Genomic DNA, 60,948 nt, shown 5'->3' on the forward strand with positions numbered 1-60,948 from the left:
GGATTAAGCTGTCATCATAATATAGAACAAGCTCTTTGTCCATCTTGTGTATTGATTATAAAAATGCAGGAAAGTACAGCTTTGAAATTGTCTTTATGTAAACAGGCAGGAAGTTAAAGAGCACATTTATGATTTTAAAAAAACACAAACACTGAATCCTGAATCCATCTGCTGTCAGACAAATCACAGGAGCCAAATAGTCAAAACGAATAATTTTGTGGTTACATATAAATCAATAAATAAGCTCATGATACAGCAATAATTTAACATCAACAGCAGTTTGGCCACAGTTAACAACTGCACAGCAGAACGGTTAAGAGTCAACATTGTTTTCATCACTGCGCACAGTGGGCAACAGATTCACAGTGTGTGACCGACATCACTGCAGACGGCAAGCTGCCGTTCAAGCATCTGTTTCTCCACCAAGTCCTCCACTCTGCCAACCTCCACCTCGTCCACGTCGTCCATAAAACTGGACCAATCTGTACCGCCATCTGCACGCTCCATGGGCTCTGGTTGGCTGGCAGCCGGAACGGGGGTGGACTCATCATGAGTGGTTGTCACGCAATTGCAGTTGTCGCAGATGCCGAAGCGTCTGAGCCCCGGCGACACACTGGATCCGGTGAAGGTCCGTCTGCAGCTCTTACAAGACACGGGCCAGTAGTGCCTGTGGACCTGGTGATAGTGAACAGTGACAGAGACACAGCAGTATTTTAATCATTTTGTAGAGGCAGCAACAACAACTTTGACATTATTATACAGTACAGTGAAAAACAATATAAGAGCCAAAGGATTAACTGCTCTGATTGTGCTTTACTACTCACAAGCAACAGGGATTAAAGCAGTTAATTTGACTGCGCTAAATTAAAGACTGAAGTGGCTAATTACTGTTTACAACTAAAGGCGAGCTATTACTGGTTTAAAATTCATTTGTACAAACCATTAAAAAAATTTACTCTCAAACAAGAATGAATTAAAATTCAAACCTTTAACAAGTTTAATCATTTCCTGCTCAACAGATGTTGTTCAACCACTGAGTTAGGGTCATGCAGTGTTTTAAATCAATGATGTTAAGCAACACATCTTTCTGTGTCAATCCAGAAAAAGCTGATGCAACACAGTTTCAGACTTTGTTCAAACAATCCTGGTCTATCTGTATCATGAAATGGTCCCGAAACCAGGCTTGTGAAATATTTCTGTTCAAGTCCTAGGTTTTCATATACTTCAGTCCTTATCTTTTTTTTATATTATTTCATCTGATTTTACATTTGGTCCATGAAAGAAAGCTGTATATGAAAATTCTACACATACGCATGTGTTATCATAGTGAAAGTTAAATCTTCAGTATATGTCCTTGCATGTCATCAAGAAAACACCAAGCATGAAGTACATTTATTCCTGTTGTTCAAATTATGTGGACAAAGAATATATATATTTTTATCACATGAATTTTTTACTGCAGTTTTGCTACGTTAGTGCACGTCATGTTCAATAAAGTTCTTAGAATATGTATTGAGTTTCTCATTCTTTTTTTGAATATGAAAAATAAAATGTAACCACTCCCTTCAATATAGCATCAGAGTTATCGCCTTATTACGATCATGAAGACCTAATAGTAAAGAATATAGCTAACATTATTAACTTATAGGAAAACGATCTCACAGAAAACATTAATTTCCTTACTCCAAAATCTATATTTCAGAGGCTGTGACACATGAGTAGAGATAATATGGGAAGACCCTGCTTCTTTATTGTGGACATTTATTTCTAGCAGCAAAATATTCCTTTATGTTTATGTTCCTACAGGCTACTCCGCAAACCATTTTGGTGGAAATTGATTTGGTAGTTTTCGTGTGAACCTGCAAACAACTAAGCGAGCAAACAGACAGAAACAAATGAACACATATTCTCCTCTGCAGAGGTAACTAGACTCAAAAAGCCTTCTTATCGGAACCAAGTTGCATGTGATGCAACATCCTTTTTTGCTGTCACGGCAACACTGATATCTTACACTGAGGGAATGGCTGCGGAGGTGCTCCTGTCTTGTGAACCTCTTGCAACACATGGGACAGGGGAAGGGTCTCTCTCCTGTGTGACAACGGATGTGTCGCTTCATGATGCCCTTCTGTTTGGCAGTGTACGGGCAGAATGGGCACTTGTGGAGCTTCACTGGCACTACCAAGCCATCGCCTGCAGGGGGAGAGAGAGGCCAATAATTGAAATCCATCTCATTAGGACAACACTGCAAAATGCCTTGTCTTCTCTGCCTGAGAATGTATTGAATGCAGCATAGCTTTTGACTCAGGATGCTTTTTTAAAAGCCTTTGGGTAAATATGTCACCCTATAGGCCATTTAACATGTGATTTTGTTAATAACCTGCATCCTCTCCAAGCCAGTCAGACTGCATCTCCATGATAGACGATCCCACGAAACCTACACTTTCATCCATTCTGCCACCTCCTGGGCTGTTACTAAGTCCTTGGGAAAAGCGCTGCCCCACTCTGTCCCCCAGGGGACTGGGGCCCTCACCTCTGGCCAGCATCTCAATCAGCTGCCTGGCATTATAAGAAGAGCTGTATCCCAGGGAGGAGCGCTCGTTGGGACTTGGGGGATGTAGCCTGCTATGATGAGGATTATGCAAAGAAGGCCCAGGATACGAGGAAAGGTCTTTGGTGTCAGGGGACTCCATGAGCTCCTCATCAGGGTCGTACTCTATCTTAGGGTTCACTAACTCTGGGGTCAAAGCAGTGGATGAGGAAGATGAGAGGTTTGTCTGATCCATGTGTCCTTTCTGTCCTTCACTCCCAGATGCAAACTCCTCCCTGGAATGGTAATCGCTGTCCATGTCCCTGCTGGTCCCTGGAGGTGTGGCAACAGGGTTCGACAAGGGAGTTCTAGCCGACTCCGGACCTAAACCTGCCCCTCTATCTGCCTCCGCAACCTGCGAATGAGGCTCTGCAGCCCCTGCACCACTGGAAATCGCCACGGTTGGAGTGCCGCTGTCTGCGGGACCCATCGCTCCATCTTGTGCCCGCTCCTCCTTCTCAGTGTTCCTCTCCTTGTCTTTGTTGCATATTTCCAATGATGAGCGGATGTATCCTTTACAGAAGTTCACCAGGTCAGTCATCTGCAGGTAACTGGCAGCTGACATCACCTCAATGACATTGCGTCTGTTTAAGGCCAAGCGGCCAGAGTAGAGGAAGTCCAGGATAATTGAGAAAGCATCAGCCGTTACAATGTCCAGTGATGCTGTGCTGTTGCGTTGACCATTATCCTGAAAAGACAGAGTTGAGACAAAGCCATTAGTTTATTCATTTGACAGTGCAAATTTCTTGTATTCTCCATATGAAATATCAGTTTATCTAAGACGTAAAGGCATCAATGTAAATAAAACACAACACAAATACTTTATCATGGCCAGTACACAATATTTTTTCTAAGAAGTCATGCACAACACTCATTTCCCACCACTGAAGAAAACAAAACACTGCAAAGACAGCTTCTCTCACCTGCAGATAGTGAACCAGGAGAGCTCGGAAATAGCCGCTACCAGCAAACAACACATTGCGATGGGCCTTGAAAACACGGCCCTCGACAAGGATGCTGCAGTCACAGAAAAAGTCTCGCTTTCGCTGCTCATTGAGCTCAAACAGCAGTTTGGGCAGGTAGCAGGGCACCTCCATGTCTGAACTTCAGTGACCCCTGCCAGAGAGAGAGGAAAGAGAAGGGAGTGTCACTTTAAAATAGGGAACAGCAACAGGTTGGGAACTTCTCAGGTTCTGTAAACAACAAAGATGCTGGCACTTCCAAGTCAAAATGGGTCACAAGGAGAAAGGAAAATATTTACCAGTGAGTTAGGGTCGTGCAGTGTTTTAATCAATGAGGTTAAGCAACACGTCTTTCTGTGTCAATTCAGATAAGGATGTTGCAACACACAGTTTCAGACTTTGTTCAAACCAACCCTGGTCTATCTGTATCATGAAAGGGTCCCAAAACCATGCTTGTGAAATATATCTGTTCAAGTCCTATGTTTTCATATACTTCAGTCCTTCATCTGATATTACATTTGGTCCATGAAAGAAACGTTTTTTTCTCGTGGCAAAATAAAAAATGTACTTATAAAGGGATCAAAGGCTTTATTGTCATATGCAGAAATAAACAAGTAATCAATGCAATGAAATTCTTAGTTCTCTTGTCTCTGCCTGGTGCCGTCAGTTATTAGAACAAAAAATATATAAATAAAAAAATCTAGAAACATCCAAAGAAAAATAGAAACATTTAAATATGTATACATATATATACTGGAAACCAAGGAAACATGGAGAGACGTTGGCACTTAATGCCCAAACATCTAACGATTTCCATGTTTATGTTCGTACATACTAAATACTATTAGTATTTAGCATCATACTAAATACAAAGATAAAATACTATTTATTGAATAAAACATAATGCCCTCATTGTTACTCTGCTTAAGGAATTTGGGGCATTTTCCCTAAATCTAGGGTCTTTCAGAAAATCCCCTGGCAAGCAGCACAACGTTTTGCTGGTGAAGTCACTGTCAACATGTTTGATTTCCATATATCAAGATACCGATGTACAGGCACGAGCATCCGGCTTGACAAGTTTCTGAGAGTGTAAAATAAGAGCAAGCCCCAGTGATATGACAGAGACGTGGGGATTTAACAACAATATTATACAGGCCTTAGTTTTGGGAAGCAAACTTTAGAAATCCAAGATTTGCTGCCACCACTTTTGGAAAGCTGTCTTTTTTCAGGTTGCCAGGAGTCAATGGCACCCACGTTGAAACGTACAGGCATGTGTTTGACAGGGGATCTGAGAGGAGGATGCTAACAACATGCTAGCCTGTGTTGCTAGCGCCCAGCAGCGACTGCTATTTGGAGCTACTGCAAACAGCTGCACTTTACGAGGCAGGTCAACACACACTGAGGTTTAAGGAAGACATATGATGCTCTCACCTGTTTAATGAACGTCGCCACAACTTTAATATAGCACAAGAACAGCGGTTATCAACGCCCATCGTACAGCGCTGCATTCAGCCAAACACTTCCGCCTTCAGCCCCCGGTGACTTGTTTGTCTTATCCAATCAGCGACCGACACAGCCAAAAAGCCACCCAACGTACTGTAAAACTTTGTGGCGCTTTAAAAAAACGTGTTGTTAGAAGAGGTGGAAAATGATCTGAAAGCCACCAAGACCTTGTACCTCAATCAAATCTGGCCTGGATGATTCTTTATATATTGTAGAAATGGCAGGAGGTGTGAGGTCATAAAACCTGAGTGTGAGCCTTCACATTCACATGTTCAAGAGGCAGATTTCTCATGTAAATAGTTTATAGTAGCTTATGATACAATTTTTACATTGTTTTAATTTATTTGTATTCGCCTTGTCGCAGGCTGCATTCGGAAAATGTATATAATCTCCTTTTCTAACCACTATTCCTTGACCCCTATGGAATACGTCACCAGGTCAAGGAAAGATGTGAAGGAGATGACGTAAGGAGTTAGGAAAGGAGATCCACGTTGCAAAGAAGTTTATTTATAACAGAAGATACACACAAAATGTACAGTAGTCTGTGCTGTGCTCTGACAGTTATAATAAAGTTACCTGTCTAAAACAGAATGACACGTTCTGAGAAAAGATATACAAAGACAAAATTTAACCATCAGTTACTCACAGAAACAAACAAAAACTGAAATTATTTTCATTTTCAATTAGATCTAGAGGACTGAAATTATGAAATAATATAATAATGTGAAGAATATATAAAACCTTAGTGGAAAAATATTTTTTTCCACAATTCAAATAACTTTTACACAAGTATTTAGCTCTGATGATGACAATGTGAACTATAAGTTCATTCAGCTCTTTCACTGGACAGATGTGACAGAGAAGAAATCAGGAGCTCAGACGACTATGTGAGGATTCACGTCAGTTTTGGATCGTGTCATGAGAATAAAACAGCTGTTCTGTATTTTATATTTAAGTGGGTGTGTTCAGGTGCAAATATGAAGTTGAGTGGCTTGAAATGTTGCTGCCGCATAGACTTGAGGGGCGGCATTTTCTCCTTTCCTTTCATAAAGGATGGTCCGGTGTTTCCTATGCTAAAGGAGATAAGTTAGGAAGCATTGAAGCTCCTTTCCTTATCATTTTGAGAATTCAAACAGCTCTTATGTCGGCCACTGAAATACTTCCAGGTCATTTCATTTAGTTAGGAAGGTTCCTACGCAAAATGGACAATTCAAATGCAGCCATAGATTGTATGTGAAGATGGAGGACAGGATGCTCCCAGAGTGATGCCAAAGCGTCTCGATCGCCACCTGGTGGCTGGATGCAGTATAGGTCTTAAATGACTCTTTGCTCTTCCATGTTGATGGATGGGATATGGACCAAACTAAAAAGTCAAAGCAGACGTAAAATAAAATTCTAATTCAAAGATGGTTTCTGCTTTTTCAGGTAGTTCTTATCACACTGGTGTATGTTCAATTGTTATTTTTTTCTGGTGAGTTTGGTTATAATTAGCTGATGCTAGGAAAAAACAAAAGGTGGCGAAACATCGATTGACAGTTTATACTGACTGACTTGGTCAAGTGTGTGTGTATCGACAGGACCTCGCCACCACGACTACATCCCCAGATCGCTGGTACGCAAACTCCAAATGCGGAAGATTATTCTGGATATTTTAGCTTCGTCAGCCTCTCTGTGTTTTTTGAAATAACATTAACTCATGTCAATATTAATTGTATACTGCTAAATTAATTAATTTTGACATAAGCTTCTAGCTTAAAAAGTGTTAGATATTAAGTAGTCCTATAGTGGTTATGGCTTGGTAATTGCATGACACTGACACAGAGTATCTAAACACTGTGCATCACAGACATGACAGTTGATCCCATTCAACTGTGATCAACAAAAAAATATTAGAGCCTAAAATACCAATGTTATGTAATTGCTATTAACATGTGGGCGCGTGCAGTTATACTGCTGAGCCATTACTCTGCAGTACATCTCTAAAAGACAGACATACAAATTAACTTTCAAAAGAACCTTCCATTGAAACCACACGTAAAAGGTCTCTGGCTGAACTCAACAAATATATTTCCACTATAGAGACAGGTGAATTTAGAAGAGATTAGAATTAGAAACTGAAGCATTTATAGTAGAGGAAATATAAATACTGCATACATTTATGATGTCATTAAAAATGTTTTCTACACTATCTATATGTTCTGGGTGGAGTGTTGATGATGTTTCTCACATGCGACAGACACACAAATGAAAAATACCCAAAAGGAATACATATATCTCAGGATGAAAATCCAGTTCCGTATATATAGAAGACACCGACAAAGATGTTGATAAGGACTGACAAGGACTTTATATGTTAAGTCCTGTCTCTGCCTGCTGTGCCACCCCTCACCTGAACACTCTACTGATGTTGTTATGAATGCGTCTGAGCGGAGGCTCCCCTGCTGCATTGTTCATGTGTGAAAGGCAGACTCCGTAAACCCAATTTTACGGACATCCTCCTGAGTTCATGTCTGAAAACAGCTTATGTAAGTGTTGCTGAACAGCAGCACAGCGGCCTCTGCAAACACAAGATTTGCAATTGCAGGGAGCTGAGAGTCTGAGATTAACATTGTCTGAATACACAACAGGGAAGGATCTTCGCTCAGCAGGGGTGAGAACTCAAGTCGTGGCCCCGGACCTTGAGTTACCCATGTGTGAGTATGTTTGACTAACAATAGGATCCACATTGTCTCACACACTGCAGATAATGCCATATGTGTAGACACATCCAATACACACATATTTTTGATGCTTGGAAATCTTTAACTTTTTGCACATTTAGATTTCACACAGGCTTGTTTTAGCTACTATGAACTTTGAGTGATGTCTCCCTCTCTCCATTGCAGAAACTCATTGATAGTGATGATGATGGTGATGATGTTTTGGGGCAAGAGCCTCAAAGTGTCAAACTCCTGCTCATACCAAGTCCAGCCTGTCGCTGCACAACCACAGGCGGCTCGCGCCTTCCCACAACGTCAACTCAAGAATACTTGTTTATTTGCCTTCCATCTCGGAGAGAAAATAGTGCCTCTTCTATTTTTTGACATAGCGAGAGTAAACAAGTAGTTCCTTAAGCACTGTGCCACACCCTCTCAGCACAATCCACAGCTCTTAGAAGTGTTTTTTACAATGATGGGTGCCGACCAGGCGACTTATTTGTTTCAGATATTTTCCCATGGCAAACAGGGTGAACACAAAGGCTTCGTGGTGGCCTGGAGAAACCACAGAGTAGGCGTACATGAGCCTCCATACTCAACCTCTTTTGAAAATGAAATTTATGGCACATCATAAAAACTCAGTTCACGCTTATAAGCACTAAATATAAACCAGTAGGGTTTGACTCAGTCCTTGTAAATCTGACCCGAGGGAGCGCTTTGTCCGGCTGAAGGCAGGCCAACCGTCGGTTGACCCAGCTGCCCAGCCCTGACACGAGTCTGTCCCTAAACAAAGCTGAAATGGGTTCAACTCTGAGCTAGCGCTGGTTCCTGACCTTCTTCTCTCTGACTCAGGGAAACACAAGGCCTTTGTTTTGGTCATGTGTTGACATAAGGGCAGGAAACTCCCTCTCCACAGACCTTTCACAGCCAAGCAAGCACACTGCAATACTGCCCCATCTGCATGGCAGTTCAATGCTGGTTTCCACCCAGTAACTGTTTTGGAATAAATAATATTCATGATTTATCACCATGCACCTATGATTAGGATGATATATGATGTACTGATCAAAGCAAAGTCTAAAAAGTAAATACATGTAGCGTTGGCTGTTGTGTGTGGCTACATCCAGATTTGGGACCTCACTCATTGTGTGTGTTAGCCACTCTGAGACCCGTGGCTGGCACAGAGGGCTCCAGCAGCACCCCTCTGGGTCCCTGTGGTCTGCGCCTCAGTACATAACAGCCACTTAGGCCGGCATTTTCCCAGGCTGAGACAACACACCACGGTGGCAGCGCGAGCCACAGAGAGGGCCTGATTAAAGAGTAGGGACAATGGAGGGAGAGTGAGCCGGGGACCGTGGTGGCATTTTCCATCTCCGCCGCTGTCTCCTGGGGGGACCAAGTATGTGCCGTGAAACGTTTGAATTATCCCAGAATCTCTGGAATTCAGACAGAGGCACCACGGAGAGGACCCTCGACCGGGGATCAAAGAGCTTTGAGAGGAGTGTGGTGGACTGGTGGTGAAGTCGAGTACATAGGGGCGTGCAAGGGTGTGTGTGTGTGTGTGTGTGTGTGTGTGTGTGTGTGTGTGTGTGTGTGTGTGTGTGTGTGTGTGTGTGTGTGCGTGCGTGCGCGTGTGCCTTTAGTGTTTCAGAAAACCGATTTGAAAAAGATAAAGACAATGTTTGAATTTGAGTCATATTCTCTTTTATGGCTACTCGTCTAAAGATGTTTTCAAAAAAGCCATGTTTCACTTCTGAGGAGGCAGTGATCGTTGAGCAATGAAATACAGGCATGTGGTGAGAGAGCGTGTGTGTTGCTGCCCTTTTATCCCTTATGGGATCAGACAATGCAATCATAGCCAATCATTGGCAGTCTAATACAGCAGGCGCCCCTCTTCAGTTCAGAGACGCCACTTTCCTCTGTGGTGGCAGAGGAAGAGGAAGAGAGAGGCAAGAGAGAGAAAAACCTCATCTCTCTCTTTCTGCCTATCTCTCTCTGTAATTATCACTTAATGTCCTTCAGTGATCTGGAGTGTCTCTCGCTTAGTCCTTTCTTCCCTCGCTGGAGAGGAAATGTATCACAGTCTGAAATAATCTGCCAGCCTTTTTATTATTGTATATTTAGCACCAGAACAGAGTAGTAAACGGAGCCGTCCCAGACCACAAGCTTCCGGTAGCGCAGGGCCTCAGCGCTGGCTGGCTGTCTTTGCCACAGCCGAGCACTGAGATCAAAGCCTCCTGTACTATATACAGTGAGCTTGTCGCCCTCCAGCATTGACCTCAACCAAGTTTTCTTGTCTGAGAAAGACAGCGTGTGTTTGTGCCTGAGCTTTGTGCAGAGTGCATCGGGTCACTATGCAAATATGCCTTTCAGCAAGATGGTTTTGCATAAACATCTGATGCATACATAGGTTTTTGAATGCATGTATTCATGTCTGTGAGCATACATCTCTGTCTTGTGTTTCTTTGATGTCGAAACAGACAGAACTTTACGTTATGATTGATGTGTTTTACTTTTACTCAAAAAACTATTTGCGATTTAAAAGTGCATACAATAGGCTTTATGGTCAGATGCCGTGCATTAAGATGGACAACATGATTGCTGCCCAAAAGTAAAGCCAAACAGTCTTGATTGGCTCATGGTGGCTGGCTGCAGAATAAGTCGGGAATCCTGCCCTCTCCATGTTAGTGGATGGGACATGAACCCAAATAAACAGTCAAAGTATACATCAAATAAATCTCAAAGATGGTTTCTGTCATTTTAAGTAGTTCGGACCAGACTGATGTTTGCAAGTTAAAATCTTTCCAGTAAGTTTGGTTTTAAATAGTTATTCGATGCCATAAATACAGGTGAAACATCAGGACTGACGGCTAAGACTGACTCAGAATTGTTGAGTGGGTGTCAAGGCAGAACCTCATTGGCTACATCCCCTGAACGCTATTGCACAAACTGGCTCCAAATGCACAAGATGGGAGGAAGTGGGGACGAGTTATCAATGCATGAATAATAAATATAAGCAACATTAAATGACAGATACAGATGTTATAGGTAAAATAAGCTAATAGATAAACAGCTGAAGTACCTAGCTAAAGATAATGGATATAATGAGTGAAATATTAATCTAAGAGCAGAGAGTAAAATGTGGAAACCGTTAGGTTAGAAGGAATGGAGGATTTAAGGTAAATTAAAGTAAAGGTTAATCCAAACTTGACCAATAGTCTGAACATGAAAATATTTGTTTTTAAAGAACAAACACTTTATAATCAATTCATGAGGACATCTTTGGAACCTGGCAGGTAGTATTGATGACAAGGTACTTGAGTTCATCTGATACCACTGCGGTTGTACGTCAGTAAAAGACCTTGGGAGCCACTCTATTCAAGATAGGGCCATACTAGTTTTTCACAAGTTTCATTCCCAAGTTTATAGATCAGCTGAACTGTTCCAGTCCATTAGTTTTACTGAATAACACAGACTTGATTGTGTGTCAGTAAAGAAAAAAAAAAAGAATCCTGAAAGGATCCAGATTCAGTGATCAGAGCATCACTTCCCTCAGCTCTAGTCATTGTTAATAATAACCAATAAAAGTGGCACCAACTCCCTCAGGAGATGAAAACGATGTTAGTCATTACCCTTCCTCCATCAAAGTCTTTTCTTTCCATGCACACTCACTCTAATCCCCTTCTGGGAACACTAAAAATTACCCAGCAGTGTGGTGGCGGCAAGTTTTTAATGCCGGTTTTTGAGGGCTTATGGCTGCTCTTCCGAGCTGCCGTCAGGACGAGGCGCGGGCAGAATGCCTCGCTGATAAAGGTCGTAATCTGAGGTGTAAAGTTATAAGAGGGATTTAGGAAAGTGAGAGGGTGTCAGAGAGCTGCAGCCTATAGGGCGATAAAACATGGATGGACGAACAGCTCCTGGGTTTTCCACTCAGAGCTCCTCTGAGGAATCTGGAACCAACTTTATCCAAATCTTTGATTTTGACTGAGGGACAGATGCATTTGTTTACTCTTCTGAATACATCCTTGTCGTGCAAAGTTGACTTTCCATTCCCAGTTGCAAGTGTGTTCCCCGTATGCCTTTTTTTCACCGACAAAAATAGAAAGCCGATAGAGGAACTAAGCATCACATGGCTCCATGCCATAAAAAATTAGTCTCCTCCATAAACTTGACTGATAGTCAGCTCAAACAAAACTAGTTTTACAGTGGCTAATATTAGCAGAGTCTTAAAACCCTGGGTCAAATCAGGCACAGTCGCATGCATGGCTGAGGGGACTGACTGGATTAGCCCTGAACTCTTTCATATTTCACTTTCCCCTTCTTCTCCTCGTCTTTCTCTGCGGCTCATAAAAGATTGCGCACTGTGTCTTGATGTGGTTGAGCAGCGCAGTCAGAATGGACTGATTACGGACGAGACCCGGCGTGCCTTTGAGTCATGTCACCGAGCGACATTCTTCAGGCACTTAAAAATAGTAACAGTTGGCTTTTTTTGTAGGTTTGTTTTTCTCATTGGGGAACTTTGGGGCATCCTGTGTTGGCTTTTCTTTAGAGGCTCGAATCATAACCAGATTCTTTTTTTTTTTCCTCCTTCACCCCCTCCTCTCCCCGTTTCTTTCATTTTGTTATTGATAGTTTGTTTAATCTTCTGAAGAAAATTGGCTTAGCGTGGGAAAGGCAAAATTCTTTTGGGGATAGGTTTTGTTGTTTTAGAGTTGCGCACATTGTTTTGTTGTGTGTGTTTTTTTTTCAGTGCAGGAAGAAAAAGTGCCAGTTTGTGCCAAAACCTCATGAAATACAGATAAAAAGGAGCTGAGTGAGAGGGAGGCCACAACACCACGACAAAGATATGGGCTGTCCAAGCAAAGAGTTTTACAAATGACGATCTCCAGGGGAGGGGGGGCAGTCGACATGAGGGTGGAAGGGAGTGGAAGAGGAGGAGGGAGGAGAAGAGGAGAAACAAATGTGGATGGATTGGTGGGAGGAGGAGGAAGATGGGTATTGGGGAAATAATGCAGAGCAGTGGGGAGGGGGGAGGGGAGATGAGAGGGGAAACATTCCCCCTTACCCACATTAAAGACATAAAAAAGAAAACAAACAGAAAAACATGTCTGACATAAAGAGGCTGGTTTCCGCGGCGACAGCACAATGGCTGCCTGTGGCTCTGGGGGCCCTCGCCGTCCCGTCTGGGGCCCGGCACCAGCGAAAGTCACCGCAGTCACAGGGCCCATCAGCATGCGTTTGTGTGTGTGTGTGTGTGTGTGTGTGTGTGTGTGTGTGTGTGTGTGTGTGTGTGTGTGTGTGTGTGTGTGTGTGTGTGTGTGTGTGTGAAACATGGTGAATGTCATCACGAGCCCAGTGCTGTGGGAACCGCCATGAGAGGGACCCCACTCGGAAACCACAAAAGCTCCTTTCTGCTTCTTCTCTTCGGCTTTTAGCCTCTTTATTTATCTTTGCGTAAGAGAGCCGGATGAGGAGGGAGGATTCACTCTCTCTCTCTCTCTCTCTCTCTCGCACTGTGTTCTCTCTCTGTGTCTCTCGCCCCCTGACAGGCAGCATGCCCCATCGCTGCAGCCCTCCTGCCCTTTCGACACCTCAAATCACAGCAGCCACTATCTCAAATATATATACTGACTGTGTCTCAGCCAATTGCTCCGGAGGTTCTTCACAAAAACAATCGGGTAATAAAAACTCAATGCAGCTCTTTGGAAACGCGCTATATTAACAGACCTGGCGTTCCCAGGAATGCCTCGTATATCCAGGTTATGTCCAGACAAGCAGTGCCACCGGTCCCATGGCATTCCTTATCTGAGCGGCAGATAATTCCCTCATGGGTCCAGCCTGGACAGTGCCAAGCGACTCTGGAGCCAGTTCCCATGCCAATCCAATTATGACCCCAGTGACTGAGCGCTCCGCCACAGGCTGAACATTAGAAAGGCCTCATACCAATAAGGAATTGACTGAGTTTTTTGGGCATATGTCAATAGCACTTGCATACAGCACGGCGTCATGCAGAGCTCCTTTGACCACATTTGGCCTTTCTCACATTCTCTACAGGCGTTCCTAAACATGAGCAAACATGATATCTGTTAAATGCTATTTGATCACATTTGATTATTGGGATCATGCCTTTCACTTGAAAAGACATTTTTAAACAAACTTCACAGCAATGTGTTTGTGTATTTTACTGGATTTGATCCCTCTAGTATTTCTTGTTTTCGCAGCTAAAATTGATTATAAACCTGCAATGATTTAAATTTGTTGCACAGTTTTTGTATCAGTAGGAAAAGGTGGCACTCGATCAATGTTTTTATATATTCCTGTCAAAAAATTGTGTATTTCATTCAGAGGCCTTCTGCAGAGCTTCGGTAGTAGCAGTAACAGGTTTTTGAGCATGAGCAACTTATGCCCACTTTTAGTAACTTTAAAAAAATATTTTTGTATCAAAATACAACTCGTAATATGTTGTTTCTGTTGTTGGATATTGTTATTATCCTGTGAAAACTGCGAGTATCTTATATGGGGATTTTGAAAGATATATTTTTTCTGTTTTGAAAAAACTCAGTTAAATCATCTAAAAAGATGAAATTACACAAAATGAAAATAATAAGGCATTTATTTATTTAATGAAGAACTTATGTGTGGTTGTGATTGATGTGAATGTCTTGGCTGCTTTATAAAACTTTAGCTAAGTTTTGGTTAATTTCAAATGTTATTTATATACATTTTCATATTTCGTTTCTGTCATATCTTGTATAAATGTGTTTTATATCACATGTACTATAAATCACTTTGGTGCTGAAAGGTGAAACACAAATAAATATTATTTTCTTTTGTTTTGCCTTAAAATAGTTCTGGTCCTTGAATATATGATAGTGACACCAGTACTGTTTGTAATTATGAACTTTTGTAAGAAATAAAATTATCTCTGCGTATTTTGACGTTTGAAGGTTCACATTGAGTTTACTCGCTTTTTTTTTTCTTTCAACACGTTTCAAATCTTTTGAGTTGGACTTTCCAAATTTTAGGGGAAAAAAGCGTTGCTGAAAGTGGGTTTTTTGATCGTGGAAAACAAAAGTACAACTAATCGGCAACCCTGCAGTGAAACACATCTCATCAGTTATTCAGTTTGACGTGAACGCAGGGAAAATGTCACAAACAAAATGTCCTGCAGAGCTGGTTCCATATCACAGACTTTCAAACAATAGCAATAGTCATGCATCAGAAACAATAATTGTAGCAGAGTGTTTGTGCCTTATAAATTGTGGGTATGCACTGTCCACATTCGTGTGAGGGAGTTGCATGTGTGTGTGTGTGTGTTTGTATGAATCAGCCATGGCCATGTGTGTGCGTGTCCCTGAGCATTCACACGTTCATATTTGAGTTGCGCATGTGTGCGTGTGTGTGCAAATTGTAAAAGTATGAGCTTGTTAATTTCAATAAGGGACGTTGCCTTGTTGTGGTTTGGGGCGATGGGAGGGAGAGGACTTGAAGTGGCCGACCAAGATCGCCAGAAATCTCCCAGAATTCCATCCCACCATCCACTGCCAGCTTGTCCTCTCTCTCTCATGTTTCTCTCCAACTCCCTTTACACACCCCCACCATGAAACCATTTTCATAATTAACTTATTTATTTATTCATTCATCTTCTTAATTACTTTCCACTCCGTTCGTGTTTTCCACACAACTTGTCACGTGCTGGAACGACTGGGAGGTGGTGCTGGCCAAAATCGATGAGTGAAACCAGAGTGATTTCATTTTTAAAGCAAAGAGGGGGAAAAAAATGGCGATACAGAGAAGAAAGTGAATCTTTGAAGACGAGGGTCAGTGAGTGACAAAAATAACAACGGAGAAGAGACTGAAGTCGACTTCATAGATGTCTCTTTTCTCTCAGACGCTTTCTTTCTTGGTTTCTGATGCTGAAATGAGATCCAGATCTGAATTAAGGAATGATTGGTAATGAAAGGATATGTGGACGGGGGGAGAGGAGACAGAGGGATTTCTCTTTTCTGTTTGTCCTGACTCATACCCACCACACTATAAGCCCCCCTGGTGATGGTCACACTGATTACTGACACTTGGGTATTATAAACACACACACATGCACATGTTATACGTTAGTTTGTTACTTTGCATGTACAATATGATAAAATGCAGACGGGCAACGCTCAGTTCCAGCTAATATAAGTGAGATAAACAGAAAAACAAAGCTGGAGAAAAGGATATCATCTCCAAGGAGAAAAACAAAAGAAGTACAAAAACTTGGAGCAAGAGAACGAAAACCCTTGCATACTTGTTCAAAAACACACACAAAGATTTTGTGCACTGTGGCATGTTTAAAGTAACACACCCTTCCAGTCTGCCAGGCAGGAAGAGACACACTCTGGGCATTGTGTGGAAGGGGGCATGCCACTTGGCCTCCCTCCGTCTTTAACACACACATATGCACACACTGCTGGGTCAGCCAGGCATCGCTTCTAACAACCGGCGCCTGGGTCTCGTGTTTCCATGGCAATCTGTAGCAGCAATCTTCCCACGGTGGCAGCGGAACTGAGTGCTAAGTGTTGCGAGCGACCGTGTGTGTGTGTGTGAGAGTGTGAGCGCGTGTGTGAGCACACAGAGAGCGCTATCTTGTCCGGCGAAGAGCCCAGATGTTCAGACACTCACTGGGCTGAGTTCCCTCTTGACCTCCTCAGTACCTGCCCTTATGTCTGCATAGCTGACACACACACACACACACACACACACACACACACACACACACACACACACACACACACACACACACACACACACACACACACACACACACACACACACACACCATTTAAACTGTGTTAGCGTTATTGTAATACGTTGTTGTAAATGCAAACTTTTAACCCAGCATAAACACAATAAGATTAATTTATATATACACGCCAGGAAAGATGAAAAAAATTAATTCATATAGATTAAAAAAGCAGACAATTAACCAGACTAGAATTAACTTTGCAGTTTGATGCAGTTACCTTCTGTGTTGCACAATATCGTGAGTGCGAAACAGAATTCTGATCCAACAGGAATTTTTGATAACAATTCAAAGTCAGCGTCAAAAGTCATCTTTCAAAAAACATATATATATATATATGCAGTTGAATAGACTTGAAACGGTTATGGATAATAGTTGAATATACAACTTAAAGTACAACACTATACAAACACTATATAATAAAGTTATAAATAGTTTAAAAGTAATTGTTAAACTATTCAAATGTTTTGCCAACATCATTGCAGAAATATAGGCAACAGAAACATTGATGATGCATAAAATAATGCAATATAAACTGTTTCATAGTGTTGTTGCACTTTTATACGATTCAGTACAGAAAAATATGCAGTTTATAATCCGTGATAAAAAAAAAATTCGGAGCATGAATGGCAGTGTTGTTGAACCATTTGACACAGCTGTGGGTTCGTACGTCCGACTAATAACTGTTGGGAACAAGTCATATAATTGATTTTACGGCATAATAAACAGCATTAAAGCAATATAAAGAGTTGTTTAAGGATGAGGGGATATTTCTCCATATTGTGGTTCTATCCTGATCACTGACAGCTGCTGTAGGTCATGAGTGACACTGAACTGGTGTTTTCCTCTTCTCTCTGCTTGAATTGTCCCATGCACGCTCACAAAGAGCCGCTGAATAACTCCATTCTGCGAATCACCTGTGCGAATCTGTGAGAGCGGAGCGTTGTGCGGCGTCACACAGACGATGGTGTGCTTTCAGGGCCCATCATTCCCACGTCTCACTTCTCTCCCTCCCACCGCCATTGTTCTGCGAAGGAGTATAATTAAAAGGAGCAGAGAGAAGGAGAAAGAAAAAAGAAAGGAGGATGGAAGGAAGGACAGAAAGAGAGCAGGATGAGATTGGAGGCTAATTGACTGAGGATGACTGAGCAAAAGGGGTTTGGAAAGACAGGGGGGGGTGGAGTGGACGGGTGGGAAGGTGACAAGCCGAGGAAGGGCAGATTAAAGGGAGGGAGGGAGGGAGGGACAGGCAGTGGAGGCGGGGAGGGGGGAGCTAAAACTGGCAACCCTGCCCCAACTGCCAAAGTACTATTTTGTCATTGGGTGGATGTGACAGAGAGAGGGAGTCAAGGGAGGAATAACAGAGGGAGAGAACGCGGGAGACCATGCCAGTGATAGAGTGAAAAGACTTAAAGCAGCTTGTGAATTTTCTTAGTTGTCATGGGCCCTCGGGGGTCGAACAAGTGGCGGCGCTGATTCACCGAGGAGAGGACACAAGAACACAAGGAGAGACAACAGCAGCAAGAAATGAACACAAGTGACGAGAAGTAACTAAGGACGACAAAGCTTTTATAAGTAACAGGGAGAGAGAGAGAGAAAGAGAGAGAGAGAGACGCAAGAGAGTGAGGGGCACACAGGGGTCCAGTGTGTGACGAGACCAACCCTTCAGTCCATCGTCCATCCCTCCATCCATCCGTCCATCCTGTGCGGAAGAAGCAGAGACATGAAGAGACCTCACGACTACAGCTCCCCAGACTCGGACACAGACGAGTTCATTGACGTGGGACAAGAAGACGGCTTTTGGTGAGCATCCGCCAACCACAGCCGAGTGTGTGACACATGCCCCGCAGTCACACTTTTAAGTGAACTGACATGTTATCCAGCTGTAATTAGACCTTTGAACATTTTCCTTTACAAAGACGTCGACACAAAGTTGTTGAAGTTTTCAGGAAAAGTTTTAGCACGTCAGAATCAGATGAGATCAATGGGTTCTCTGCATGCATATCGAAATCTTTTTATTCACAAATGTATTTAAGTCATTTTAAAAGTTTTGACAGAAGCCTGAACTGTCAGTTTCAAGTTCAAACTTCAGGCCTTTGGGGCGGAGGATTGATTGTATTCACTCATTCAGATGCTCGATGAAAGCGTGCGTCATGTTGATGCAGATATTAATCATTACATGCATGACCTGCTTTACAATGTGTGTAGGTCAAGTCACAAGCAGAACTTTCTGATGCAGTCTCTTAAATATTTTAAATAGGGAAAATATCATCAGATAAAATACAAAAAAAAAATGTGTGTGTCAGTTTTTAATCCTTTACACTTTAGGGAGTCTTTGTCAGAAAAAAAATAGTTGACTCTAAATATACTGAGGATTTTGTAAAATCTTATAGGAACATATGACGCACACTGTGAGGGAATGTAATTAATTTCATTATACTCCCTCTCTTCAATGCATGACCTTTTTACTGTACGTGAGAGATTTGATTCACCATCAAAAATACTGAAAACCTATGGTTATATTCTTTTCATGTTATTTTATATAAAGGTTATGATTTTACACAGAAAACTGTCCAATTATTGTCAAAAATTCATAGCATCGATCGCAGTTTTCCCATTATTCATATGTGTATAGTTAAATATACATGGGGGACTAATCGGGAACATGAATTAAAAAAAGGTTTTTATTTGGGGGGAAAAAACAAGCCTTTGAACCTTTGAACGCAAATATGACCCACAATGCCACGGTGCCCAACTGCAGGCCATTACCTATAACTTGTTTCAGTGATGTGGATGTGCATACAGTACACAGTGCTCAGCAAGCCACTGACACTGCAGACAGTCTGGATAAATGAAATCTCCATGTGACATGCAAACAGAAGACGGCGCGGCCCTTTTCAAGTCGGCCCCCATCAAACGTGGAACCTAAACAAAAACACACAACCAAACTGGCAGCTTCCACGTTCAAATCTAATAGAAACGCAATAAGTCTCTGGTGGGGCGGTTTGAAGGGAACTCCAAGCTGACGGGCCGAGTTCGGGCCAGCGGGATGAGAGCTCACAAACAAACACAATCCATATTGAGTGACTGCACGTCCCATGCTGCATGTTGGAGCCCCATGTGAGCGAGAGCATCGGCCCCGGGCTATATAATCATCTCCCTAAAAGTGCCTTTGCTCAGATGGAAAGAAGAACAGCGTGCCATTTCACTGAGACTAATGTCCACGAAACGCATTCAAACAAAAACAATCTTGTGCTCCCTCCTCTCCCGGGCTCTCCTTTGCCTTTCTGTGCCCAAAAAACTAATTAGATTGAAGGGGGCTGATGTGCCATCCCGCCTCTGTGTCATATTAAGGAGGGTAATAATAACAATATGCAACAGAGAGTTGCCATATCCCCCTCCTCCCTCCTCCCCCCTCAATCTCCCTCATCTCTCTCTCTTTCTTTAACTTTCTTTTCTGTATCTCCATGGTGCAGCCCAGTCACCGGGTCCATGTCTCCCGGCAGTGCCTCGCAGATTCTGGCCCGAAAGAAGAGAAGAGGGGTGAGTGGACTGTAACACTTGCTCTTAATCCTTTTCTCTTCATTGTTTTTAGCTTTAACCGTCCCTCTACTCGTCTTGTAGATCATAGAGAAGAGGCGCAGAGACCGGATCAACCACAGCCTGTCAGAGCTCCGCAGACTTGTTCCCAGTGCTTTTGAGAAACAGGTACGTGCTGACAAATCAAGACTTAACGTGTTCATTCCAATTCCCTGACGGAAGACAAACACCAGCACAATAAAATCTGATGCAACTGGGTGAGATGTCGCTGGCTTTCTCTGCAGGGCTCGTCCAAGCTGGAGAAAGCAGAGATCCTGCAGATGACGGTGGACCACCTCAAACTGCTGCATGCCATGGGAGGAAAGGGTGAGGTTTTTTGCCACCTTAAAATTTACTTTCAAGCTTTTTCTGCGTGTGATTCATTTTCTATAAAACAAGGACACCAAAGGCTTTTCTGGGAAAGATCTAAACTGCATGAGAATGAAGACACATTTATTATTATTGCAGCCGTTTTAAAAGAAAAGATGAAATACACAGCCAGCTCTGTACGTGTCATACATGACTACATTCCATTACCATGATTCACCACATGACTCAACTTTATTTTTCTCTCCCAGGATACTTTGATGCGAGGGCCCTGGCAGTCGACTACAGGACCCTGGGTTTTAGGGAGTGTGTCGGCGAGGTTGTGCGGTACCTCAGCTCCCTTGAGGGCGAGTCCCCGGACCCCATAGGAGCCCGCCTAGTCTCCCACCTCTCCCACTGTGCAAGTGAGATCGACCCTCTCCTCTTGCAGTCACCCCCGGCCTCCGCCTTGCACTTCCCTCCTTGGCCGTGGGCATCCTTCCCCCAGATCTCCCCCGCTTCGCCGGCCTCAGCCTCCCCTCCTTTCCCTGCCGGGCGAAGAGACCTTGCCCTGCTCGGGAGCTACCCCTCGTCCGCCTCCCTCCGCCTCGCCCCCCTGGCTGGCTGCCAGCAGGGTGCACCGCCGCTCCTCGCGCCGACAGCCCTGGCCACCGTCCACAGGATGCCCTCCCTCGCGGCATCCCCAGCTTTAGCCCACTCCAGACCTACCCAGCCGTCCCCTCACTGTGCCACCAGGGCCTCGCCTCTTCCTCACCCCACCCCTTCCTCTTCCTCTCCTTCCTCCTCCTCCTCTACTTCATCCTCTGCTCAACCACAGGTCTCCTTCAGGCCCTTCGCACCTCTGGGGTCTTCCACAATCCAGCGCAGGGGCTTGAACGGATCGGCCAAGGCGGCTCAGGGATGGGGGACTGAGATCGGAGCTTTCTGAGGCTCAGCTCCGGTTTTTTGTTTTCCAAATGAACTCTGCACAGTGGACATGGAGCTGCCGTGTGCACCACGTAGCAAATGTGATGAATTTGGAGAAAGACGTCTTGGACCTTTGATGATTGTCTCCAACTTTAAGGGACTTTAAAAGCCATATCTGACTATGGGTGAAGTTTTAGATCAACAATTACATGTAATTAAAGAATGGAGGAATGTGAAGGAACTTTTGAATTGTTTTCATGATCTTGCTTGAGAAACACATACATAGTAGTGTTCAACAGAGCCATATATAAATATATATAATTCTCAGCAGAGTGATGTTGAGTCTTCACTGATCGTTTAACTGTGATATTTGTGTTTTTCCCCCCAAATCATTTAAACACTTGTTTGCCTTTTCCAACTCTGAAGAATGTTTGACAAAAATCTCTATAAAGACTAAGTGCCTTTACCTTGCTTCATGTCTTCTCCGTGTTTTATCTGACCGTACATGCAAATGCAGACGTGCACTTGCAGCTACATAGTCTGCCATCAATACAAATGCCCAAGAAATTCATGTTACCCACTTATCCATGTTCGCCATGTCTGAAATCACGGCTTGCATGTTCCCCAGCCCTAACCCCCCCACTGTCTAAGCTGTCTCCAGCGATGCCTGATGGGAGCTGTGGTCTTGTGGCCGCAGAGGATAAACATGGTGGGAGCTGGTGATGTTTTTGGGATGCCGCGGCGAGGCAAACAGGCCCATCACTTTGCCCTCTAATTGGCAGTCCCCTGTAATTAACTCTACCCTCCTATCAGTCTATGTATCTTCCTCTCCCCGGCTGTCTCTCTGCCATTCTTTCTCTCCAATCTTGTGGTGCGCCAGCGGATATCTTCTCTCCCCGTTTGTCTGCGCCTCAGTCTCCTCAACAATGGACAGACAGTAAAGGAGAGGGCAGGAGGGGAGGGATGGAGAGACACAGAGAGAGGGGAAACAAAGAGGAAGATCTGAGGCGCTGTGGTCTGGTGACTGATTCGGCGTAGACGTTCAATAACAGGGTGGGAGGGAGGCAGGAGACAGGGTTACGGGGAGATGAGAGGGAGAAGGAAGGTTTAAAAGGGCAGGGAGAGAGAGATGGTGTGAATAACAGACAGTGGGCCAGCGCGTACACCATGCACAAGAAAGCCCCAAACAGTGATGAATGGCAGTTGTGACGAGTCGTTTCTCGAGAAGATCGGCATAATTGTTTTCCGTGCTTCACCAAAACAGCTCCGTGGGGATGAGAGAGCAGAGAAGAGCCCTGTGTGTGTTTACTGCTGGAAAATGCTTTGATCTACTTCAGGATGCAATGTCTGTGGTCTGCGGCCCAGAGATGTGTGTGTTCTGCAAAGTGCATATTGTTTATTTGAGTGAGTGTGCGAGTGTGTGCTTCAAGCCAGTCTCATGTGCTCGCTGCCCCCTTCGTGTGTTTGTCTGTGCCTTTCTGAGTCTTTTGTTTATGTGGTGTTGTGCAGACACACACACACATCTTGTATGTGTGCGTGTAATGCGAGTCTAAAGGGCTGGCGTCAGGACTGAACCGCGGTGGCGGCGTGGCTCTCGTGCGAGGCCGGCCGGCGGTCGGACGGACGGTATGGTGGTGGAATGTTTGTGGAGGGTGCATACGTACTCACTCACACACACACACACACACACACACACACAGGCAGGCAGACAACACACCAACACAGACACACACACAGGCTGGCTGGCACTATTCTAGCCTCTGAGTGGAGGAGCCAGAGTCACCACCACAGCTTCCAGGAAGGACGACCACAGTCACACTGCGCTGGGTTTCCCACGGGGGAGGGGAGGCCAGAGGGAGCAGGGAGGAAGGAGGGAAGGGAACGACAGGGAAAGAAGGAGGGAAGTGCTGCATGCTAGGGAGTGTGCATGTGAGGCACAGGCGTAGTGAACAGACTGACGTTGTGGTTCAAGCAGAGGAAAAGAGGAGGGTTTCATTATGCAGGGAGGACGGAAGAAGTTTGAAACCAGGAAGTCAGAGAATATTTCTCCCCTGCTGTGAAAATAAACATATCCACGCGTCCGTGCACAGTCTTATTGGGTTGTGTGAGCGTCTCTTTCATTCTAACATCTCTCTATACGTGTTTGTGTTCTTGGAGTGTTGTGGAGCCCTAAGTCTGGTTACAGTCACATTATGGGGACTTTTAAATGGAACAAGAGCCTGACCCTGTTATGTGAATTATGTATAATACAAGAATAATACAGAATGCTGCAGATGGTTTCACTGAAAACCCTTTTCGTTGTTTTGCTTTACCTCGGCACCATTGCAAATGAGGGTTCCACCTCAATGTGTCTCTCGGGGGTTTTAAATAAATAAGGTGTGTTTCAGGTGTTTCTTCTTCACCAGTGATGAGGCGGGGTCTACTGTTTCCGGCCCGCTCTCTGATTGGATCAGTGGACAAGTTCTACTGTAATTGTTATGTATAAAAAATATAAAATATTAAAAAAACAATGTAAACACGTAACACAATGCATTGTAAAAATGTAGCGGAGTAGAAAGTACAGATATTAGCTGATATATGTAGTAAAAGTGAAAAGAAAACTCAGATCTACTTAAATAACGTACATATACTTTAAAATGCAGTTAAGTACAATAATGAGGTAACAGTAATTCCCATCATCCCACCACTGCTCCACACACACAGCTCTTCAGGGAGAATTATGACATGACTGTGGCCAGTTTGATAACTTCAAGGGGAGGTGATGATGTTATCGAGTTAGCATTGACATCTAACATCAAAAATGTAAACAACAGTATCTATGATTCGGTGACATGATGTATTGTAAAGTAAATCAAATATCAGAGAACTGACATGAATGAATGAACCTACCAGCTTATGATGGTTTGGGATATGAAAGGCTGTCAGGATATGAAAAACTTTTTAAGGTCAGATGGAAATGAAGTATGTGGCAACTTCCACACCGAAACAGATAACTCTGAAACGCCTTCTTTCCACAACGAGTGGCATTTTTCAAAAAACAAAAACTTTAGCTCTCCAGTGCAGATAAGAGTTAAAGGCAGTAAGAGCAAGAGTACACATAGTGAAGTGACCTCTGTCAAAACTAATCACTGTATGTGCAACTAAAATTTAGTTTGGCTCATCCTCATGACGGCAACATATGAGGACGCCACACCCGAGTCACGGTCAAAACAACAAGTTTATTAAAAAAACTAAGAATAAACAAAAGAAGTTAGACTAATCTGTGGTGGCCTGGAAGCCTGGCCAAAAAGAAAGGATCCAGATACTCCCCCCCTGTCTACCTTAGCAACAATATCTAAATAAAACAAACCAAGAAGAGGACTATCAGACCCCCAACTCAAAAGCAAAAAAACAATAAACACTTCCATGATGACAGAGGCTGCTGCCAGCACTCAGATGGCAGAGAGACTCTCCAGCTTCCCTTAAAGCTTCACTGTGTAGAATTCAGTGACATCTAGTGGTGAAGTTGCATGTTGCAGCTGAATACCCCTAACCTCACCCTCCCCTTCCAAACATGAGAGAGAACCTGTGGAATCCTTCAGTCGTCATAAAAACTCAAAACATGTTTAGTGTGTTCAGTCTGGACTACTTTAAAAAACATGGCGGCCTCTGTAGAAACAGATACAAATTGAAGGCATGCAGAATAAAACTAAATACACTGCATCAGCCGCTGATTGGTGTCTGGCATGTCCTGCAGGAACATGCAGGAATCAGAGTTGTCAGGCTGGTCAACTAAGACAGGGAGAACTCCACAAGGCTTGTGATGTGTCCTTCCGTGTCGAGGCTTCGAAGCGTGTGTTGAGTAATCCAGGAAGATTTTTGTGAAGCGCGTATCGAGGCTTGTGTTGATGACGTATGTGGTGACGTTCGAAGCCTCGCGAGCCGACTGTAACATGTGACTGATTCGGGAAATGGTTTGCGGGTTTGGCGTGCGATTCGAAATATAAGGGGCAGCGAAACGCAATAGATCCCCCCCTCACATTTGGTGGACTTGGGACTTTATTGCGCGTTTGTTGCAATCTATTCGAGCTTCTTTTTTTGTCATGGAACCAGCAAGAAAGAGGAGATTTCCCCCTGTCTGGGAACATTTTGAGCTGATCTCTCCTAAAAAGGTATGCACATAGTAATAATAACAACAACTAGCGTAATATACTGTAAATAAATGTGACAACACAGCGTATCCCTTGTCCCTTTCTTCTAATTTCTGGTATTTTAAAAAGGTGAAGTGTCAGTTGTGTTCAAAAGAACTTGGATACAACAATAACACCTCATCTATGCTGAGGCATTATAGAGCCCTGCATGAAAACAAGGAGACCAACCAAGGTGGACCAAGCCCAGGTAAACCATTTTAGGATGCAATGATAAGACAGCATACAAACATAAAATTACATGGTAGGTTTGTATTAGACAACATTTCATTTATATTTTAAATGTGAGTAATTAATGACATCTGTAATTGAATACTGCATTTTTTTGTCATCAGGAGAGAAGAATGATGTGGATGAGGCCTTGGTCAATATGGTGATTGAGGATTCCCAGCCCTTCACTATTGTGGAGGACAAAGGGTTCAAAAAGCTTGTTAAAGCTTTCAACCCTACCTATGTTCTCCCCACAAGGCAGGTACGTATGTGAGCACATGAAGCATTTCCCTCATTTTTGCCATTCCAAGAGTGTTCTCTTCTTTCCTTTAGGCTTTGAAAGCTATGGTGGAGGACAGATATAAGGAATCCAAGGAGAAAGCCAAAGCCATTGTGTCGAAGGCATCTGCAGTTAGTTTAACATCAGATTTGTGGACCTCTATCAACACTGATGCGTATCGAGCTGTGACATGCCATTTTATAGATGCAAGCACCTCTTTGCATTCTGATGTTTTAGGGGTGCTGCATTTCCCTGAGGCACATACTGCTGAAAATTTGGCAACAGTAAAAGCAGCACTTATGTCACAGTGGGGTATAACACACAAAGTTACTTGCCTTGTGACTGATGGCGCAGCAAATATGGGTGCTTGTGCCAGGGAGCTTCGTTTGCGTCACACAAATTGTGTGACGTATACTTTAAATTTACTCATAAAAAAGGCTCTTCACCAAAACACTGTGTTGTCTGGCATCTGGGCAAACTCTAGGAAGATAGTGGGCTGTTTCAAGAGCAGCACCACTGCAAAGATGAATTCCTTTATTTCATTGCAATATTCTAAATGACGCTGTTTTGTTTAAGTTGCTGCTGCAGTGACACTTGAATGAATCACTTTTTGTTGGCTAATTTTATAGGAGAGGCTGACACAGGTGCAGGAGCAAATGGGCCGGCCAGCACTGAAGCTAATTCAAGAGGTGGATACACGCTGGAACAGCACATATCATATGCTCCAACGTGTTTATGACCTCAGGGAACCTGTAGGAGCAGCTTTGGCAGGCCTACGCACTGACGTTGCCCCACTCTCATCAGAACAGTATGAAATTATCGCAGAATGTCTAAAAGTGCTGTTCCCATTTAATGATGCCACAGTTGAGCTGTCAGAGGAGAAGAGAGTGTCTGGATCAAAAGTCATTCCCCTTTTATCCATGCTACACCACTCACTGGAGGAGGAGGAAATGGGAATTGTCCAGACTCCAGAGAGCACAGCAATGGCTGAGAGTCTGAGGAGACAGTTAAGGGAGAAGCTGTACACGTTGCAATCAATGAGCATCATGTCACTGGCAACCCTGCTTGATCCAAGGTTTAAAAAGATAGGCTTCTTTAGCCCTAATAAAGCAGCAGATGCCGTGACGAGGCTCACTTCTGAATGTGCTGCTGTTATTGGAAACAGCGCGTCTTCTTCCTCCTCATCATCACAACCGCACACATCAGAAGCTTCTCAGCCTGTGACTCAAGGTAATGGATACATTCTAATTGTATTTAGTCACTTACAGCCGGTTTGTCTGTCTTAGGTAGCAAACTGTGGCAGCGTTTGGACACCAAAGTCCTGCAGACGAGGACACAAAATGTCACTGCGGACGCAACAGTAGAGGTCCAACAGTACCTGGGTGAACCAAACATAGGAAGATTGGAGAATCCCCTATTGGGAAGAAAAAAAACGTTTTATTTCCAAACTTGTGGTAGCTTTTCTCTGTACCCCAGCTTCATCTGTGCCCTGTGAAAGGGTCTTTTCTAAAGCAGGCGAAATTATTTCTAAAAAAAGAAACCGCCTTAAACCCAAGCTGTTATTTTTAAATAAAAATGAATAAACTGTTATCCCTATTGTACGTGTTACATTTTGTCCCTACACACATAAGCACAGTCACAAACCAAGTAACACAAGCACATTCACATCACAACCCTCTCCCCAATTTGTTTCCACTTTCCCTTTTGACCCCGCCATTGTATCATAAAGGCAGACCATATTAATAAGTTCATAATTTATGTATTGGCATCACAAACATCATTCATTCAATTCAAAGCTTCACACACCAAAGCCATGGTGTCATTATAATCACTGCCTGTTTTACATTTATTGTCCACTTGATGGCACAGTAGAGCAAATGAAGCACCATGACACTTCGGCCCATGAGTGAACCAATTGGATGGAAAGCTTCACTGCTTCATGAAGCTTCATCTCGCCATCACTACCACAAGCTCACACTGGCCTAAGCAAAAAGGAAAACATGCCTTAATTGGTGAAAGACTTTTTAATAATCTATTTAATTTTGTAGTTATGTTTTACTTAAGTGTCTTTTATGTAAACATTATGTCTGTTTGGATGTGACGTGCTGTGTTTTAAATGTACCTTTTTGCACATGTCTGCAAAGACCAATTTCTGCCTTGACTAAGGTAGACAATAAAGTACTTTCTATTCTAATCCCATGCTCGAGCATATAGTCAACCTCTTTTGAAACAACACTGTTTTTCAGGATTCAGGACCACAGCAGACAACAGGTTGACAAACTGAGGAGAAACTCCTCCTTCTAACTCCTCAGTATCAATAAAACTGTACAAAATCATTATATGATTACTCAAAGCACAATGCTTAAACATGGCCTGGGTCACAGCACAAGCCAAAGACACCTGAGGATACTTTGTAACCAATCCGTCAGACACTCTGTCACCATCGGGACGGCTGAAACCAAACCCAGCTCCTCTGAGTTGGTTGGATTGGGATTGTTGTCAGCTGGTGAGTCCATGCAGGGTGTGGCTGCTCCTCCCAAATCAGAAGAGGTGGCTTCCAGCATGTGGTCTGCTGGTTTTGCACGGTCTGTTTATTGTGTAGTTTGGTGTTAATAAATCCCATGGTTTGGGCTGTTTTAAAGGCTTCTTGTTGTTCATTTGTGTTAATGACGGTCATTGAAACGAGCGTATTAACAAAACAAAGAAGAAACCAATGTTAAAGTTAATTTAATCTGTGGGAGCGTGGAGGCCTGGCCGAAAAAGAACAGAAAAATGGGACGGTCTGGACCAACCACGCAATGGGCCATCAGATCCAGATACTTCCTCATCTACCTCAGCAACAATATATGAATGAAACAAAAACGAAAACAAGACTATCAGACCCCCCCAACTCAAAAGGAACACACAATAAACACTTCTACAATTGCTGCTGCCACTCAGATGGCAGAGAGACTCTCCAGCTTTCCTTAAATACCCCTCCACATAATCACACTCACCTGAGAGGAGAGAGAGAGTGAGGAAAAGGAGGAGGAAACAACTAAAGCACGTAACACAAGGACAAAATGCAGGGACACCGAATTATTTAACCTAAAACCAGTGGATCCAAAGATCAAACTTATTGCATTTTGTTCTCTTCAACCACTGAATAGAATTTGGAAATTGAATGTCATTGAATAGGTGTCAGAGAGAAGATCATATCCTGCAGACTTGCACACACAGAGATGTATGAAGAACATGGTAAAATTACATTTAAAATACTTTTTTTTAAAGACTTTTACTGAACTTGCTTCTCTGATGTCTATCAGTAGTCTGTTCCACAACTTGGGAGGATAATTTACAAAAGCTGCGTCTCCAATTTTCTTTCAGCTGTTGTTGGGAACCTCGAATAGACTTGCTGCAGATGATCTCAGTGTTCTAGAGGGAATATAGCTAACAGAGTTATTTTTCTTATGTCTTCTAGGGTTAGGAGTCACAGATGCTAACAATGATAGGTTTCATAGCCTTGTGCCAGAAGATACAGAAATATTAATAGCAAAACTGTCAGGCATTTGCAACATTTATCATGAATAATTAATACAAGCAGAAATTGTAGTTATCTTATAATATCATTGAATGGTTGGGTTAGAATATCTTGTTGCAGAGACACATTTTAATACCATTTCTCATCTAAATGATACTTTATCTCTCTGCAATAAGAAGTAGAGCTCTGTGAATACTGACTTTCAAATAAATGAAGCAGGATGAAAACTTATTTCATTGTCAGTTTTATTTTTCATGTTACAACACAAAAACAATCATCTGTGTTTTAAATGGCAAACAACTGATCATGTGAGGACCAACCAACAGTCCAGAGAGGTGTGTGTCTGGGTGTGAAGTGGCGTTCTGGCCTGAATGAGGATAAGGAAAGTGTGTGTGTTTGTGTGTGTGTGTGTGTGTCTCTACACACAGCTCTTCAGGGAGAATCCGGACACGACATTATTCAATTTTTTTACTTTGGGAGGAGCAGGTGCTGTGATGACACGTTTGAGATAACAGCGGCCCCTGGGACACAAAATCAACAAACAAGATTAAACACCATGTAGACAACACTAGATAGTTGATCTGTTAGGAAGTTAACAAGTCTACTTAGGAGCAGGGCCACACCTCAACCACACCTGCAATCACCTGTCAAGGCTAAATTTACCTGATCAACCCATCATGCTCTGTTTATCTTCCTTTCCCTTCATACATCCTTACACACATCCCTTCATCTTCCCTTCCCTCATCCCTTCATCCTCTCTTTCCTTCCTCCCTCATCTCTTATCTTCACCTCAACCCATTCGCTCAATGTCCATTCATTATTTCCTCAACATCCAATTCATCAATTTCCATTCAAACCTTTCAATCACATATTGTTTGGGCCTGGTCCTTCCTAGTGAAGATCAAGTTAAATGTTACATGATTTCTCAGTGTGAACTGAATTCCTGGTTCATGATTTTGTTGACATGAATGAACACTGTACCTGAAAGCAGAGTTGGAGTAGGATTCATTGAAGTAGGTGTAGAACTGGCAAAGAGGATCTGTACTACAGGTCCTCTGACACGTGTCTGGATCATCCATCGACTCAAAGCGAAGGTCAGAACCTTGGAAACTGACTCCTTCATGAGACACTAGAAGCCAACCTGTCAGCAGAGAGGGACAGGGTCAGACTCCCCCTGCTGGCCAAAGCACAGACATACTACTCTAACAAGTATTACATAATAACCAGATGTAAGTGTCACCTATCTACACATGTTGCAAAACGTCAAAGACTCAGTTCATCATTGATATTTGTTGGATTCATAATGGGTGAATGATTCATTTCTTCATAGACGTGTGTGTAAAACAGTTCAGAGCCAGTGTGTGTGGTTTGAAATGGTCAACAAACACTGTGTCCAGTCTCAGTGTTTTGTTATACATACTGTTATCCATCTGGCAGAAGTGCACCGGTATCCCAGATGTGACTCCCACTTTGGCTCTGGTCACCATCACAGATGGATTTCCCTTCAAGTAACATTGGAAGTTATCACTGCATAAAAAATAAGTTTAGAGAGTTTAGAGAAAACCAAGCAGATTAACATATTTAGCTGAATTTGCAGAACCATACGTTCAACCCCCTATAGGATTGTCAAGATACTGTCCCAGGAACAACAAATAAGATGATATATATATATATATATATGGACAGAATATAGACATATATACAGGTACTTTACACTTTCTAATGTTGAATGTATTTCTGTTTGCCACATGAGAAGTTAAAGTTTATTTAAGTGCTTGTTTCACACTACCTGGTATAAGAGAAATATGTACAGCGTGGTTTATCAGTGCACAGAGCCCGACAGTGTTCTGCAGAGGCGGCGGGCAGATTTTCAATGTCGTGTCCTGGGATGTCAGTGTTTAAGAGAAGCTTTCCTTGGCAAACTGTAAAACACACAGGTAATATAAAAAGAAAACATATTGTAAAAGACCTCCCGCAGGATGTTGTGCTTCCACCTGTGCATACCTGTTCCAAAGTATTGAGTTTTTTGCAGTTTGTGGGAGAATCCAGATACTGCCCCAACCTCTCTCTTTACAGGAGACCTCGGTACCGACCAGCTGTGTTTAAGGTGACATTTGTATCTTGGAAAGAACAAAGAAACAACACCATCATTTAATGTTAGAACCTGCGATGTTCTGACGCCAGAGATCCTCCCTTCTCAATATATGGATTCATTGAAGTGTAAGAAAAGACCACATTGTGTCGCTCTAACATCACAGAGGATATCTTAACCACTGACATAAACTCTGCCTCCAGATCAGGCACCTGTTTAAAGTATGAACATTTAAATTGAATGAAACTTAACGTTACCCAGTTATACCTTATGGTCTCTGGTGTGAAGTCGCCATTTACAAAAGTAAAAAAACGACAGTGAGGGTCCTGCGTGCAGACCCTCTGGCACTCTTCATCACTGGACGTGAACAACGATTTGTAGTCTGCCCACGGGAAGTCCACGTTCTGGTACAGCTTAGACCGACAAGGTTGTTCTGCCCAGGTGAGAAGACAAAGAGAGTTAAGGAGAGCGTGCCCATACATCACAAATATATAAACTGTTTTTTAGAATGATGTAAAATGTTTGTGAGCTTACGCAGCTCTGAGGGGCAGTTTTTGAGAGAAAAGCCCGAAGTGACACCCTGTAGTGGAATCTGGACGTTGGGCTTTAGAGAGGGATTGGACTTGAGGTAACAGTAGAAGTTGCTGCAGAGAGAAGCATGCATCCATTATCTATACAGCTGAGGGTTGGATGGGGTTAGCTGGAGCTGATGCCAGCATCACATTCACACCTATGGACAATTTAATCTAACCCCAATCTGTATGTTTTTAGGACTGTGGGAGGAAGCCAGTGTACCAAGAGAATTACTGACAGGAGACGGGCACTTCAGGGGTCGATCAGATTTCAGCCGGGGTCAGTGCCCCCCTGGCTGCAGCCCTTGATCTGAACCTGCTTTGGCTGTATTCATTTTTAAAACATTACAGGGCTTCAATGGATTGTATCATGAGTTATGTGATGCGTCAGTGTTAGATACCTGTTATCTCTGGTCCAGTCATGTCGAAGAAAGGTAAAGAAGAGACAGGAGGGGTGCTCGGTGCACAGCTGCTGACAGTGCCTTGCATCCAGAGAGTAGAGAGTGGTTATATCTGATCCCAGGAAATCCACATTCTCGATAAACTCTTGATCGCATTCTGAAGAAATGGGAAAAACAAACATAAACACAATTAAATGTACACATTAACACAGATTTGACTACATATGATATGTGGTAAAAAAGGCTATTCAAACTGTGGCCACAGTCTCGTCAAGTAGTGTATGTGTTACCTTGACTAAAGCAGAGGCTGCAGATAGAGAGCAGACCCAGTAAAATCAAACAGGTTCCCATCTTCTTGTTTTCGCCACAGAGGAAAATAAGATCACTGAAAAGCAATTGCGGCAAAAGGAGGCGTCTCTGCAACTGCACACAGGCCAATGGGCCGTTGCAACATTTATACATCCAATCTATTTGTACAACTTAGTGTTGACACAATCATTGGTTGGTTGACAATGACACAGCCCCTTAATGTGCAATTGTGGAGGTGAGGGGGCTGGGAGAGCACCTTCACCTTCACCACAGAGGATCAATCAGCACAAGTGAGAGCTGTTAGCTGATTGATCCACACGGTTAAAAAGGCAGCAACTGAGCTGCCTCACGGAAGAGGACTCAGAGGACTCAGAACAATATTGTATCATATACCTTCATATTTTAATGTCCTATTTACAGGGAAAGCATGATTTACCACATGCTCTTCATACATAGATTTAAATGTGACTTTGGTTTAAAGGCACTTTAAAAATCGGTGTAAAATACATTTTTAAGTTAATCCCATGAAAAGCTTTACATAACACAGCACGGTCCTGTGCAGGGACATGCACACACATTTTGGGGAGCAGGGGCTAAAGTGAGAAAAAGTTAAATATAGTATCACATCTCTGACTAGCTTAACAATTTATTTTAATACCCTCACACTCACATAATTGTTAAATACTCAACAGTAGTAGAATGAATAGTGATTAGGTGAGGAGCCTACAATCAAAATGATGCAGTCTAAGGCAGGACACTACAGACAAAAACATTGTTTTTTCGTGTACTTAATTAATTTTGCTTCCATGTCATCTTCTTTCACTTTAATGGAAAGAAAACGTGACAAAATACACATTTAGTTGGTGTTTGTTTTACACTGTCGGTTTGCTAGCAAGACACAAGTTCACTATATATGTTTTTGTCTGCATTTCAATGTATCACATCTACAATTTCCTATATTACTGCACATGTAATTAAAAACTTAAATGTAATACCGAGCATCCAAGCTTTTCAATTTCAAATGTCATTGGTTCACCTGCATTAGCATAGATGTTAATTGGATATTATAGGTTTGTCACTTTAGTGACTGCAAACAATAGCATTTGTTTATTTAAGATCTTGACAATCTTATTACAATGACATCCCCGGCAAAACTGTCTTGTCTGTTTACAGTTTTCACCTGACAGCTCCACAAAGGTAATAACTGGGCTGAAAGCTGCGGTGCTGGATGCCACAGTGTCTGCCAGCTGCTCTTGTGCCATAGATGTGTTCTACCAGGGCTTCAACTTCAACCACCGCACTACCCTCTACCACAGCAGACAACAGATTGACAAACTGAGGAGAACTAGGCACATCTAACTCCTCAGTATCAATAAAACTGTACAAAATCATTATATGTTTACTCAAAGCACAATGCTTAAACATGGCCTGGGTCACAGCAATGTTAAAGTGCCCATATTTTACACCTTTCTGGGATTTCATTTGAGTTATTGGTACCCCTAAGATGATATGTCAGTGGTTTAAAGTCAAAAAAACTGCTGCAATGTCTATTTCCATGTCCTCTCTTCTGCCTGTCTCTGGCAGAATAGAACAGGCTGTTTTGCCTGCCTCTTTAATTATTTATGAGCCCCTCCTCTGATTGGCTGACTGCACTTTGAGTGACACGCGACCAGGCCTGTCACCGGTCTCCTTCTGGCGCATTCACTCTTGTAAACATAGCTGAAAGTCACGTTGGTATGTTTGCATACCGCTATAGAATTCCAGCCACATATTTACAGTCGGTTACAACGGGATGTTTCTGAACGGTAAGTTACACCGTCCTCATGTTTGATCAAGTTTTAGCAGGACAGTCGGCCAATGTAGGAGTAATGTCCCGAGTTACAGTACGGAGTCTCTCAGCCCCACCCAGCGAGAAGAGTGCGAATTCATGATGACATCTTCGGAGAGGAAGTACGAAACGCGACGTTTCAATAACATACTTCTTAGAATAGACTGAGTGAAAAAGCCCGGAGTGACTGTTTTCATACTTTGAGGGTCCCTACTGACCCCCTTCAAAAATCAAAAAGAAGACTATCAGACTCCCCCCACAACTCACAAGGCAAAGGAAACACACAATAAACACTTCCACGAGTGCTGCTGCCACTCAGATGGCAGAGAGACTCTCCAGCTTTCCTTAAATACCCCTCCACATATCACACTCAGCTGAGAGGAGAGAGAGAGTGAGGAAAAGGAGGAGGAAACAACTAAAGCACGTAACAAAAGGACAAAATGCAGGGACACCGAATTATCTAAACTAAAACCAGTAGATCCAAAGATCAAACTGATTGCCTTTTGTTCTCTTCAACCTCTGAATAGAATTTGAAAATTGATTGTCATTGAATAGGTGTCAGAGAGAAGATCATATCCTGCAGACTTGCACACACAGAGATGTATGAATGAATCACGAGATATATATGTTTTTAAGAAACATAATAAGATGGTAAAATTACATTTAAAAGACTTTTTTATACTTTTTTTTTTACTGAACTTGCTTCTCTGATGTCTATCAGTAGTCTATTCCACAACTTGGGAGGATAATTTACAAAAGCTGCGTCTCCTATTTTCTTTCAGCTGCTGTTGGGAACCTCTAATACAGTGGTTCTCAAATGGGGGTACGTGTACCCCTGGGGGTACGTGAAGGCACTCCAGGGGGTACGTGAGATTTTTAAAAAATATATTTAAAATTAGCATCCATTCAGAAATCCTTTAAAAATGGTTATTTAATAAATATTCAATAAAATATAAGTGTAAGTTCATGAACTGAATTTTATATTCAGTGGGCTATTCAATTTCATTATCCTAAAAACCCCGAGTCTCCCCCATACCAGGATGGTTTGACCCAACCTGGCACACGCCACCTGTCATCACTGCCGCCTTGAAAACTCAAACAATGGAGTCGTGGTTGAAGCGCAGCAGCAATGCCGCTGAAAACACGGAGGGACAAGTGCCAGAGAAGGCGAAACCAGAGCCGGCAAAATTCCGTCAGTATTCACAAGAATATGTTTTAATGGGATTTACGTCCACGAGTTGCCACCCACCCAAGGCTTTGTGTAGCATATCCCCCGAAAGATGGTCGAGACTTTAACTGACGTTTCCATGTTTATTTGAGCCTTCACTAAACAACACCGGAAGAGCTCGTGCCTCTTCGGAGGGGCGCTAAAACATCAAACCTTTCCGTTGTGAAGTTACAGATTCATAACAGGAAGTCCGCGTCTCTACCGGAACACTTTCCAAATAAAAGCATGTAATACAAAAACGGAAATGAAATTGTCTGACCTCAAAGCGAGCAAATATTTCACAATAAAATAACAGAAAGACACTTCAACAATATTAACAATAGATTCGGTTATTTACACTTTGTGTTTTTTCTGTGGGGAGAGATTAGCCAACAGTGGCATGAAGCCAGCACATCTTCAGCGGCATCTCCAGACAAAACATGAAAGTCATGTTGGTAAGCCACCTGAGTTTTTTAAGAGGAAACTTTCTGAATTGAGGTCATCTCAAGACACGATGCGAAAAGCCTCCCCGAAGCAAACGGAAAAAAGCTACCTGTCACTTATCAGGAAAAACTCTTTCTTCTCTACATCTTTCTTTCAACCAAAAATGCTTTGCGCTGGTTAGGGGGTACTCGGCTGAATTTTTTTTTCAAAGGGTGTACATCACTGAAAAAAGGTTGAGAACCACTGCTCTAATAGACTTGACTTGTTGCAGAGACACATTTTAATATCATTGCTCATCTCACTCATACTTTACCTCTCTGCAATAAGAAGTAGAGCTCTGTGAATACTGACTTTAAAATAAATGAAGCAGGATGAAAAGTTATTTCATTGTCAGTTTTATTTTTCAAGTTACAACACAAAAACAATCATCTGTGTTTTAAATGGCAAACAACTGATCATGTGAGGACCAACCAACAGTCCAGAGAGGTGTGTGTGTGGGTGTGAAGTGGCGTTCCGGCCTGAATGAGGATAAGGAAAGTGTGTGTGTGTGTGTCTCTACACACAGTTCTTCTGGGAGAATCCGGACACGAAATTATTCCAATTTTTAACTCTTGGAGGAGCAGGTGCTGTGATGACACGCTTGAGATAACAGCGGCCCCTGGGACACAAAATCAACGAACAAGATTAAACACCATGTAGACAACACTAGATAGTTGATCTGTTAGGAAGTTAACAAGTCTACTTAGGAGCAGGGCCACACCTCAACCACACCTGCAATCACCTGTCAAAATTAAATTCACTTGATCAACCCATCATGCTCTGTTTATCTTCCCTTCCCTTCATCTTCCTTCCCTCATCCCTTCATCCTCTCTTTCCTTCCTCCCTCATCTCTTATCTTCACCTCAACCCCTTCCCTCAATGTTCATTCATTATTTCCTCAACATCCAATTTATCAATTTCCATTCAAACCTTTCAATCACATATTGGTTGGGCCTGGTCCTTCCTAGAGTATATTAAGTTAAATGTTACATGATTTCTCAGTGTGAACTGAATTCCTGGTTCATGATTTTGTTGACATGAATGAACACTGTACCTGAAAGCAGAGTTGGAGTAGGATTCATTGAAGTAGGTGTAGAACTGGCAAAGAGGATCTGTAGTACAGGTCCTCTGACACGTGTCTGGATCATGCATCAACTCAAAGCGAAGGTCAGAACCTTGGAAACTGACTCCTTCATGAGACACTTGAAGCCAACCTGTCAGCAGAGAGGGACAGGGTCAGACTCCCCCTGCTGGCCAAAGCACAGACATACTACTCTAACAAGTATTACATAATAACGAGATGTAAGTGTCACCTATCTACACATGATGCAAAACGTCAGAGATGCAGTTCATCATTGATATTTGTTGGATTTATAATGGGTGAATGATACATTTCATCATAAATGAGTGTGTAAAAAAGTTCGGAGTCAGTGTGTGTGGTTTGTGAAGGTCAACAAACACTGTGTCCAGTCTCAGTGTTTTGTTATACATACTGTCATCCATCCGGCAGAAGTGCACCGGTATCCCAGATGTGACTCCCACTTTGGTTCTGGTCACCAATACAGATGGATTTCCCTTCAGGCAACATCGGAAGTTACGACTGCATAAAAAATAAGTTTAGAGAGTTTAGAGAAAACCAAGCAGATTAACATATTTAGCTGAATTTGCAGAACCATACGTTCAACCCCCTATAGGATTGTCAAGATACTGTCCCAGGAACAACAAATAAGGTGTACAGTATATATACAGTTACTTTACACTTTCTAATGTTGAATGTATTTCTGTTTGCCACATGAGAAGTTCAAGTTTATTTAAGTGCTTGTTTCACACTACCTGGTATAAGAGAAATATGTACAGCGTGGTTTATCAGTGCACAGAGCCTGACAGTGTTCAGCAGAGGCGGCGGGCAGATTTTCAATGTCGCGTCCTCGGATGTCAGTGTTTAAGAGAAGCTTTCCCTGGCAAACTGTAAAACACACAGGTAATATAATGAGAAAACATATTGTAAACGACCTCCCGCAGGATGTTGTGCTTCCACCTGTGCATACCTGGTTTAGAGTATGGAGTTATTTGCAGTTTGTGGGAGAATCCAGATACTGCCCCAACCTCTCTCTTTATAACAGGAGTCCTCGGTACCGACCAGCTGTGTTTAAGGTGACATTTGTATCTGGGAAAGAACAAAGAAACAACACCATCATTTAATGTTAGAACCTGCGATGTTCTGACGCCAGAGATCCTCCGTTCTCAATGGATGGATTCACTGAATTCACTCATCACGAGGGAAACTACTCAGCCTGTGAAGTCGCACAATGTCTGTTGCTCTAACCCTAACCCAAGTGTAAGAAAAGACCACATTGTGTCGCTCTAACATCACTGAGGATATCTCAACCATTGACATAAACTCTGCCTCCTGATCAGGCACCTGTTTTAAAGGAGGAACATTTAAATTGAATGAAACATCACGTTACCCAGTTATACCTTATGGTCCCTGGTTTGAAGACGCCATTTACAAAAGTAAAAAAACGACAGTGAGGGTCCTGCGAGCAGACCCTCTGGCACTCTTCATCACTGGACGTGAACAACGATTTGTAGTTTGCCCCCGGGAAGGCCATGTTCTGGTACAGCGGAGACCGACAAGTTGGTTCTGCCCAGGTGAGAAGACAAAGAGAGTTAAGGAGAGGGTGCCCATACATCACAAATATATAAACTGTTTTTTAGAATGATGTAAAATGTTTGTGAGCTTACGCAGCTCTGGGTTGCAGTATTTGAGAGAAAAGCCCGAAGTGACACCCTGTAGTGGAGTCCGGACGTTGGGCTTTTTAGAGGGAGTGGACTTGAGGTAGCAGTAGAAGTTCCTGCAGAGAGAAGCATGCATCCATTATCAATAACGTTGAGGGTTGGATGGGGTTAGCTGGAGCTGAACCCAGCATCACATTCACACCTATGGACAATTTAATCTAACCCCAATCTGTATGTCTTTAGGACTGTGGGAGGAAGCCAGTGTACCAAGAGAATTACTGACAGGAGAGGGGCACTTCAGGGGTCGATCAGATTTCAGCCGGGGTCAGTGCCCCCTGGCTGCACCCCTTGATCTGACCCTGCTTTGGCTGAATTCATCATTAAAACATTACAGGGCTTCACTGGATTGTATCATGAGTTATGTGATGTGTCAGTGTTAGATACCTCTTATCTTTGGTCCAGTCATGTCGAAGAAAGGTAAAGAAGAGACAGGAGGGGTGCTCGGTGCACAGCTGCTGACAGTGCCTTGCATCCGGAGAGCAGAGAGTGGTTATATCTGATCCCGGGAAATCCACATTCTCGATTAACTCTTGAGCGCAATCTGAACAAATGGGAAAGACAAACATGAACACAATTAAATGTACATATAAACACAGATTTGACTTCATATATGTGGTAAAAATAGGCTATTCAAACTGTGGCCACAGTCTCGTCAAGTAGTGTATGAGTTACCTTGACTAAAGCAGAGGCTGCAGATGGAGAGCAGACCCAGCAAAATCCAACAGGTTCCCATCTTCTTGTTTTTCGCCACAGAGGAAAATAAGATCACTGAAAAGCAACTGCAGCAAAAGGAGGTGTCTCTGCAACTGCACACAGGCCAAGGGGCCGTTGCAACATTTATACATCCGATCTATTTGTACAACTAAGTATTGACACAATCATTGGTTGGTTGACAATGATACAGCCCCTAAATGTGCAATTGTGGAGGTGAGGGGGCTGGGAGAGCACCTTCACCTTCACCACAGAGGATCAATCAGCACAAGTGAGAGCTGTTAGCTGATTGATCCACACGGTTAAAAAGGCAGCAACTGAGCTGCCTCACGGAAGAGGACTCAGAACAATATTGTATCATATACCTTCATATTTGAATGTCCTATTTACAGGGAATGCATGATTTACCACATGCTCTTCATACATAGATTTAAATTTGACTTTGGTTTAAAGGCACTTTAAAAATCTGTGTCAAATACATTTTTAACTTAATCCCATGAAAAGCTTTACATAACACAGCACGGTCCTGTGCAGGGACGTGCACACACATTTTGGGGAGCAGGGGCTAAAGTGAGAAAAAGTTAAATATAGTATCACATCTCTGACTAGCTTAACAATTTATTTTAATACACTCACATCATTGTTAAATACTCAACAGTAGTAGAATGAGTAGTGATTAGATGAGGAGCCTACAATCAAAATGATGCAGTCTAAGGCAGGACACTACAGACAAAAACATTGTTTTTTCTTGTACTTAATTAATTTAGCTTCCATGTCATCTTCTTTCACTCTAATGGAAAGAAAACGTCAAATAACACAATTTAGTGGTTTGTTTTACCCTCTGTCCGTTTGCTAGCAAGACACAAGTTTACTATATATGTTTTTTGTCTTTAGGCTAGTTAGCTGTAAACCTGAGGAACTGGTAGATTAGTTCATCAGCACTCAGCTCCACACAAGCAAAGAAAAAACAGGACAAATGGAACAGGAGCTGGGAGGTGCTGCCTGTCTGACATGACTGATGACTGTGTGCTCACTAGTGCACCTTCACCAGCCTTACAATTCAGCAGTCAACGATTCGAATGCACAACAATGCATCTCGATGCATTTCAATGTATTAATCGAGTGAAAAAGTCCGGATTGACTGTTTTCATACTTTGAGGGTCCCTACTGACCCCCTTCAAAAACCGAAAAGAAGACTATCAGACCCCCACAACTCAAAAGAAGACACACTAAACATTTCACAATAGCTGCTGCCACTCAGATGGCAGAGAGACTCTCCAGCTTTCCTTAAATACCCCTCCACATATCACACTCATCACACTCAGCTGAGAGGAGAGAGAGAGTGAGGAAAAGGAGGAGGAAACAACTAAAGCACGAAACAAAAGGACAAAATGCAGGGACACCGAATTATTGAACCTAAAACCAGTGGATCCAAAGATCAAACTGATTGCATTTTGTTCTCTTCAACCTCTGATTAGAATTTGAAAATTGAATGTCATTGAATAGGTGTCAGATAAAATGTCATATCCTGCAGACATGCACACACAGAGATGCATGAATGAATCACGAAATATATATGTTTTTAGGAAACATAAGAACATGGTCAAATTACATTTAAAATACTTTTTTTTAAAGACTTTTACTGAACTTGCTTCTCTGATGTCTATCAGTAGTCTATTCCACAACTTGGGAGGATAATTTACAAAAGCTGCGTCTCCAATTTTCTTTCAGCTGTTGTTGGGAACCTCGAATAGACTTGCTGCAGATGATCTCAGTGTTCTAGAGGGAATATAGCTAACAGAGTTATTTTTCTTATGTCTTCTAGGGTTAGGAGTCACAGATGCTAACAATGATAGGTTTCATAGCCTTGTGCCAGAAGATACAGAAATATTAATAGCAAAACTGTCAGGCATTTGCAACATTTATCATGAATAATTAATACAAGCAGAAATGTTAGGTATCTTATAATATCATTGAATGGTTGTATTAGAATATCTTGTTGCAGAGACACATTTTAATACCATTGCTCATCTCACTGATACTTTATCTCTCTGCAATAAGAAGTAGAGCTCTGTGAATACTGACTTTCAAACAAATGAAGCAGGATGAAAACTTATTTCATTTATTTTTCAAGTTACAACACAAAAACAATCATCTGTGTTTTAAATGGCAAACAACTGATCATGTGAGGACGAACCAACAGTCCAGAGAGAGGCATGAAGTGTGGGTGTGAAGTCAGATGTGATGTTGCAGCCTGAATGAGGATAAGGAATGTGTGTGTGTGTGTGTGTGTGTGTGTGTGTGTGTGTGTGTGTGTGTGTGTGTGTGTGTGTGTGTGTGTGTGTGTGTGTGTGTGTGTGTGTGTGTGTGTGTGTGTGTGTGTGTGTGTGTGTGTGTGTGTGTGTGTGTGTGTCTCTACACACAGTTCTTCAGAATCCGGACACGACATTATTCAATTTATTAACTGTGGGAGGAGCAGGTGCTGTGATGACACGCTTGAGATAACAACAGCGCATGGGACACAAAATCAACGAACAAGATTAAACACCATGTAGACAACACTAGATAGTTGATCTGATAGGAAGTTAACAAGTCTACTTAGGAGCTTAGGAGCAGGGCCACACCTCAACCACACCTGCAATCACCTGTCAAAACTAAATATACTTGATCAACCCATCATGCTCTGTTTATCTTCCCTTCCCTTCATCTTCCTTCCCTCATCCCTGCCATATGTGTGTGTGTGTGTGTGTGTGTGTGTGTGTGTGTGTGTGTGTGTGTGTGTGTGTGTGTGTGTGTGTGTGTGTGTGTGTGTGTGTGTGTGTGTGTGTATCTGCGATCACCTGTCAAGACTAAATTTACCTGATCAACCCATCATGCTCTGTTTTTCTTCCCTTCCCTCATCCCTTCATCCTCTCTTTCCTTCCTCCCTCATCTCCCATCTTCACTTCAACCCCTTCGATCAATGTCCATTCATTTTTCCTCAACATCCAATTTATCAATTTCCATTCAAACCTTTCAATCACATATTGTTTGGGCCTGGTCCTTCCTAGTGAGGTTCAAGGTAAATGTTACATGATTTCTCAGTGTGAACTGAATTCCTGGTTCATGATTTTGTTGACATGAATGAACACTGTACCTGAAATCAGAGTTGGAGTAGGATTCATTGAAGTAGGTGTAGAACTGGCAAAGAGGATCTATAGTACAGGTCCTCTGACACGTGTCTGGATCCTCCATCGACTCAAAGCGAAGGTCAGAACCTTGGAAACTGACTCCTTCATGAGACACTTGAAGCCAACTTGTCAGCAGAGAGGGACAGGGTCAGACTCCCCCTGCTGGCCAAAGCACAGACATACTACTCTAACAAGTATTACATAATAACGAGATGTAAGTGTCACCTATCTACACATGTTGCAAAACGTCACAGACTCAGTTCATCATTGATATTTGTTGGATTTATAATGGGTGAATGATTCATTTCTTCATAAACGTGTGTATAAAACAGTTCGGAGCCAGTGTGTGTGGTTTGTGATGGTCAACAAACAGTGTCCAGTCTCACTGTTTTGTTATACATACTGTTATCCATCTGGCAGAAGTGCACCGGTATCCCAGATGTGACTCCCACTTTGGCTCTGGTCACCAATACAGATGGATTTCCCTTCAAGTTACATTGGAAGTTATCACTGCATAAAAAAAATAGTCAATAGAAATATGTCACAGCTGCTGACAGTGCCTTGGATCCGGAGAGTAGAGAAATGTTATATCTGATCCCGAGAAATCCACATTCTCGATTAACTCTTGAGCGTATTATGAAGAAATGGGAAAAACAAACAAACACAATTAAATGTACACATAAACACAGATTAAACAGATTTGACTACATATGTGGTAAAAAAAAAGGCTATTAAAACTGTGGCCACAGTCTCGTCAAGTAGTGTATGTGTTACCTTGACTAAAGCAGAGGCTGCAGAAAGAGAGCAGACCCAATAAAATCAAACAGGTTCACATCTTCTTGTTTTCACCACAGAGGAAAATAAGATCACTGAAAAGCAACTGCAGTAGAAGGAGGCGTCTCTGCAACTGCACACAGGCCAAGGGGCCGTTGCAACATTTATACATCCGATCTATTTGTACAACTTAGTGTTGACACAATCATTGGTTGGTTGACAATGATACAGCCCCTTAATGTGCAATAACCAAGAAAAACTGAAATAAAAAACTCATGCACAATAGTGTATCATATACCTTCATATTTTAATGTCCTATTTACAGGGAATGCATGATTTACCACATGCTCTTCATACATTGATTTAAATTTGACTTTGGTTTAAAGGCACTTTAAAAATCTGTGTCAAATCAATTTTTAAGTTAATCCCATGAAAAGCTTTACATAACACAGCACGGTCCTGTGCAGGGACGTGCACACACATTTTGGGGAGCAGGGGCTAAAGTGAGAAAACGTGACAAAATACACATTTAGTTGGTGTTTGTTTTACCCTCTGTCTGTTTGCTAGTAAGACACAAGTTCATTATATATGATTTTGTCTTTAGGCTAATTAGCTGAGGAACTGGTAGATTAGTTCATCAGCACTCAGCTCCACACAACCAAAGAAAAAACAGCACTACTGGTGCTGCCTGTCTGACATGACTGTGATGACTGTGTGCTCACTAGTGCACCTTCACCAGCCTCACGATTCAGCAGTCAACGATTTGAATGCACAACAATGCATCTCGATGCATTTCAATGTATCACATCTACAATTTCCTATATTACTGCACATGGCTGCATTTTCATCAGTTAATATCAGTTAATAAAATCAGTCAGACAAACATGAACTCTGTTTTTATTTAGAAAGTGCTTTAAAAAGACTGTTTCTGTTATTAAAGGTGTTCTGTAATTTACAAAATAAGGTTTTCAATTCATAAATCAGACTACAACAGTAAGTGTTGATTTGTCTTTTATTCAGTTTAGACTGTTGTGCTGCACCTAAGGCTTAAAAGGTGAAACTCTGATTATAGCCTTTACTTCATCAAGGTTGGCACCGCCTGGCCCCCCCTTAGCAGCGCCACTGGACTGAGGCGCATTCCCCCGCAGCTGGCACGTGCACACAGACATCAAAGGGGGCTTCCTCCAGTGAAATTACCCTTTTTCTGGGTTGCTTTTTTTGAATAAATTAATATGATACTCCTGTTTGTTCACAGCTTCCCTGTAAAAACACAATTCAGATCGATTTCCATTCAAGTTACATCGGAAGTTATCACTGCAAAAATAATCAATAGAAATATGTCTGAGTTTAGAGAAAACCAAGCAGATTAACATATTTAGCTGAATTTGAAGTTAAAGTTTATTTAAGTGCTTTTTTCACACTACCTGGTATAAGAGAAATATGTACAGTGTGGTTTATCAGCCCAAACCTGGTATGGAGTTATTTGCAGTTTGTGGGAGAATCCAGATACTGCTCCAACCTCTCTCTTTATAACAGGAGTCCTCGGTACCGACCAGCTGTGTTTAAGGTGACATTTGTATCTGGGAAAGAACAAAGATGTAATAATTTAATGTTAGAACCTGCGACGTCACTCAACCCTCCTGACGCCAGAGATCCTCCTCCTTTCTCAATGGATGGATTCACTGAAGTCACTCATCACGAGGGAAACTACTCAGTCTGTGAAGTCGCACAATGTCTGTTGCTCTAACCCTAACCCAAGTGTAAGAAAAGAACACATTCTGTCGCTTTAACGTCACTGAGGTTATCTCAGCTTGTGCTTTTTCTGGACAAGAACAGAAAACCTGCTTTATAAAGTGAGGGTTTTGAATTTGAAAGATGTAAACAAGTGATGTAATTGGGGTTGAATGATGGGAAATGTAGGATCCAGATGTTTTCATGGTTGACCAATACAAGGGACTAAGGCCCAATCCCATTCGCCCCTTGGCCCTACCACTACCCCTTGTTTTCTAGGGTTATCTTGCCCCTTGAAACGGAGTCACAAGGGGTAGTGGTTGAAATCTTAGCCCCAAGAATTGGGACAGCACTTCAAGAAGCTGTTACATCATAATTAGTCGTCGCAAAAACCCAACATGTCATCAGTAGTCGTCGATGTAAACAGACAAGACAGTTTTGCCGGGGATGTCATTGTAATAAGATTGTCAAGATCTTAAATAAACAAATGCTATCGTTTGCAGTCACGAAAGTGACAAACCTATAATATCCAATTAACATCTATGCTAATGCAGGTGAACCAATGACATTTGAAATTGAAAAGCTTGGATGCTCAGTATTAAATTTAAGTTTTTAATTACATGTGCAGTAATATAGGAAATTGTAGATGTGATACATTGAAATGCATCGAGATGCATTTGAATCGTTGACTGCTGAATCGTGAGGCTGGTGAAGGTCCACTAGTGAGCACACAGTCATCACAGTCATGTCAGACAGGCAGCACCTCCCAGCTCCTGTTCCAGTTGGACTGTTTTTTCTTTGCTTATGTGGAGCTGAGTGCTGATGAACTAATCTACCAGTTCCTCAGGTTTACAGCTAATTAGCCTAAAGACAAAAAACATATATAGTGAACTTATGTCTTGTTAACAAACAGACCGAGTGTAAAACAAACACCAACTAAATGTGTATTTTGTCATGTTTTCTTTCCATTAGAGCGAAAGAAGATGACATGGAAGGAAAATTAATTAAGTAAACAAAAAACAATGTTTTTGCCTGCAGTGTCCTGCCTTAATCATTTTGATTGTAGGCTCCTCATCTAATCACTATTCATTCTACTACTGTTGAGTATTTAACAATTATGTGAGTGTATTAAAATAAATTGTTAAGTTAGTCAGAGATGTGATACTATATTTAACTTTTGGTTTTAGAATTTTTTTTTTTATATAAATAATTATGAGAAGTGCCCTTTTTCTCACTTTAGCCCCTGCCCCCAAAAATGTCTGTGCAGGTCCCTGTTCCACAGGTCAACAAGTGACTCTGCTCCTCTGATGTTTTCTAATCATCACATTTAGAACTGATCTTTATAAAAAGCTGCTGAAGTCATATTTATGCTCCTGGATAAGCGATGCGTTGCTTCTTCTGCAACAATGAAGTTAAAACACCACGTTGCATCTTAACCCTGATGTCCTGTCTTTGTGCGTCATGGTAAATCTCGTGTTGTGTAGCAGGTTTAAACATGTGTCTCATAAACTCTAGAGCGAATCAAACAAACACAAAGTAAACGTCAGTCCTGTACGTGTCCCAATAACTTGTGATCAGTGATGGTGTTTATTGTTAAAGTGTAAAGTGAGCTCAGGTAAGAGGAAGAGTGAGGAGGAAGCAGACTCCGACAAAGACTCAGGAGGACCGGACCTTTAATGTGCGTCTGTCCTGGTCCGGAAGAAGTGATGTTCTAATTATTCAGTGGTGGGACATCGCTAAAAACAACATGAATCGATTATGTTCTGTCTTTGTATCGATGAAAAGTTGTCCACGTCGCGATGCATCTAAGAATCAAGAAATGTCCGCAGCTCTAGTGCTCAGCACTGTGCAGGAGACGTGGAGGGAGGGAGGGCAGGGACAATCTCCCGAACTGATATTGATTGTTAATTCAATCAATATATTTGTTTGACAGAGAAGCAGTGCACAGCAGTATAATTTTCATTTATTAAAAAAAAGCACCCCCAAAAAAGGGAGAATGAAAAAAAAGGGCAGGGGCTCAAGCCCCCTTTGATGTGTGCACGTGCCATCTCACCTACATCTATATCATTCTGTATGATGTTTGTGCGTGAAGGCACGTCAGCAAACACCGACCTATGTGACAACATGCAAGTGAGCTAAAATGGGGTCAAGCTAAATTAACCCTTTAATTTCCATAACTTTGACCTGACAGCTCAACAAAGGCAATAACTGGGCTGAAAGCTGCGGTGCTGGATGCCACAGTGTCTGCCAGCTGCTCTTGTGCCATAGATGTGTTCTACCAGGGCTTCAACTTCAACCACCGCACTACCCTCTACCACAGCAGACAACAGGTTGACAAACTGAGGAGAAGTAGGCACATCTAACTCCTCTGTATCCATAAAACTGTACAAAATCATAATATGATTACTCAAAGCACAATGCTTAAACATGGCCTGGGTCACAGCACAAGCCAAAGACACCTGAGGATACTTTGTAACCAATCCGTCAGACACTCTGTCACCATCGGGACGGCTGAAACCAAACCCAGCTCCTCTGAGTTGGTTGGGTTGGGATTGTTGTCAGCTGGTGAGTCCATGCAGGGTGTGGCTGCTCCTCCCAAATCAGAAGAGGTGGCTTCCAGCATGTGGTCTGCTGGTTTTGCACGGTCTGTTTATTGTGTAGTTTGGTGTTAATAAATCCCATGGTTTGGGCTGTTTTCAAGGCTTCTTGTTGTTGATTTGTGTTAATGACAGTCATTGAAACGAGCGTATTAACAAAACAAAGAAGAAACCAATGTTAAAGTTAATTTAATCTGTGGGAGCGTGGAGGCCTGGCCGAAAAAGAACAGAAAAATTGGACAGTCTGGACCAACCACGCAATGGGCCGTCAGATCCAGATACTTCCTCATCTACCTCAGCAACAATATATGAATGAAACAAAAACAAGACTATCAGACCCCCCCCCCAACTCAACTCAAAAGGAACACACAATAAACACTTCCATGAGTGCTGCTGCCACTCAGATGGCAGAGAGACTCTCCAGCTTTCCTTAAATACCCCTCCACATAATCACACTCAGCTGAGAGGAGAGAGAGAGAGTGAGGAAAAGGAGGAGGAAACAACTAAAGCACGTAACAAAAGGACAAAATGCAGGGACACCGAATTATTTAACCTAAAAACAGTGGATCCAAAGATCAAACTGATTGCATTTTGTTCTCTTCAACCTCTGAATAGAATTTGAAAATTGAATGTCATTGAATAGGTGTCAGAGAGAAGATCATATCCTGCAGACATGCACACACAGAGATGCATGAATGAATCACGAAATATATGTTTTTAGGAAACATAAGAACATGGTCAAATTACATTTAAAATACTTTTTTTTGAAGACTTTTACTGAACTTGCTTCTCTGATGTCTATCAGTAGTCTGTTCCACAACTTGGGAGGATAATTTACAAAAGCTGCCTCTCCAATTTTCTTTCGGCTGTTGTTGGGAACCTCTAATAGACTTGCTGCAGATGATCTCAGTGTTCTAGAGGGAATATAGCTAACAGAGTTATTTTTATTATATCTTCCAGGGTTAGGAGTCAAAGATGCTAACAATGATAGGTTTCATAGCCTTGTGCCAGAAGATACAAAAATATTAATACAAATTTCCGCAAAGCGAAAATTTGTCAGGCATTTGCAACATTTATTAGAGCTAATAACTAAATGCAGAAATGTTAGGTATCTTACAATATCATTGAATGGTTGTATTAGAATATGTTGTTACACAGACACATTTTAATATCATTGCTCATCTCACTGATACTTTATCTATCTCCAATAAGAAGTAGAGCTCTGTGAATACTGACTTTCAAATAAATGAAGCAGGATGAAAACTTATTTCATTGTCAGTTTTATTTTTCAAGTTACAACACAAAAACAATCATCTGTGTTTTAAATGGCAAACAACTGATCATGTGAGGACCAACCAACAGTCCAGAGAGGTGTGTGTCTGGGTGTGAAGTGGCGTTCTGGCCTGAATGAGGATAAGGAAAGTGTGTGTGTGTGTGTGTGTGTGTGTGTGTGTCTCTACACACAGTTCTTCAGGGAGAATCCGGACACGATATTATTCAATTTAATAACTTTGATAGGAGCAGGTGCTGTGATGACACGTTTGAGATAACAGCGGCCCCTGGGACACAAAATCAAAAAACAAGATTAAACACCATGTAGACAACACTAGATAGTTGATCTGTTAGGAAGTTAACAAGTCTACTTAGGAGCAGGGCCAAACCTCAACCACACCTGCAATCACCTGTCAAGACTAAATATACCTGATCAACCCATCATGCTCTGTTTTTCTTTCCATCCCTTCATCCATCCTTACACACATCCCTTCATCTTCCTTCCCTCATCCCTTCATCCTCTCTTTCCTTCCTCCCTCATCTCTTATCTTCACCTCAACCCCTTCCCTCAATGTCCATTCATTATTTCCTCAACATCCAATTTATCAATTTCCATTCAAACCTTTCAATCACATATTGTTTGGGCCTGGTCCTTCCTTATAGCAAGGTAAATGTTACATGATTTCTAAGTGTGAACTGAATTCCTGGTTCATGATTTTGTTGACATGAATGAACACTGTACCTGAAAGCAGAGTTGGAGTAGCATTCCTTGAAGTAGGTGTAGAACTGGCAAAGAGGATCTGTACTACAGGTCTTCTGACACGTGTCTGGATCATGCATCAACTCAAAGCGAAGGTCAGAACCTTGGAAACTGACTCCTTCATGAGACACTTGAAGCCAACCTGTCAGCAGAGAGGGACAGGGTCAGACTCCCCCTGCTGGCCAAAGCACAGACATACTACTCTAACAAGTATTACATAATAACCAGATGTAAGTGTCACCTATCTACAGATGTTGCAAAACGTCAGAGACTCAGTTCATCTTTGATATTTGTTGGATTTATAATGGGTGAATGATACATTTCTTCATAAACGTGTCTGTAAAACAGTTCGGAGTCAGTGTGTGTGGTTTGTGAAGGTCAACAAACACTGTGTCCAGTCTCAGTGTTTTGTTATACATACTGTCATCCATCTGGCAGAAGTGCACCGGTATCCCAGATGTGATTCCCACTTTGGTTCTGGTCACCATTACAGATGGATTTCCCTTCAAGTAACATTGGAAGTTATCACTGCATAAAAAATAAGTTTAGAGAGTTTCGAGAAAACCAAGCAGATTAACATATTTAGCTGAATTTGCAGAACCATATGTTCAACCCCCTATAGGATTGTCAAGATACTGTCCCAGGAACAACAAATAAGGTGTACAGTATATATAGTTACTCTACACTTTCTAATGTTCAAGGTTTTTTTGTTTGCCACATGAGAAGTTAAAGTTTATTTAAGTGCTTGTTTCACACTACCTGATATAAGAGAAATATGTACAGCGTGGATTATCAGTGCACAGAGCCTGACAGTGTTCAGCAGAGGCGGCGGGCAGCTTGTCAATGTCGTGTCCTGGGATGTCAGTGTTTAAGAGAAGCTTTCCCTGGCAAACTGTAAAACACACAGGTAATATAACAAAAAAACATATTGTAAAAGATCTCCCGCAGGATGTTGTGCTTCCATTTGTGCATACCTGGTTTAAAGTATGGAGTTATTTGCAGTTTGTGGGAGAATCCAGATACTGCCCCAACCTCTCTCTTTATAACAGGAGTCCTCGGTACCGACCAGCTGTGTTTAAGGTAACATTTGTATCTTGGAAAGAACAAAGAAACAACACCATCATTTAATGTTAGAACCTGCGATGTTCTGACGCCAGAGATCCTCCCTTCTCAATGGATGGATTCACTCAATTCACTCATCACAGGGAAAACCACTCAGCCTGTGAAGTCGCACAATGTCTGTTGCTCTAACCCTAACCCAAGTGTAAGAAAAGACCACATTGTGTCGCTCTAACATCACTGAGGATATCTCAACCACTGACATAAAGTCTGCCTCCAGATCAGCCACCTGTTTAAAGTAGGAACATTTAAATTGAATGAAACATTACGTTACCCAGTTATACCTTACGGTCTCTGTTTTGAAGACGCCATTTAGAAAAGCAAAAAACCGACAGTGAGGGTCCTGTGTGCAGACCCTCTGACACTCTTCAGCACTGGACGTGAACAACGTTTTGTAGTCTGCCCACGGGAAGTCCACGTTCTGGTACAGCTGAGACTGACAAGGTGGTTCTGCCCAGGTGAGAAGACAAAGAGAGTTAAGGAGAGCGTGCCCATACATCACAAATATATAAACTGTTTTATAGAATGATGTAAAATGTTTGTGAGCTTACGCAGCTCTGAGTGGCAGTTTTTGAGAGAAAAGCCCGAAGTGACACCCTGTAGTGGAGTCCGGACGTTGGGCTTTAGAGAGGGAGTGGACTTGAGGTAGCAGTAGAAGTTCCTGCAGAGAGAAGCATGCATCCATTATCTATAACGTTGAGGGTTGGATGGGGTTAGCTGGAGCTGATGCCAGCATCACATTCACACCTATGGACAATTTAATCTAACCCCAATCTGTATGTTTTTAGGACTGTGGGAGGAAGCCAGTGTACCAAGAGAATTACTGACAGGAGAGGGGCACTTCAGGGGTCGATCAGATTTCAGCCGGGGTCAGTGCCCCCCTGGCTGCACCCCTTGATCCTGCTTTGGCTGTATTCATCTTTAAAACGTTACAGGGCTTCAATGGATTGTATCATGAGTTATGTGATGCGTCAGTGTTAGATACCTGTTATCTCTGGTCCAGTCATGTCGAACAAAGGTAAAGAAGAGACAGGAGGGGTGCTCGGTGCACAGCTGCTGACAGTGCCTTGCATCCGGAGAGTAGAGAAATGTTATATCTGATCCCGGGAAATCCACATTCTCGATTAACTCTTGAGCGCATTCTGAAGAAATGGGAAAAACAAACAAACACAATTACATGTACACATAAACACAGATTTGACTACATATGATACGTGGTAAAAAATGCTATTCAAACTGTGGCCACAGTCTCGTCAAGTAGTGTATGAGTTACCTTTACTAAAGCAGAGGCTGCAGATAGAGAGCAGACCCAGTAAAATCAAACAGGTTCCCATCTTCTTGTTTTCGCCACAAAGGAAAATAAGATCACTGAAAAACAACTGCAGCAAAAGGAGGTGTCTCTGCAACTGCACACAGGCCAATGGGCCGTTGCAACATTTATACATCCGATCTATTTGTACAACTAAGTATTGACACAATCATTGGTTGGTTGACAATGATACAGCCCCTAAATGTGCAATTGTGGAGGTGAGGGGGCTGGGAGAGCACCTTCACCACAGAGGATCAATCAGCACAAGTGAGAGCTGTTAGCTGATTGATCCACACGGTTAAAAAAGGCAGCAACTGAGCTGCCTCACGGAAGAGGACTCAGAGGACTCAGAACAATATTGTATCATATACCTTCATATTTTAATGTCCTATTTACAGGGAAAGCATGATTTACCACATGCTCTTCATACATAGATTTAAATTTGACTTTGGTTTAAAGGCACTTTAAAAATCTGTGTCAAATCAATTTTTAAGTTAATCCCATGAAAAGCTTTACATAACACAGCACGGTCCTGTGCAGGGACGTGCACACACATTTTGGGGAGCAGGGGCTAAAGTGAGAAAAAGTTAAATATAGTATCACATCTCTGACTAGCCTAACAATTTATTTTTATACCCTCACACTCACATCATTGTTAAATACTCAACAGTAGGATAATGAATAGTGATTAGATGAGGAGCCTACAATCAAAATGATGCAGTCTAAGGCAGGACACTACAGACAAAAACATTGTTTTTTCTTGTACTTAATTAATTTTGCTTCCATGTCATCTTCTTTCACTCTAATGGAAAGAAAACGTCAAATAACACCATTTAGATGGTGTTTGTTTTACCCTCTGTCCATTTGCTAGCAAGACACAAGTTCACTATATATGTTTTTTGTCTTTAGGCTAATTAGCTGTAAACCTGAGGAACTGGTAGATTAGTTCATCAGCACTCAGCTCCACACAAGCAAAAATGAGAGAAAAAACAGCACAACTGGAACAGGAGCTGGGAGGTGCTGCCTGTCTGACATGACTGTGATGACTGTGTGCTCACGATTCAGCAGTCAACGATTCAAATGCACAACAATGCATCTTGATGCATTTCAATGTATTAATCGAGTGAAAAAGTCCGGAGTGACTGTTTTCATACTTTGAGGATCCCTACTGACCCCCTTCAAAAACCGAAAAGAAGACTATCAGACCCCCCCAACTCAAAAAGGAAACACACTAAACATTTCACAATTGCTGCTGCCACTCATATGACAGAGAGACTCTCCAGCTTTCCTTAAATACCCCTCCACATATCACACTCATCACACTCACCTGAGAGGAGAGAGAGAGTGAGGAAAAGGACGAGGAAACAACTAAAGCACGAAACAAAAGGACAAAATGCAGGGACACAGAAATATTTAACCTAAAACCAGTGGATCCAAAGATCAAACTGATTGCATTTTGTTCTCTTCAACCTCTGAATAGAATTTGAAAATTGAATGTCATTGAATAGGTGTCAGATAAAAGATCATATCCTGCAGACTTGCACACACAGAGATGTATGAATGAATCACGAGCTATGTTTTTAGGAAACATAAGAACATGGTCAAATTACATTTAAAATACTTTTTTTTAAAGACTTTTACTGAACTTGCTTCTCTGATGTCTATCAGTCGTCTATTCCACAACTTGGGAGGATAATTTACAAAAGCTGCGTCTCCAATTTTCTTTCAGCTGTTGTTGGGAACCTCTAATAGACTTGCTGCAGATGATCTCAGTGTTCTAGAGGGAATATAGCTAACAGAGTTATTTTTCTTCTGGGGTTAGGAGTCACGGATGCTAACAATGATAGGTTTCATAGCCTTGTGCCAGAAGATACAAAAATATTAATAAAAATGTCCAAAAAGCGAAACTGTCAGGCATTTGCAACATTTATCATGAATAATTAATACAAGCAGAAATGTTAGGTATCTTATAATATCATTGAATGGTTGTATTAGAATATCTTGTTGCAAAGACACATTTTAATACCATTGCTCATCTCACTGATACTTTATCTCTCTGCAATACGAAGTAGAACTCTGTGAATACTGACTTTCAAACAAATGAAGCAGGATGAAAACTTATTTCATTTATTTTTCATGTTACAACACAAAAACAATCATCTGTGTTTTAAATGGCAAACAACTGATCATGTGAGGACGAATCAACAGTCCAGTGAGAGGCATGAAGTGTGGGTGTGAAGTCAGATGTGATGTTGCAGCCTGAATGAGGATAAGGAAAGTGTGTGTGTGTGTGTGTGTGTGTGTGTGTGTGTGTGTGTGTGTGTGTGTGTGTGTGTGTGTGTGTGTGTGTGTGTGTGTGTGTGTGTGTGTGTGTGTGTGTGTGTGTGTGTGTGTGTGTGTGTGTCTCTACACACAGTTCTTCAGAATCCGGACACGACATTATTCAATTTATTAACTGTGGGAGGAGCAGGTGCTGTGATGACACGCTTGAGATAACAACAGCGCCTGGGACACAAAATCAACGAACAAGATTAAACACCATGTAGACAACACTAGATAGTTGATCTGATAGGAAGTTAACAAGTCTACTTAGGAGCAGGGCCAAACCTCAACCACACCTGCAATCACCTGTCAAAACTAAATATACTTGATCAACCCATCATGCTATGTTTTTCTTCTCTTCCCTTCATCCATCCTTACACACATCCCTTCATCTTCCTTCCCTCATCCCTTCATCCTCTCTTTCCTTCCTCCCTCATCTCTTATCTTCACCTCAACCCCTTCCCTCAATGTCCATTCATTATTTCCTCAACATCCAATTTATCAATTTCCATTCAAACCTTTCAATCACATATTGTTTGGGCCTGGTCCTTCCTTATAGCAAGGTAAATGTTACATGATTTCTAAGTGTGAACTGAATTCCTGGTTCATGATTGTGTTGACATGAATGAACACTGTACCTGAAAGCAGAGTTGGAGTAGGATTCATTGAAGTAGGTGTAGAACTGGCAAAGAGGATCTGTACTACAGGTCCTCTGACACGTGTCTGGATCATCCATCGACTCAAAGCGAAGGTCAGAACCTTGGAAACTGACTCTTTCATGAGACACTAGAAGCCAACCTGTCAGCAGAGAGGGACAGGGTCAGACTCCCCCTGCTGGCCAAAGCACAGACGTACAACTCTAACAAGTATTACATAATAACCAGATGTAAGTGTCACCTATCTACACATGTTGCAAAACGTCAGAGATTCAGTTCATCATTGATATTTGTTGGATTTATATTGGGTTAATGATACATTTCTTCATAGACGTGTGTGTAAAACAGTTCAGAGCCAGTGTGTGTGGTTTGTGATGGTCAACAAACACTGTGTCCAGTCTCAGTGTTTTGTGATACATACTGTCATCCATCTGGCAGAAGTGCACCGGTATCCCAGATGTGACTCCCACTTTGGCTCTGGTCCCCATTAAAGATGGATTTCCCTTCAATTAACATTGGAAGTTATCACTGCATAAAAAAATAATCAATAGAAATATGTCTGAGTTTAGAGAAAGTCAAGCAGATTAACATATTTAGCTGAATTTGCAGAAACATATGTTCAACCCACTATAGGACCGTCAAGAAACTGTCCCAGGAACAACAAATAAGGTGATATATATACACACAACATATACAGTTACTTTACACTTTCTAATGTTGAAGGTTTTTCTGTTTGCCACATGAGAAGTTAAAGTTTATTGAAGTTCTTGTTTCACACTAACTCATATAAGAGAAATATGTACAGCGTGGTTTATCAGTGCACAGAGCCCGACAGTGTTCAGCAGAGGCGGCGGGCAGCTTGTCAATGTCGTGTCCTGGGATGTCAGTGTTTAAGAGAAGCTCACCCTGGCAAACTGTAAAACACACAGGTAATATAACAAGAAAACATATTGTAAAAGACCTCCCGCAGTGTGTTGTGCTTCCACCTGTGCATACCTGGTTCAAAGTATTGAGGTATTTGCAGTTTGTGGGAGAATCCAGATACTGCTCCAACTTCTCTCTCTATAACAGGAGTCCTCGGTACCGACCAGCTGTGTTTAAGGTGACATTTGTATCTGGGAAAGAACAAAGAAACAACACCATCATTTAATGTTAGAACCTGCGATGTCACTCAACCCTCCTGACGCCAGAGATCCTCCCTTCTCATTGGGTGGATTCAATGAAGTCACTCATCACAAGGGAAACTACTCAGTCTGTGAAGTCGCACAATGTCTGTTGCTCTAACCCTATTTTCACCTCTATAAATTGAGGGTTTATTTTGAACGATTTAAACAAGTGATGTTATTGAGGTTGAATGATGGGAAATGTAGGATCCAGATGTTTTCATGGTTGACAAGCAAGGGACTAAGAGACTGCTGCTTTAAACAGAGAACATGTTACCTCTGCCCATAGGGGTCTCTCAATCAAAACAACAACAAAGGTCCTTATTAATGGAGAAAATACTACATTTGTGGGTTTCTCTCCAAGCTTGCCCGTGATTCACAAGGCCTTCTGGGTACCCCTAGGTTCGAAGAGAGGGTCTGAAAAATCTCTGTTTCGATGGCTATAAAGCCCTACCCCTTAGCCCTACCCCTTAGCCCCAACAGGTATTGGGACAGCATACCCCTACACGTGAATGCCCAACAGGAAGGGGAAGGGCTAAGGGGCGAAATGGGATTGGGCCTAAGAGTCTGCTTCTTTAAACGGACAACATGTAACTTCGGCCACTAGGGGTCTCTCAATCAAAACAAAAACAAAAGATCTTGTTTGATGACTCCGTGAAGCAGCATAGGATCATGGGAGTTTTTGTCTTCACCACCATTGCCAAAGAAAATCTACCTGACGTGACTGAGACGCAAAATAATGGATGAGGTCATGTGATAAATTGTTATTCACGTCAAGCACCAAAAAGCAAAGACTACTTGTGACCATTACGAGTGACCAATACATACTGAGAAAGGATTTTGCTTCATTAAACGTTGTTTGCTCTGGACATTGTAGCAGGGACGGGTAAAGCTGATATGACTCAATTAGAAGGAGACCAAAGGATATGTAGCATATCATAACCCTCACTCACACATGCCCAAAAAGGTTAGTGTCCTCCCTCTACATCCATACACTGAGGTTTAACTCAACCAAGGAATGAAACATAACGTTACCCAGTTATACCTTATGATCCCTGGTGTGAAGACGTCATTTACAAAAGTAAAAAACCGACAATGAGGGTCCTGCGTGCAGACCCTCTGACACTCTTCATCACTGGACGTGAACAACGATTTGTAGTTTGGCCCCAGGAAGTCCATGTTCTGGTACAGCTGAGACCGATCAGGTTGTTCTGCCCAGGTGAGAAGACAAAGAGAGTTAAGGAGAGCATGCCCATACATCACAAATATATAAACTGTTTTATAGAATGATGTAAAATGTTTGTGAGCTTACGCAGCTCTGAGGTGCAGTTTTTGAGAGAAAAGCCCGAAGTGACACCCTGTAGTGGAGTCTGGACGTTGGGCTTGAGAGAGGGATTGGACTTGAGGTAGCAGTAGAAGTTGCTGCAGAGAGAAGCATGCATCCATTATCTATACAGCTGAGGGTTGGATGGGGTTAGCTGGAGCTGATGCCAGCATCACATTCACACCTATGGACAATTTTATCTAACCCCAATCTGTATGTTTTTAGGACTGTGGGAGGAAGCCAGAGTACCAAGAGAATTACTGACAGGAGAGGGGCACTTCAGGGGTCGATCAGATTTCCGATGGGGTCTGATCCCGGGAAATCCACATTCTCGATGAACTGTTGAGCGCATTCTGAAGAAATGGGAAAAACAAACATAAACACAATTAAATGTACACGTAAACACAGATTAAACAGATTTGACTAAATATGATATGTGGTAAAAAAGCCTATTAAAACTGTGGCCACAATCTCGTCAAGTAGTGTATGTGTTACTTTGACTAAAGCAGAGGCTGCAGATAGAGAGCAGACCCAGTAAAATCAAACAGGTTCCCATCTTCTTGTTTTCACCACAGAGGAAAATAAGATCATGAAATGCAACTGTAGTAGAAGAAGGCGTCTCTGCAACTGCACACAGGCCAATGGGCCGTTGCAACATTTATACATCCGATCTATTTGTGCAACTAAGTGTTGACACAATCATCGGTTGGTTGACAATGATACAGCCCCTTAATGTGCAATTGTGGAGGTGAGGGGGCTGGGAGAGCACCTTCACCTTCACCACAGAGGATCAATCAGCACAAGTGAGAGCTGTTTAGCTGATTGATCCACACGGTTAAAAAGGCAGCAACTGAGCTGCCTCACGGAAGAGGACTCAGAGGACTCAGAACAATATTGTATCATATACCTTCATATTTTAATGTCCTATTTACAGGGAATGCATGATTTACCACATGCTCTTCATACATAGATTTAAATTTGACTTTGGTTTATAGGCACTTTAAAAATCTGTTTAAAATATTTTTTTTAAGTTAATCCCATGAAAAGCTTTACATAACACAGCACGGTCCTGTGCAGGGACGTGCACACACATTTTGGGGAGCAGGGGCTAAAGTGAGAAAAAGTTAAATATAGTATCACATCTCTGACTACCTTAACAATTTATTTTAATACACTCACATCATTGTTAGATACTCAAGAGTAGTAGAATGAATAGTGATTCGATGAGGAGCCTACAATCAAAATGATGCAGTCTAAGGCAGGACACTACAGGCAAAAACATTGTTTTTTCGTGTACCTAATTAATTTTGCTTCCATGTCATCTTCTTTCACTCTGATGGAAAGAAATCGTCAAAAAATACACATTTAGTTGGTGTTTGTTTTACCCTCTGTCCGTTTGCTAGCAAGACATAAATTCACTATATTTGTTTTTGTCATTAGGCTAATTACCTGAGGAACTGGTAGATTAGTTCATCAGCACTCAGCTCCACACAAGCAAAGAAAAAACCGTACAACTGGAACAGGAGCTGGGAGGTGCTGCCTGTCTGACATGACTGTGATGACTGTGTGCTCACTAGTGCACCTTCACCAGCCTCACGATTCAGCAGTCAACGATTCAAATGCACAACAATGCATCTCGATGTATTTCAATGTATCACATCTACCATTTCCTATATTATTGCAAATGGCTGCATTTTCATCAGTTAATATCAGTTAATAAAATCAGTCAGACAAACATGAACTCTGTTTTTATATAAAAAGTGCTTTAAAAAGTATTATGGACTGTTTCTGTTATTACAAGTGTGCTGTAATTTACAAAATAAGGTTTTCAATTCATAAATCAGACTACAACAGTAAGTGTATGACAGTGGTCAGTGCTCTCCACACTGATTTGTCTTTTATCCAGTTCAGACTGTTGTGCTGCACCTAAGGCTTAAAAGGTCAAACTCTGATTATAGCCTTTACTGCATCAAGATGGCCCTGCCTGCCCCCAGGAAAGCCACTTGACTGAAGTGCATTACTATTAATATAAATATTATACTCCTGTTTGTGCACAGCTTCCCTGTAAAACAAATATATTGATTGAATAAAGAAAACATAAACGATTTAGTTTGTTATTAGCGATGTCCCACCACTGAATAATTAGAAAACCACTGCTTCAGGACCAGGACACAGACACACACATTAAAGGTCCGGTCCTCCTGAGTCTTTGTCGGAGTCTGCTTCCTCCTCACTCCTCCTCTGACCTGCGCTCACTTTACACTTTAACAATAAACACTGTTGGGACCGAGTACTTGTGAACTATAGTTGGGCCGACATGTTCAGCCAAAGCATGCAACCACATGTTTCTTAGTTCTGGATACAAACCAGAGCCTCCAGAACTCAGTGACCCAGGGTGCTTCAACTTCACACCTAGGTGTTAAAACTGCCCCTGGACACAATGTTTGACCACTAATGGTCACTCTGGGCCCCATGACCCATGAGGTCACCAGGCCAATATAAGCCCAGTTCCCTCTCTCTTCCTTTTTTTTCCTACTCACTTCTCCTGGAGGAGAGGTGGAGCTCTCCAGCTCACCCAGCCAGGGAAACTTCCTCCCTACCCAAGCTCTACCAACCTTCAAGCCGGCCTGCCTGGAGCAGACTGCTAAAACTTTCCAAAAGGCAGCGACGCGAGAGCCTGCCTAAGAACTTCAGCACAAGAGCTGCATCGCACACAGCAGAACCACAACAACAGAAGCCACAACCCAGCAAGACCTCTTTACTGGACTTCAAACAGCATATCAACCTTTTCCCCCTTTTTCGTGGAT

The 60,948-nt window shown here is 42.2% G+C and overlaps 5 protein-coding genes across 7 annotated transcripts in view; 1 reads left to right on the plus strand and 4 right to left on the minus strand.

The window, feature by feature from the left end:
• Nucleotides 1-5,088, minus strand: part of zbtb8b (zinc finger and BTB domain containing 8B) — a 5,258-nt gene extending 170 nt beyond the window's left edge. The window contains exons 1-5 of the mRNA XM_035183758.1: nt 4,981-5,088; nt 3,511-3,703; nt 2,378-3,275; nt 2,012-2,190; nt 1-675 (exon numbers count right to left, since the gene is read on the minus strand). The exon at nt 1-675 is cut by the window's left edge and continues 170 nt beyond it. Of these exons, the coding sequence (XP_035039649.1) occupies nt 361-675; nt 2,012-2,190; nt 2,378-3,275; nt 3,511-3,684 (1,566 nt within the window). The 5' untranslated portion in view covers nt 3,685-3,703; nt 4,981-5,088 and the 3' untranslated portion in view covers nt 1-360. The remainder of the gene's footprint in view (nt 676-2,011; nt 2,191-2,377; nt 3,276-3,510; nt 3,704-4,980) is intronic.
• Nucleotides 5,089-17,836: 12,748 nt separating this feature from the next.
• Nucleotides 17,837-21,816, plus strand: heyl (hes related family bHLH transcription factor with YRPW motif like). Its single transcript, XM_035182011.2, has 5 exons — nt 17,837-18,336; nt 20,010-20,076; nt 20,158-20,241; nt 20,358-20,439; nt 20,691-21,816. Exons 1-5 carry the CDS (start codon nt 18,257-18,259, stop codon nt 21,365-21,367), a joined length of 990 nt encoding a protein of 329 aa, XP_035037902.1. The 5' UTR covers nt 17,837-18,256; the 3' UTR covers nt 21,368-21,816.
• A 7,958-nt stretch (nt 21,817-29,774) lies between these two features.
• LOC118124341 (coagulation factor XI-like) lies at nt 29,775-36,065 on the minus strand. Of its 2 annotated transcripts, none has more exons than XM_047344220.1 (9): nt 35,994-36,065; nt 32,608-32,764; nt 32,169-32,278; nt 31,902-32,067; nt 31,547-31,662; nt 31,332-31,464; nt 30,963-31,069; nt 30,524-30,683; nt 29,775-30,063 (listed from the first exon to the last, which is right to left on the minus strand). In XM_047344220.1, the coding sequence occupies exons 1-9, from the start codon at nt 36,010-36,012 to the stop codon at nt 29,961-29,963; spliced, it is 1,071 nt and encodes a 356-aa protein (XP_047200176.1). In that variant the 5' UTR covers nt 36,013-36,065; the 3' UTR covers nt 29,775-29,960. The 2 variants fall into 2 exon arrangements, with proteins under 2 accessions (XP_047200176.1, XP_047200175.1); XM_047344219.1 differs by lacking the exon at nt 35,994-36,065 and adding an exon at nt 32,898-33,032.
• A 709-nt stretch (nt 36,066-36,774) lies between these two features.
• LOC124855038 (coagulation factor XI-like) lies at nt 36,775-48,242 on the minus strand. The gene is made up of 10 exons (XM_047344241.1): nt 48,120-48,242; nt 39,906-40,083; nt 39,618-39,774; nt 39,180-39,289; nt 38,913-39,078; nt 38,483-38,601; nt 38,268-38,400; nt 37,928-38,034; nt 37,489-37,648; nt 36,775-37,053 (listed from the first exon to the last, which is right to left on the minus strand). The coding sequence occupies exons 1-10, from the start codon at nt 48,240-48,242 to the stop codon at nt 36,951-36,953; spliced, it is 1,356 nt and encodes a 451-aa protein (XP_047200197.1). The 3' UTR covers nt 36,775-36,950.
• LOC124855030 (coagulation factor XI-like) lies at nt 36,775-52,827 on the minus strand. 2 transcript variants are annotated; one of them, XM_047344217.1, is made up of 10 exons: nt 52,641-52,827; nt 52,353-52,509; nt 51,919-52,028; nt 51,652-51,817; nt 51,223-51,341; nt 51,008-51,140; nt 50,670-50,776; nt 50,231-50,390; nt 49,643-49,775; nt 36,775-36,948 (listed from the first exon to the last, which is right to left on the minus strand). In XM_047344217.1, exons 1-9 carry the CDS (start codon nt 52,810-52,812, stop codon nt 49,673-49,675), a joined length of 1,227 nt encoding a protein of 408 aa, XP_047200173.1. In that variant the 5' UTR covers nt 52,813-52,827; the 3' UTR covers nt 36,775-36,948; nt 49,643-49,672. The 2 variants fall into 2 exon arrangements, with proteins under 2 accessions (XP_047200173.1, XP_047200172.1); XM_047344216.1 differs by lacking the exon at nt 36,775-36,948 and having other exon boundaries at nt 49,481-49,775.
• Between the last annotated feature and the right edge of the window lie 8,121 nt (nt 52,828-60,948).

This window comes from Hippoglossus stenolepis, chromosome 17 (genome assembly GCF_022539355.2).
Source record: "Hippoglossus stenolepis isolate QCI-W04-F060 chromosome 17, HSTE1.2, whole genome shotgun sequence".
Taxonomy (NCBI): Eukaryota; Metazoa; Chordata; class Actinopteri; order Pleuronectiformes; family Pleuronectidae; genus Hippoglossus; species Hippoglossus stenolepis.

What these genes read in the sequence shown, in the direction of transcription:
- heyl (XM_035182011.2), top strand. Translation starts at nt 18,257, where the DNA reads ATGAAGAGACCTCACGACTACAGCTCCCCAGACTCGGACACAGACGAG. An exon ending in CCCGAAAGAAGAGAAGAGGG is followed by an intron (nt 20,077 to 20,157) that starts GTGAGTGGACTG and finishes CTCGTCTTGTAG; the next exon opens with ATCATAGAGAAGAGGCGCAG. An exon ending in GCATGCCATGGGAGGAAAGG is followed by an intron (nt 20,440 to 20,690) that starts GTGAGGTTTTTT and finishes TTTCTCTCCCAG; the next exon opens with GATACTTTGATGCGAGGGCC.
- LOC118124341 (XM_047344219.1), bottom strand. Translation starts at nt 32,958, where the DNA reads ATGGGAACCTGTTTGATTTTACTGGGTCTGCTCTCTATCTGCAGCCTC. An exon ending in GACTGGACCAGAGATAACAG is followed by an intron (nt 32,279 to 32,607) that starts GTATCTAACACT and finishes TTCTCTCTGCAG; the next exon opens with CAACTTCTACTGTTACCTCA. An exon ending in AACTCAATACTTTGGAACAG is followed by an intron (nt 31,465 to 31,546) that starts GTATGCACAGGT and finishes TGTGTTTTACAG; the next exon opens with TTTGCCAAGGAAAGCTTCTC.
- LOC124855038 (XM_047344241.1), bottom strand. Translation starts at nt 48,242, where the DNA reads ATGCTGGAAGCCACCTCTTCTGATTTGGGAGGAGCAGCCACACCCTGC. An exon ending in CTTCTGCCGGATGGATGACA is followed by an intron (nt 37,649 to 37,927) that starts GTATGTATAACA and finishes CTCTGCTGACAG; the next exon opens with GTTGGCTTCAAGTGTCTCAT. An exon ending in TACTCCAACTCTGCTTTCAG is followed by an intron (nt 37,054 to 37,488) that starts GTACAGTGTTCA and finishes TTTGTGTCCCAG; the next exon opens with GGGCCGCTGTTATCTCAAGC.
- LOC124855030 (XM_047344217.1), bottom strand. Translation starts at nt 52,812, where the DNA reads ATGTATAAATGTTGCAACGGCCCATTGGCCTGTGTGCAGTTGCAGAGA. An exon ending in AACTCCATACTTTAAACCAG is followed by an intron (nt 51,141 to 51,222) that starts GTATGCACAAAT and finishes TGTGTTTTACAG; the next exon opens with TTTGCCAGGGAAAGCTTCTC. An exon ending in CTTCTGCCAGATGGATGACA is followed by an intron (nt 50,391 to 50,669) that starts GTATGTATAACA and finishes CTCTGCTGACAG; the next exon opens with GTTGGCTTCAAGTGTCTCAT.